The following is a 54,773-nucleotide window of genomic DNA, read 5'->3' as shown; positions in this document are numbered from 1 at the left end:
AGCTCACTTTCAGGGTGTTGGCAATCTTCTTACAGTGGTGTCCAAACTTTTTCCACAGAGGACCCCATACTGACAAATCAAAGGATGCAGGGGCCACTTTTACATTTTTTTAAACCAACCCAAGTAGATATGCTGAGACATTTTTTTATGTAAAAAAACAGCCTGCATCTCAGCTTTGCTTTTATCACTGATAAAGCATATTATCAGTATGAACTTTTTGACTTTATCATATAAATTATAGCTTTTTCCCAACTTAATTTTTTGAAAATTGCAACTTTTTTTTGTTTCTTGTATTATGATTTTTTTCTTGATTTTTACTACTATGTTTTTTTTTTCTTATCATGTCTTACTTTGGGCTGCACGGTGGTCTAGTGATTAGCATGTTGGCCTCACAGTCACAGTCGGGAAGACCTGGGTTCGATTTTGGGCATTTCTGTGTGGAGTTTGCACGTTCTCCCCGTGCGTGTGTGAGTTTTCACCGGGTTCTCCGGTTTCCTCCCACATTCCAAAAACATGCATGTTAGCTTCACTGGAGACTCTAAATTGTCCATAGGTATGAATGTGAGTGTGAATGGTTGTTTGTCTATATGTGCCCTGCCATTGGCTGGCGACCAGTCCAGGGTGCACCCCGCCTGTCGTCAGAAGTCAGCTGGGATAGGCTCCAGCATGCCCCCGCGACCCTAATGAGGAGAAGCGGTATAGAAAATGGATGGAAGTCTTACTCTCTTAAAATTAATTAATTTTACTTTATTAATGCACAATTACTGCTCTTTTAATCTATTTTTGCTGTTGTTTTTTTTTTTAGTTTAGTTTTTAGTTTCAGTTTTTTTTTTGTTTTCTTTATCAAACAATAAGAAATAAAAAATATGCTAATGTGTCTAATACTGTAATATTGCTATTTAGATCGATCCGCCCACCTCTATCATGGGGTTAGGGAATCCGCTTGATGAGTCCTCCTTTCTCCAATCCTGATTGGTCCGTACGCCCAGCCTTGTTTCGCCTGCATTGGCCCAAAACCAAATCAATCAACGTGGTCATTTCCAGGTTGTCCCCCTCAAGTTTGAAACTTTTTTTTTCTTCTTACGAACAGGAATCAAGTTACACAGAGCTGACGGAGGGAAGAAAACACTCTTTGAATAATTCACACATCTGCTGCCGCTACACGGTCCCAGGACAGGAAAAGAGGGACGACTTCAAGCCGAGACGCAACAAGCAAAAGGCGGGCAGGCATGCTGTGAAACACCGTTCCCCGCCTCGCCGGGATGAAGAGCAAAGCCATTTAGTCGATACGTTTGTGTTGCGCCTGGCGGAATCTGAAGGTGAGCTCCGAGCCTCGATCCTGTTAACAGTTTTTCATGGTACATCACAACTCAAATGTCAACTTAAACCTATTTTTGACGCGACCGATTCATTTCAGGAGAGGCCTTGTTGTGTTTTGTCACTGTTTTGAAAGTTAAAGGTGGTTTCTCAGCATGTCAACGAAGAGATAACCTGGAATGGAAGTATTTCATAGCCAGGGTCGCTGCAACTGCCCCTCAGCTTAGTTGTACACAAAAACACCATGCAGTCATACGGTGTTAGTGTGGATGCTGAGAGTCAAGGAAACACACTGCTTTAATGCCGTTTGTGTGTATGCCGAAAACACCGCGTTAGCTTTTATTGTGTGAATGCAGAGAGTTGAGCATTCACACCGATACAGTCATGTTAGTGTGATTAGTGCTGAGAGTCGGTCGTTAACACGGGTTTTTCTTGTTGTGTGCTGAGAGTCGAGTATCCACCGTAGTTCCTTTTTAAAAAGCTTTCTCAGCATTCACACAATTGCAGCGTCAAACTTTATTGAGCGAATGCTGAGAGTCAAGCTTTCACACTGGTGCAGTAACACTAGCGTGAATGCAGGCAGCCGTTCATTAACATAGGTTTACATGCTGAGAGTCCGGTATCCACACTAGGCCTTATTAAAAAGTTTTCTCAGCATTTACACAAATGCATTGTCGACATTTATGGTGTGAATGCTCAGCATTCCCACACTGATGCTGTTGCCCAACTGAAAATGTTGTTATTGTTCGTATGCTTGGAACAAGATGTCTTTCTTTTTTCATGTTATTGTTTCTATGCTTGTTGTGCCGGCTCATTTCTTGGGTGAATGCTGAGAGTGGAGCGTTCCCGGCAGATTGCCTTTTGTTTTTTGTTATATTGTTGTTTCAACAGCTCATTTCTTGGGTGAATGAATGCTGAGTGTCCAGCATTCACACTGATGTTGTGCATCCAGCAACTGTATTTCTGATATCTTTTATTGGTGGTTTTATGATTGTTCAGACCTTGGCATGCATGAATGCTGGGTGTCAAACATTCGCACTCATTGAACTGAACGAATTCTGTTACTTGTCTGATTAACGGCCGACTATAGATGAACACCTTACACTTTTTTTGAGAAGGCTGAGAGTCGAGCCTTCACACAGTAATGCCGCTGTGTCAGCAAAACACTTTACGGTGTGAATGCTGAGAAGTGAGCGTTGGTATTGATGGTGTCGTGCAATGATATTCTTATATTGCTGTAATTATTGTTTCCACGACGTGCATAAACATCTTATTGTGTCAATGCTGAGAGTCAAATGTTGGATTTAATGCATCAAAAAGTGTGTGAATGCTGAGAATCAAGCACTCTTATAGGGATAATTTTTATAATTTTCGTTTTTTTCGTTTTAAGTCAGTCAACATCAAAGACGTATTTATAAGTGTTTACAAACCCAAACGCCCGATCCCAAAGACGTAGTTGTCGTTTTTATTTTTGTTTTTTTTTTGCGCGAGAGGCAAAAAGAGGTGACGACGCAATTGCATACTAAAGGATGTCCCTTTTTTAGAGCAGTTTTAAGCCATAAAAACGTCCACAAGGTGGCAGAAGCGCATTTGATAGGCGCTCAGCGTGGCTCCTTGCATGTATTAACAGCAAGGAGGAAGTGTGAGAGCGTGGAGGAGTGTAGCATGCAGAAGGTTACGCCTTGTAGGGACATCTTAACGCATGCACATACACACAGTTTACTTCCAAATGTGCAAACTGTAAATAGTTCATGGTGTCATATTTGTAAATAAATTGTTATTTTGATGTAAAACAACCCTTTTTTGCGTTGTTTATGTTGTGGTATTGTTGTTTAGATATTTGAGCCGTCACAAAAGCATTAAAGTTATGCTTGAAATGTATCGTTTCACAAAAAGCTGTTTTTCTAGCTTTTTTTTTTTTAGTCAGGAACTGATTATTTCCTGAAACTAACCTACTAGTATGTTCTACTGCTGATTACTAAAGAACGGAAAAAGGTAGAAACCAACTTTTGTTTCTGATGAAAGAGGGGAGTGTAATGTTTGTTTTGGTAGGTTCCATGTTTATATAACCATACAACACAATATTCCGTGTGCCTTGGAAGATCAGTCAAAATCATCTAAAATACTACTGAAGGGGTTGAAAATGGCTGGGATTGAATGCGTACATTTTTTAGAATTCCATATAATACCGTTTACTCTTATTTTACCAGCATCGTGTGTGCTTTCGGGTTGTCCCTTTTAATTAAATGTAAAAATCCTTACATTTATTGATGCAATACATCGCGCTCTTATTATGAAGGGTTTTGAGTGTCTGTTGATGGTTAAGACGAGCCGTGCAGGGATACACGTGTCTTTTTTTTTTTTTTTTTTTTTTTTTTTTTACTCGGCGGGCATCGTAAAACACTCGCTTACATTAAAGCGGTAAAACGCAAAACGGTGTCAACACGCTCATCCAGCCTGAGTCGCACTAGCATGCGCTGCTAAACTAGCTAACCCCTGGTTTATTTCGAGAGGGGGCGGCGGGTTGACGTTTTGGGATGAGATTTCTCCACGGTTGAGCGGTCTGCCAGGAAAATACTTCCTCGCACAAACGTTCCTTCTCCTCACGTTGACATCACTGCATTCACATTATGTCACTCTCTGCGAGATTCCGCGTTTAGCAGTAACTTCCGTTTTTATTGGCCAATCACGTGATTCTGTTAACAGGGGAACCGTAGGCCCTACTCTTAGTGATGTAGCTGGGCGTCCATCTCCTATTTTCCTATTCATCTCTTAATTTAATAGTGCCTAACGACTTTAAATATGTGAAAGCCGAGCTGTGCATTCACACCGATGCTGCTTTTTGGCCAAAGTTTTATTTTTGACCTCTATCCTTCTTCTCATTAGCCTGCTTGCTACGCCACGACATTTCCTCCAACGCGTTCAAAGATATCAGAGGAAATGTTTTCCTTCAAAGAGTAATGATGTCTTGTTGTCTCACACACACGTACACACGCAAAAAAAATGGATCAAACATCAACGTGGCGCTCAGATGTCATTGCTTACCTGCTTCCGGTCCCTTGACGGCGTTGAGGCTGTGAAGTACTAACCAGCCACTGAACAGAACCGTCTTCAGTTCAATATGTTCTCTGCATTTCTCAGCATTTGCATGCCATTTCTGAGGGGAATTGCATTTTCCAGTTGGATAATAAGACTCAGTCATGTTCATAGCAGAATTTGAATGTGAGAGGCTAATAAGAGAGAGAGAGTCTTGATATGTAGGTCTGGACAACGAGTTCTGGGAGCAAATGTCATGCAGATGATTGGGAAATGGATAGAAAATGGTAGAACATGTTACGTCTGTGAATACTGTCGTTCATCCAGGTCATTGTATTCTCAGGTCACTGATTGGATCACACAGGGCTTCCGCTACATGTAATGGATCGTGGCGGGGCGCCACGGCTCAATAAAAGCCGCCACACCTTGGAAATGAGGTTTTTAATTTTGGTTTTAAGGTATGTTTACATATACACTAAGTCCCCAATGAACAAAATTGGTTCCAGATGACCGTTCTTAAGTGGAATTGTTCTTAAGTAGGGTAAAAGGTAATATTACCAATGATATACTGTAGGTACTACATGTATGTGTATACATATACAGTATGTATGTAGATATGAGTTTGGATGCAGTAGTAATATTAAACCAGGATAATTAATGAGAAAAAACAATAATAAAAGTGATATAATAATACGTAATGATAAATGTTATTTACCTTTGAAGAGGAGTGGTCCAGCATACGTCGTTGTGGAGGAGGAGGAGGAGTTATTGAAAAAAAGGACAAATGGTGGTGGTGGTTAGACTCTTCTAAAAGAGGTAGTGTTCTGTGGGTGGTGTAGAATTAAGCAGGCCTATTAACTCTTAATAAACTTTAATCACACGCTCTGTCCGGGTTGTACAATTTATCTTTCCATTTAGCTTTACACTGTATCTCCCCAATCTAACTCTTCCTCTGTTGGTCCCATTAGCAGTGTCACAGTGCCCTCTACTGGTCAAGCATGTACAGTAGCAGTATAAATACTGATTGAGCAACTGACTACAAAGCAAAATAAAATAAAATAAAATATAGACCAGTCGGCTTGTGTTCGTATGCGCGGTGTTCGTAAGTTGGGGACCTAGTGTACATGAAATGACCCTATCATAACCGCAATATTAGCAGTAACCCGGTTGCGCGCGGCCATGTAGACACCAATAACCCTTTTGGGAAAAACTGAATATGCTCATATAAACCCTGAATATTACCCCTGGGTTACTCCCTTTCTATCTCGAAAATTGGGTCATGTTTACGCGTATCGGGATATCCCGATTGAAAGGAACGTTAATTTGTGTTTTGTGTATGTTCTATTGGAAAGGAATCTTGTGTCTTTGGCAGGAACTACTTGAAGTGTCAACTACTGGTGGTGGGCCCGCCGTGCCGGTGTTGTTGTTCATTTTGGATACAGGAAGAAGAAGCGGAAATGACGCGCATTGCGTCATGACGTTGTCCGTGCTGCGTTTTTGGGTGGGTTTTTTTCCATGTCACACACGTAAACGGGTTATTCCAAATTCAAGAGAGTTTTATTGTCATGTGCATGGTAAAACAGCAGTTATACCATGCAATGAAAATCTTATTCTGTTCATTCTCCCAAGAAAAGAAAGAAAACAAATGAAAGAATAAGAACATAAGAAACATAAACACATAAACATATATACCAATAAATTAAGCAACAACAACAGACGAGACATTAATACAAGTAAATAATACAAATAAATAAATAAATAAAGTGCTATGAGTGTGTGCGTGTGTTGCGTGCGGCGTGTGCGAGTGCTTCGTTGAGGAGCCTGATGGCCTGTGGGTAAAAACTGTTTGCCAGCCTTGTGGTCCTGGACTTCAAACTCCTGTAGCGTCTGCCTGACGGTAGGAGTGTGAATAGTGAGTGTTGTGGATGTGTGCTGTCCTTGATGAGGTTGTGTGTTCTTCGTAGTTGGATAAAGGAATATAGAGATGTGGTCAGCCTTTCCAAAGTGGGGTCTTGGAACAGCCTTCAAAGCACCTTTCATGTTGCAGTAGACTTGGTCCAGGATGTTATTTTCCCTTGTGGGAAAGCTCACATGCTGGTAATATTTGGGGAGGACAGTCCTGAGGTTACAGTGGTTGAAATCGCCAGATATAATAAATACAGCGTCTGGGTGTTTGGTCTCGTGTTTATCAATGATGTCATGCAGGAGGCCTAGTGCATTAGCAGTGTTAGCTCGTGGTGGGATGTAAACAGCAGTTAAATGCACAGCGCTAAACTCACGAGGCAAATAAAAAGGTCTGCATTTCACCATCAGCAGCTCAATGTCCTGCGAGCAGTGCTTTTCCATCGTCTGTACGTCTGTGCACCACCGTTTGTTTACGTAAACACAGACGCCGCCACCTCTGTGTTTACCAGACGCTAAAGTCCGATCTCCCCGGTAAGCAGCAAATGATTCCAACTGGATCGCCGAGTCCGGTATATCCTCCGTCAGCCAGGTTTCTGTGAAGGTGAGGACACAGCATTCCCTGATCTCACGTTGAGCTGTAATCCTTGCTCGTAGTTCGTCCATCTTGTTTTCAAGAGAGCGGACGTTGGCTAGCAGCAGGCTTGGTAGCGGTGGCCTCGTCGCTCTAGCTTTTAGCCTAGCATGCAGGCCGGCTCGCTTGCCTCGTTTACGCCTCGGATGCTTTGCTCGCCGGGTATTCAGCTCACCAGGTCCGCAGGCTGCTGCGTTCTCCCGGCGCAGAAGAAAGGCAAAGTCTGAGAGGCTAAATGAAGGTTCATGGTGAACCCTGCCGATGTTCAAAAGTGTCTCTCTGTTGTAATGTACTGCATGAGTGTGTTGAATGTCCAAAATGAACAATAAAATAGCAAAAAATAGAAAAACACGGGAGAGTGTCACAGAGACGTCTGCCACGGAGGGCGCCATCTCACCCTGTTTCACAAAGCGGAATATTGACCTTAACCCAAACATTGACTGCATGTAAACGTCGTGAATGTTAACTAATACAGCGTTTGAATAGACACATACAGCATGCTATATCAGGGGTGCCAGTTATGGCGAAGGTAGCATTGGTCGCGTGTCACCTACATCATAACCGTCACTTCGTAGATGTCATATGATTCGCTCTTGTGCCACCGCCGCCGCCACCGCGGCAGCATAACAAAAGTGGAGAACAGATGTCGGCATCCCCAGACGGATAATGCAACTTTCATATTTAGTTATTCTGATTAGGGATAAACTAAGTGAGCGGTAAGATGCCTACGTCTGTAACAGAAGCTATCCGTTCACTTGGAGCGGCTACTTATGTACAAAAAAGTCAGTCGTTTCATTGCTGCGCTTCACGTCATGAAATGTGTTTTTCTCCAAGTTGGTTTGTTAAACTACTATTTCACGACGAATTGCTCACAGCTCTTAAATATGTTGCTTTGGCTGCATTGTCTTTTGCATAATCCTTTTCATTTCTCGTATACGGCAGTGGTCCCCTACCTTTTTTGACCGACGGACTGGCTTGTGTTCCCACAAATCTCCCGCGGACCGGTGGGGGTGAGGGGCTCGTACATTATAGCGATCTAATTTATCTTATTTATTTATTGTATAAAACTAAGACATGAATAACATCAAATTAAAAGCACAAAATGAATACCGACCCACCATCCAGCAGTTCAAGTTCCAGCCAAGTGTTTCCAGAGAGATGATGACATGGCTGTTTGACGTGTGTGGTAAAAGGCAGTGTGCTAGCATGAATTCACTTGAGACAAATGTGCACATTAGCACTCAGTAAGCCATCCAAACGTACCTTTATGCATTCCCACATAGTATCAGCATTTGACAACACATATGAGGTGAAAGAAAAATGCTAAAAATACAGTAGTAGTCTATCTGTGCGGCATGAGATAAAGTCAGCACACCCACAATGGACATGCGTCAAGTGAGACGGATGTAACAGAGAGAATCCGGCCACTTTTCAAAATAAAACATAAAAAAAAATGACATAATGGAAATTATTTTTTCTTTCTGTGCGGCCTGGTACCAAATGATGCCCGGGGGTTGGGGACCACCGGTATACGGTATCTGTAATGTTGATGGGCCAATGCTAACTGGACGTAATACACAGTGAACGCTACGTAGCTATTTTCACTGACATGTTGCTCTATTGAGGAATTATGTCATTATCTTTATAACCGCATTGATTTGAACTGTGAATTACTGAACGATAGCAACTATTTGGATGGCCTGTGAACTTTGAAACTGTGATCGTGAAATACTAATCATTAGTATTTAGTTTAGTAGTTGCAAAGTTTACCGCTTAGATTCTCTATATGCTATATGTTTTATAGTAACAGGTAGATCATTTTGATTGCGTGCACCCCTGATATACATGCAGAATGTACATGAATACTCTTATTTCTAAATAAATACATATATTCACTGTGTTCATAGTAGGAGGTAGATCTTTGGGTCATTATAAAAGTAGCTCGAAGGCTGGAAAAAGACAACCTGAACAGTCCAGTAGTTAGTTTTGCATTTGCAGATGATTTCTTTCTCAGGTTTTTGTACTTTTTAGAAGTTGAGGGTGTTTGCTTGATGGGCAAATATTTTGGACAATAGATGAGTCAGCCTGTTTGGGCTAGACATAATAGAGAGAAGATGCCAATATATTTTTTTGTATTATTATTTCACAAGGATGTTATGTTTCACATTAGGCGTTACAAGGAGCTCGCAGGAAGTGGAGGAAATGCAGAAAACGACTTGCACTCTTGCGAGTTTCAACTCCATAATAAGCGTCCTTGCAGCGGCAGGCAGGCCAATTTGCTGCCAAGACTAAAAGGCTAAGACGTATGTTTTGCAAACACTGATATGTTTTGTAACACATTGCAGTGTTTACAATGTAAAGCTCCGTTCCAGAACAAGGCTCAAGTGTGGATGAATGGCTTCACTGTGCAGCTGAGGGGGGTCTGGGCCCGCTTGCAGCCCACGTTATCAAGCACAGCCTCCGCAGACATGGCTGATGAATGATGGCTTTGGACTGAACTTTTTGCATTAGCTGCGTCATTGGTTTAAACGGTTAGGAGTTTCACTACCTCTGTTTCAATTTGCCAGGCTTTCTTTGTGTCTTTATTGTTGCTTTTAACAGCCAACAAAGCCGCAAGGTAGAACAAAATGTCACACAATAGTCACAGAAACTCATTTCGGGCGTCTGACAGTAATGACACAAATGTGAGCCAAGCATTTCAAAGGTAAAATTAAATTTCAAAGGAGTCTGTAGGGATGCTTCGTCAGGTTTTATGCCACTGATTCCGATGCCAATCACATGGATTAACTGTACGTTTTTCAGTTTATTTATGCTATTGGCCAGGGCCACCATTAGACAATTGCAAGGGCCCCTGGCAAGTAGGTAATTATTATAAAAATAACCTTTAGGGTGTATTTCTTTGTTTTGCCTTTATTTTTGTGAAACGATTTTTGTACTAGAGTGGTGCCTTTTTAACGTCATGAATCCATTCCAGAAGGTCTGACTCAAACCAAAACAGACTCTAACCAAAGCAAATTTCACCATAGAAAATAATGTAAATCCAATTAATCCGTTCCAGAGACCCACAAATTTTAACACTAAACACATTTTAATAGTAATAGTTTTACATGCAGAAAATATAATTACAAATGACAAATGAACATTGAACATCACTTTTACCTCGTTTTGTTTCGGAAAAATCCAACAATTAACAAAATAACACAAAATAAACACATTATCCAGGAAAAATATTGCCTTTTTTAATACAGAAAATGGGGGGAAAAAATAACTGCTAGCGGTAGTGACATCACGGAAGTGAGGCGGCGACGTGTGCTATGTGTGACTCGATGGGTTTGTATTATAATGGAATTGTGTCCATGTGTGGAATGGATTGATGTGTCGTTGTCGTGCTTTGAAGCACTTCATGCAAAGGGGAGTGCGCTGCTTGTCTGCAGCCAGCAGAGGTGCCGTTGATTCAGTCTCAACCAGTTTGCGATTGAATGTTATCTTGTGTTTTTAAATCTTATTTCGGTTTTATGGCGTAACCGTGCTATTTTACTGGCATGCTTTTATTTTTAAGGCGTAACTTTACAGGATGTGGTGCAGCGAGTGTTGCCAAGCAGACTGGAAGGTCGCAGTTGACTGAGGTTGTGAATAAAAAGCTTACATGGAGGAATACGCCTTCATTTCATGCAGTGGTGGATGCGATTTATAAAATAAATAAATGAATAAATAAAAATGTAAAAAGCGTTATAATGTTCGACCAAGTCAGTGCAACGTCAGTGTCAGACATGCACACCTCACCCTCCAATGCCTTAAGAGCTGTGCTGGGCAGTCAAATCCTGACCGTCCAGACTGGTTGGTGGACTTAACTCTCAATCTGTGGGGATTTGTGGACACGGGATCGAGCCACGGCAGGGTGCAGGGCTTCAACTACTGATTATTTCTTTAGTTGCTTAATCTGAAGCTTTTTGGATTCATTGAGTAATCACTTAGGCCCTAGGCTTTTCATGAAAACATAATTTGCTGGGTGATAATTGTCCTACAAATTATTGTCGATAATCGATATTATTGATAACATTTTTTGAGACTATGCTTTTTCTCTTTTCTGACCTATAAGTGTTGCTACAATGACGTATTCTCCTGTTAAACAATGCCAACGTGTCAGATAATGAGGTTTGCGCATTCAGAAGTGAGCCCTGAAAGCAGTTTTGGACGGCTCTACATGCTGTGTTCCACTGACGTCAACGCAACCCGGACTTCTTTATATGGACGTGCCCAGCACCCCCGCTCTGCTTCGCTCTGTTCACGGTGTTAGCACATCGAGCAATGGCACCCAGGAAATGTTTGTTGGGGTGTGCTTAAAGAGGCAAGCATCAGGCAGAAGCGGTTGGAGTTGCTGATTCCCGGAGAAAAATACACTCATCTGTTAACGGCACTTCACACGAGACTGTTTAGTGAACATGGGCCAATACGAAACCGGACTATCCTCCAAACTGTTGCTGAAGTCTGACGCCTTTCCAACGTTACTTGGTCGTGTTGAAGAGTCAGAAGAGCAAATTGTAAGTAAGAATTTATCAGTGTCCTAACTGTGTTTATTTTGTGTAAGTAATCAGACAAAAGGGGTTTGGCAGCTGTCCAGAAGTCCTCGGGAGCGCTTGGGAGTGTGACCAATCACAGCGGAGCGGGATGGCGGGAGGCGTACCTGGAGGAGGGCCGGGGGTGGAGTAAATTACACAGACTGTTTGTGTGGCAGGCAGGAAACACTGCAGGAAGAGGTGCAGAGTCGGCAAGATCTAGGAAGCTATCGTGTGTAGCTTCTTTATAGGAGTCCACAACTCAATACAAAGGCCCGAAAATGAGTATAATAGGTCCCCTTTATTTATATGGCATAACGATGAGAGTACTTTGTATCAAAAGCAATACACTTTAATTTCTCAAGAGTATTTAACATTGTAAGTAGAATGTCAACTGCTTTTAAATAAATGAAACAAAAAACATAATAAATAAAAAAAAACTCAATGAAAATAAAATGGACTGTCTCTGTTAAGAAAAAAAAACCTCCAATAAAAACAAACACACACACAGTATTGTAGTGTGTAGTTAAACTACAGTAATGTAGGAGGTCATATTTGAGCTGGACCACATATCTGTGGTGGCGGAGTAATGCAATGCTTCAACACGTCTTCTTTCACTTGGTTATACAGTTCAGGAATTGCTGTTTGTGACGTGCATGTACGTGTACGTTCTCCCAGGCAATTCCTACTGTCTGTCAAACACTTCTGACATTTCCCCAAATGGTGCATCTCTTTAGCGAGCGTCACTGACTGACTGTCGGGACGAAACAAAAGGGACTTCCACCTCCGTTTTAGGCGTGCATACAAGTTGGTTGTATCCCCTTCTTCCTCGTTACTACTTTCCAACAAATGCGACACATGATTTGTCGTGTTGATGTGCTCACCTTGCTCATTCTGTTTAAAGCCGAAATATTCCCACTGTGGCATTCGCCTTAGAAACCATCGCTTTTGTGCCTTCGTTCATGTTAGCCTATGCTTGCTCACGAGGCTAACTTGGTAGCCCCGCCTCCACATACAAGGACACAGCTCATAGGTCACAGATAGATGAGAGGAGGGTTCACTCCACTGTAGCACCAACGCACAGACAGCTGCAGAGTGAACCCTCTTGTCATCCAACCTGAAAGAAAGACGAGGAGAACAAACACATGCATGCACGGGTCAATTTATCGAGGCCGGCAACACTGATGGACTTAGTTGTTTGTTTTTTTTGGTTTGTTTGTTAGTTTTTTTTAATCGTTTAATTAATCAGTTTGTCGTTTATTGTGACAGACCTACACTAGACCAGGGGGTGTCCAGATGTTTTTCTAACGAGGGCCACATAGTAGCAACTTTGTACATCTGCTTTCATGGATGATTAAAAAATATTCACATTTGAGAGGCTGAAATCAGAGGATAGTTACATTTTTAAATCAAAAAATGATGAATGGAATAATTGTTGATTAATGGGATTAATTGGATAATCATGGAGTCGCGGATGAATAGCCGCAGCTCTACTTGTCATCTAACCATTAATGGTGGAATACTGTTCCCATGTATTGCAATTAAAGGGTGTACTTTAGATTTCATCCCTGGCTGCGTTTAATGAGCTGCGTGTCTTTACCGATATTAATGCGATATTTGCGCTGGAGCGTCCTCGCCATTCAGGCACAGCATAGTTCGGAAAGACAGTAAATAATCTGGCGCAATAACGAGCCATTAAGTCTAAACAGAAGCTGGTTGGTGGGTCTCATCTGAACGATTAGAGGCGGTCTCCGCTGAGCGTCTTGAGAACAGGACAATAAAGTCACGCCGCCGTATTGTCCCCGCGTGGCATTATTCTTATTAAAGGGCAAGAAGTGCTGCCGTAGTAACACGTGAAATAGCGTTGTTTGAGCAGAGTGCGCTCTGACTGAGGTAACTTATTGACAGTGAAGGTGTTTGGCCCAGTTTTACTCGCTGGTAAGGTTCTGCAGCTGGCCTCCAGTTTCCCTGGAAACCCCAAACACTCGCCCAAACAATGGCCGCTGCATTGTTTGGAACAGAATGAGCTTGAGATGGCAGTCAGTCCTCCATTACGCCACATCGCTTGGTTACGCAACTCTTATCAACGGCCGCGAAATGCCGGCCCGACTTTTACCACCAGCGCTGGTATTTTAATGAGCTGCTGCCATTTCCATACGCTTCTCCGCCACACCGTGCCCTCCACAAGTGTTGGAACAGTGAGGTCACTTTCTTTTGTTTTTGCTGTAGACTAAAAATGTTTGGGTTTGACATGGAACCCACCATTTTTTTTTTCATGTGAGGTGTGGTTTGTTTCCCAGGTGTGTCTTATTACTTTACTTATTCAATCAACAAATAGCACTGAATGTCCACGCTCAGTGTCTTATAGGATAGGTTTTGCCTGTGTAGACTGCATTTAGAGGTGAAAACAACGTGAAAACCAGAGAGCTGTCTATGGGTGGGAAAAACTGAGAGAAGATGCAAAACCAATCAGAGGCATCGCATGAACATTGTGGAACACAAAAATTAAGAGAAAAATGTTGTAGAGTGTTCCCTCGTTTATCGGGGAGGGTAGGTTCCCAAAATGGCTCGCAATAAGTGAAATCCGCAAAGTAGCCAACTTCATTTTTTGTACAATGATTCCATATGTTTTAAGGCTGTAAAAGCCCTCACCATACACTTTATATACTTTTCTCAGACAGGTAAAAACATTTTTATCACATTTCTCCCTCGTTTAAACACTTTCCAAAAAATGTAAACGTTCGTTTGAATTTTAATGATCAACACAAGAAATTAAGTCACTCACTCATATTTCACTCCTGTGACCGTGCCTGTTCGTCCTGGTGCCGTTCCGCTGTACTGTAGCGTTTTTGCATCCTTGTTGAAACATATTGCTGCAGACGAACCAAACATTTACTTACAAGCTAGCAAAAAGCTAGCGATGCGATGACCCAGGAGACATGGCAGGACACCACGAAGGAGATTGACAATAGTCCACAGCCAGTCAATCAATCAGGACGCAGACAACAATTGGCTGTGCAGACAGACGAGACAGAGAAGAGATAGACACTCTACTTCCCACAATGCAATTCTTCTTAAAGGGCCAGGCATGGCCTGTAACAGCGCTCATACGCCGTAATAAAAAACAAAACAAAAGAAGCACTAAAAAAAAAAACAGGGAATCCGCAAAAGGTGAACTGCGATAGAGCAAGGGAGCACTGTACTCTAACAAGAAAAAGTTGTAATTTTACACAAATAACGGAATATCATGAGGAAAAATAACGTCATTTTAGTAGCATTGAGTTGAAATATTAAAGAAAACAAAACGTCTATTTGAGGTTGAAATATGAGAAACAAATAAGACAAAATAATGTAATTTTGTTAAAATTAGGTTGGGGAATATGGTCACAATATTATGGGCATAAATAATGTTGTGAGAACTAAATTAGCAATAAAAACAAAAGCAGAAATGGGGAAAAAAACATTGCAATCTAACAAGAAAATGTCTTCATTTTACGAGAATAAACTCATAGTATTATGAGGAAAAATATTGTCATTTTATTAGCATAAAATTTAAAAAAAATTCTCACAGAATATCAAAAACGGAAAAGTTGCGTCCTTTCATTTTTCTCCTTTGTGGCCTTCGCTGGAAAAGGTTTGGGCACCCTTGCATGTGGCTGGCCATCGTTTTGAATTTGAATTTATAAACACCAGTGATTAGAGCGACACTTCCCGTGCAAGCTCCCCGCACCATTACAGAGTAATCCGGGCACAGTGAGGGGGAACTCCTGCTGTTGCTACGGAGACGAATACCCACCAGTCAACATGAAGCTAACTGTACCATGGTAAACAACCATGGTGAATGGAGTAACACTTGTTACTCTGGTTAAGTCTGGTCAACTTCCTGGCTAAAGCTAGCGATAACGTCAGGTTGTTTGTCTTATGAAAAAGTACACAGCCTTACGTTAGCTGGATATTTGAGAGATCCACGTAATTTGTCATACTTACCTGACTGGTTGGGAGAGGTCCGGCATAGCGGGCCAAAGACAGGGCACTCCGCTTCTCCTTCGTTGGTATTCACGGCTTCTCCTTCGTTTGTGTTATGCCGTCATATTTGCCGGTCAGTGGGCTGGTCGGTCACCGAACGTAGGCATCGAAATTAAAAAAAAAAAAAAAACGATCCTGGGAGAATCTGAATGTTAGTCCCGGTTCCCATCGATGCTCCATGCACAACCGTTGGCGATGTCATTGGCAACCTGCAGAGGGCAGGAGTGAAAGTATCACTAAATCCCTGGAAAAACAAGCTGAAATGTTGCTCTCTGGGCTCATCTTTCGATGTCAAACCCAAATGTTTTCAGTCTACAGCAAAAATAAAGGAAATAAAAGCCTCACTGTTCCAATACTTTTTGACTGCATGCTTCTCTCAGGATAGTAGGCGGCGTCGTCATCGTCATTTTTGGACTAACTTTCTAGTACGATGGCATTTTGAATACATTTTTTTAATCAATAATTTTGCTTAGATGCTGAAAGTGTACTTTTTGGCAATGAAATCTTTCTTCCAAAGAGAAATAATATTCCGACCGCCCTCTGGACAGATAAACATTAACTGCCTTGTTTAAACAGAAGAGAAACGGTACTCGTAAAGGCAGCGCAGCCGGAGGCTCTGAGATAGACCTCCTTTATATTTAAATGATATTTAAATGCACCAGCACACATTAACAAAGCAAAATAACCCCGGCCAACGGGTTCAGTCCTGCAGCTGATTCTATGATAGGTAATAGCATAAGACCCACCCACGGCAAGAATAAAATAAAAAAGGTTGTATTTCTTGGCTGCTCGACAGTTGTTTGATGATTCAATGATCAGCATGATCTTAAAGGTGCCATTTTGTGCTATTTTCTAAATATTTGAAATACGCCTCAAGTCCCACAATAGCGTACACTGGTGTGAAAAATTGTTAGCACCCTTCCTGATTTGTTATTTTTTTTGCATGTTTGTCACACTTAAATGTTTCAGATCATCAAACAAATGTAAATATTAGTCAATGACAACACAACTCAACACAAAATGAAGTTTTTAAATGAAACTTTTTATTATTAAGGGAGAAAAACAATCCAAAGCTACATGGCCCTGTGTCGAAAAGTGATTGCCCCCCCCCATAACTTCTATCAGTGTGGAAAAGGTTCTAAAGCCATTTCCACAGCTTTGGGACTCCAGCCAACCACAGTGAGAGCCATTATCCACAAATGGCCAAAACATGGAACAGTGGTGAACCTTCCTAGGAGTGGCCGGCCAACCAAAATCACCCCAAGAGCACAGCGATGACTCATCCAAGAAGTCACAAAAGACCCCACAACAACATCCAAAGAACTGCAGGCTTCACTTGCCTCAGTTAAGGTCAGTGTTCATGACTCCACCATAAGAAAGACACTGGGCAAAAACGGCCTGCATGACAAAGACAAAAGACAAAAACCACCAACATCCAGCAGCAACACAACATTTTGGCATGACTACCATTTTGATGAAAAATATACCAAACCAAGTCGACCATCTACCTCGAGAAGCGTTTGTTTGCCCTGATGACCCCACTTCCAGAAATGAGGCTGAGGTGCGAGCTAGCTCGTCATGGGTGGCGCCATGAACTATGAATGTAATTTTTTTTGCAAATTTACTGTTCACTTTCAACAAATCGAGCAATGTAGAAAATAATTACAAACAATATACAGGTATAACATATTTAAGGCAAGTTGACGAATTATGTCAGGGACCTTTTCAGGAGTGGGACAGGAGAACACAAAGCTATGCAACACTAGCATAGCCTTGTGACGCTACATGCTAACATTACACTCACATTTTAACAGCAAGGTTGCATGCTAGGTTAGCCTATTTGCTGAAGAGAAACAAAATGATTACATTTGCAGCTCCCATGTCTGTAGTTGACAGACTGACAGATGGATAGTTGGTAGACCTACAGACTATGCTTTAAGGTATGTAGTGAAGCCTGTTTTGTTTTTTTTTGACAAAGTTGTTCTCCATGAAATTGTTCACACATGGAGGGCTCAATTAGCTAGTAGCTCATGCAAAAGGAGCGAGATTTTGCGTTTATGACATCATGGAAAACCGGAACTTCAAAAGCAACTGTGTGAGGGAGATGGGAGATTTTTCTCAAGTTTGTGGTCATAAACAGACTCTTGGGACATATACAACTGGCGATGCAGTCCATCTCCGCTTTTCATGGGGGTTCCAGTCCAGACCTAACAGCGAATGGTGGAAAAAACGCAAGTAATTGAGACTCTATGTCAAAAATTAAATATTTTTATTAGACTCACTTGCCCCACCCTCCAAACCGTCCTGCCATTGTTCCCTCGCCACCCAATCCAGGTTTTCATCCCTAAATATGCCTCGTGTTTTTTTGGTTGGTGTCGTTGGTATCGTTGAAGATACCAGCATTTATCGGCTCGTGAACTGCTTGAAGCCACGGTTTGTACTTCTGAGCCGCCGCAGTTTTTTGCTTTAATGTTTTATTAATAGTAGTGGCGATGTGATAAATGATCAGGACAAATGTACAGGTGCAGTTTGTCAAATCCAACATTATTTGAGGTTAAACAATTAAATCTAAAATATATATGCAGTCGGCCCTCGTTTGGTTACTTGGTACCAGACCCGACCGCGTTCGGTGAATTTTTACGATTTAGGCTTCAATGTTAATAAATGGAATATTTTTGTAGTTAGAACATAGAAAACCTGTTTATGACTTTATATGGGTTTTAACATGATTAGAGCCCTGTAGACATGAAATAACACCCCTATAGTCACCTTTACACTCCTCTTATTCATTGTTTACGCCACATTGCAACTCTTATGCTGGAGCGACCTTAGATGGTCGCTAGCAAGCTAACCAGTCAGCCTCGAATTCTTATGAATTTAAGAAGCCAAAAACCTACCACTTCCACAATTGATGGGAGGAGAACCTTTTTTTCCACTCTATCATGTGGGACATGCCATGGCTGACTGAATGACTTCATGCAGTGTTAAGGTAATGCAATGTAAGCTAACGTGTCAATGTTTTGTCGCCTAGTCACCAGAAAGTGACACATCACTTGTATTTCAACATGTTTGGACTAACAATAGACCATAGTCTACCACCAAACAGCCATCATCTATTCATGTATTCACTCATTTTTGAAAAAACGCTATAAAGCGAGGGAGTAGGCTTGTCACGATAACTAATTTTACTGGTCGATAATTGTGCTGTAAATTATCGACGATAATCGATCATTTCAACCTTTTTTATTTATTTATTTATTTATTACTATATTATCATTATGTTTAGCATTCAGTGATCACTGTGTCATGTCACATTTGAGCCACTAGATGGTACTCAAGTGTAGTGTAACAGCACTTGGGAATCGCGGGGCGTCACCACTTCACATACCCTGGGTATCGCGAGCTCGCGCCGCCCTGCACTATACATTCACTTCGCCGATCAAACGCCCAAGCAAGCGGCAACCACCGGGATGAATGCCCCACAGCACATCCGCACTGGAACTGTGGCATTTGGCTTCGGAACTACCGTAAATCACGGTGTATAAACCGCACCTTTTTTCCACCTGTAAGAAGCAAAAAATCGGGGTGCGGTTTAAACACGATGACAGGTCTGTGACCAGACTCCGACTGAAAAATAATATCAGACAACGCTTCTACAACGCTTCAGCGGAAGATCACTCGTACTACAAGCCCGGTCACACCACCTGAACTTTGCTGTAGCGTTCCTGGAGCGGTGAAAACATTTTTTCACTACTCGTTGTTTACCACCGTTTAACAGAAGTTGGCCCCCGTTAAGGCAAGGCCGTATCCGCTCGGCCACCGCTGATGGTCCCTCCTACCGCTCCGGAAGTTTTGAGCTGCACAAAATATTGCGAGCGGTGAGGAGCGGCAAATTTTCCACCACGGCAAAGTTCATCACCGCTCCAACAACGCCCAGTCAAAGTTTGGCGCCGCTAGACGGAAGTTCGTGGACACTTGGGTCCGCTAGGCCAGAATTTGGATATAAATACGGGGAGAAATTGACCAGAAGCCCATTTGGGAATAGCCGTCTGTGGGTCAGACAGTTGCTTTGACTTTAGCGCCCTCTGCTGTACAGTTGCTGAAAATGCTTGTGTATGCAATTTCTTTCTAACTTATCTGACGGCTGCTGTCTTTATTTTCACACAGTGAAACCATCTCTATATGCACTGAAGCTAACCTAAGCTTCCATTAAAACATTGCAGATGACGTTTTTGAAATTGCTTAGTACCTTTACGCATGTTGATTTGAGATGAAAGAGTTGGCAAGCATTTATGAACTAAACTTTTTTTTCCCCCCCGCCGTGAGCCTGAAAATGGGGTATTGCTTTTGTGCTTTCATTCATATTAGCGTTTGCTTGCTAACTGCTAGCTAGCACTCTGCGTACTCAGTCACTATGTAGCTAGCCCCCGCCTCCACGTGCTGTGACAAAGACGCTGGATAGCTGACAGGAGGCTTACTCTTTCCCTTCATTTGACCATACAACCAATGCGCTCAGACACAAGCAGAGCGAACCCTCTTGACATCCAGCTTGTGTGCTACAGCGAGACGAGGAAACGGAACGGGCATACGTACATGTCGCACACGTCAATTTATCCAGGCGGATTATCGGGACAGGCCTTCGAGGTAGCGATGATTGAACCGTGATACTGCAAAGGACACCTGTGTATATAAACGATATTGATTATTGATATCATCTTAAAAAAAAATAAATATTGAGCATCCCTCCTTTTGATACTGCAGCCCGTTTAGCCGTTGAACAGGTTTGGTTCAAACTGCTTCCCGTGCTGGTTGCTTGTTGGTACAGTCAGAGTAGTTCTTTATTGCCATTGTCAGTTGAGGTTGCTCAAACTAGGAACTTTTTGCGGTGTGGTGGCGCAACATAACACAGGCTGGTAATAAAATAAATAAAAATAGTAAAACCATAAGGGCGTGCAAAATAAAAATACACAAAGTTAAAGAAGATTAAACAACGTACCGTAACACAATAGAGGATGAATATGCTAAACTTTGTGTGTACAAAACTGTTAAAACCACCAAATTCCACATGATTGACAAAATGATTTGCGGCCAAGGGCTAATTTATACAACACAACGGTGCGACCTTCCCACCCCGGCTGTATAAAAGCAAGCCAACTTAACAAATTAGGCTGTGTGGGCTGGAGGTGAGGGAAAATGAGTCATTATGTGACTTGAGCGGTGGCCTTAATTAAAATGTCCTTGGCTTAGACATCAGTCATCCTTCTAGCGCTAGTGTGTGTTTTATTAAATATAGTGCCGATTCTAATTATAACATAAATAATAATGCGGGTTTCAAACTTGGACTTGACTGTCAAAGAAAGGGAAACTGGAGTATAATGTGTGTGCATTTTAATGCAAGAACAAATGTCAGCGAGTGTTGTTTTGCCCCTCGGGCACTGTGGTTTATTATTATGATTATTGTTATTATACATGCATATTACTGACTGATGTTCCTGCATGAGAGCCATCAGCTGGCAGGCCAATGTGCCGCTCTTGTGTGTGCTGCAGGTCGTCATATCTTTGCGTCAACCTGTTGCAGCAGACCTCCCTCACTCGCCCTGCAGTCTATTTCCGTCCAAATCGTCTGGCTGAATGATTAATAAGCCAGCCATTATATGCCCTTGTTTTAATTATTAATTGTCAGCGGGAATATGTTAGATCCTGGAAAACGGTTTGGAAAGAAAAATGGTCCGACGGGGGAGGGGGGCACAGCGTCCGATGGAGAGGCCGCCAGTCCGTGTAAGGACCTGACAGGCTGCGTGGGAAGATGAGAGCAACCTTAAAGCATCACGCTGCATTCCAATCACGCATGTGCCCACACGTGAGCTTTTGATGCAACTGCGTGAAGTACGTAGATGAGTGCTGCACACATGTAGATCACGCCGGCTTACGCAACGCCTCAAATCCATCCATGCAGACGGCTGTGACAAAAGTTAGACAGATGAAATTTCAGCCCGCTCCGGTCCCGGTGTCCCGCTGTTGATACAAGCGAGGCTGCTTGGAGTGGTTACTTGTGAACACAAAGCACGGATGTACCTTTATATAACAGGCGGGATTGTCTATTGTTTCTCTCCCAGCGGAGGGGGGATTATGTCATACAGCCGGGGCAGAAGCTGTGGAGGGAACTTTCCTCATTCAGGATTTCTCACGGCAACTTTATTGTCATGTGTGGTCAGGATCAAACATTCACACCCACTCTCAGCTCTCCATTTATCCCGCACATTAATCCCTCAATTTGAATTCAAAGTCCAGTACAGTGGAACCTTGGTTGGTGTCATGAATCCCTTCCAGAAGCTACTCTTTCTCCCGTGTCTTTTGCCGTGTTTGTCGCATTTTTGCTGGATTGAAAATTATGTTGAGGTCGTCGGAGAAGTAAACAAGGAGGAGTTCACATACTCTTCATATCCAATCTTTTATTGTTCATAGTTCATATTGCTGTTGCAATTGGACTACCCAGCATGCCTTGCGGGCATTTGGAAATAAGTTTTAAGTCACGTGTTATGTTTCGCGCTTAGTTGCTGGTTTATGTGATGCGTTAACGTGCTGTGGATGTGTCGTGGCTTCGTTTCGTTGCACCGTGAGCAAGTATGTTGTTGTGCTTGATGCCACCTATATACAGACGGGTCCTCCGCCAGTTTGGATGACGTTATTGAGTGCTAATGCGCATATTAGCTCATTAGCTAGTTAAATCACACTGCCTTTTACCACACGCATCAAACGTCTGCTGGAGGATGGTGGGTCTGTGTTCGTTTTGTGCTGTCTTGTTACTGTCTTTAATTCTTTCATTTGATGTCGCTACTGTTTAACCAAATACATAATAAGTAAATACGTGGGAACATGAGCCGGTCCCTGGGTCAAACAAGGTTGGGGACCGCCGCTGTAACCCACAAACTAGCCGAGACTGAATCAACATCGCCTCTGCTGGCTGCAGCCAAGTAGTGCAGCCATGATGTACTTGAAAACAAGGTTAATGGCCAATCAGTTGGACTGAATTGTTGCTCGTAAATGAATGGATTGTTTATATTGCCTCAGGCTTTCCGAGTGAGGCTGCCTTTGAAAGGTTTTGATGTTTAAATGAAACAGCCAACGTGGAAATATTGTGCGGCTTGTGTATCCGTTTGGCTTCTTGACATTCTGGCATTTTCTATTTATCAGGCTGCTTCTTTTTATGCCTGCATTTCTTAAGCGTTTTTGAAAAGATGCTGAACAAAGGATGAGTAATTTTGTTTTGATACACCTGGGGAGATGAAAAAACAAGATTTGAGCGGACTTTAATATGCAGAATTCATCCGTGAGCAGAAAAAAAAGGTTGCTGTCAGCAGCTGATTATCGGCTTGTTTGTGTTTTGCTGCATAATCCCAAAGTGATTGATGACTCTTCACAATGTTTTTCAACGCTAAATCCTCCGCGTTCGCGATGCCAGGCCTCGCTCTGCTGACGTCTCTTTCAGGGTCACGGCGCCTGCCGCCCCGGCCCACGTGACCCGTGGTCCCTGAAGAGCATGCCAGTCGTGACACTTTCTGCTGCCGTCGACCAAAGTACTTGTCAAAAAACACAAAAGAGAGACAATACATGATTGATTTTTTTTTTTTACCCTGATGGTTTATCAGGAGAGTCCGTGGCCCCCCTTCCTGATTTCTTATTTGTTTGCATGTTTGTCACACTTAAATGTTTCAGATCATCAAACAAATATTAGATATATTCAATATTATATCTAATATTTTAATGTTGTCTAATATTATTAGACAACACAACTGAACACAAAATGCAGTTTTTAAATTACCCCCCCCCCCCCCCCCCCCCCAACCCCGTTAAAACATAACTAACTGAGATGAATTGAGATCTATCAGTGTGGAAAAGGTTATAAAGCCATTTCTAAAGCTTTGGGACTCCAGCCAACCACAGTGAGAGCCATTATCCACAAATGGCCAAACATGGAACAGTGGTGAACCTTCCCAGGAGTGGCCGTCCAACCAAAATGACCCCAAGAGCGCAGCGATGACTCATCCGAGAGGTCACAAAAGACCCCACAACAGCAACAACAACATGGTGTTCAACTCGTGCTCAACATCGTGTTCAACAACATCCAAAGAAGTGCAGGTCTCACTTGCCTCAGTTAAGGTCAGAGTTCATGACTCCACCATAAGAAAGACACTGGACACAAACGGCCTGCATGGCAGAGTTCCAAGACCAAAACCACTGCTGAACATCCATCCATCCATTTTCTATATCGCGTCTCCTCTCTAGGGTTGCGGGGGCATGCTGGAGCCTATCCCAGCTGGCTTCGGGCGACAGGCGGGGTACACCCTGGCCTGGTCGCCAGCCAATCACAGGGCACATAAAGACAAACAACCATTCACACTCACATTCATACCTATGGACAATTTAGAGTCACCAATGAAGCTAACATGCATGTTTTTGGAATGTGGGAGGAAACCGGAGTACCCGGAGAAAACCCACACATGCACGGGGAGAACATGCAAACTCCACACAGAACCACTTATTAGCTTTAGGGGGCAATCACTTTTCCACACAGGGACATGTAGCTTTGGATTGTTTTTCTCCCTTCATAATAAAAAGTTTCATTTAAAAAGTGCATTTTGTGTTGAGTTGTGTTGTCATTGACTAATATTTACATTTGTTTGATCTGAAACATTTATGTGTGACAATCATGCAAAAAGGGGAGGGGGGCAAACACTTTCACACCAGTGTATATTGTCAGCAGGTATTACGAGCGTGCCCATCCTCCAAGTGATACCTGCTGACATGATGGAGTGGGGGCGGGATCTGCAGCAGGATCCAATTTCTGCCCTTTCCTCACCTCTCAATCTCCGCAGGTCTTTGATTGACAAGCGAGCGTGGCCAGCGCAGACCGAAGGCGCTTCTTCTGCTTGGTCTCCGTCAAACTACCTCAAAATACGAGCAGCCACGAGCGGGTTTGTTTATTGTTGGTGTTTTTTTTTTTTGTTTTTTTTTGCTGTGTCTTATTAGGTAGTCGTGTTGTTTTTGGCACTGCTACTTGTTTTCCTTGCCTGACCTGTAAACCCGGCTTTCACACCGCCTGGAGCAGGCCGTCTGCACCTGCATGAGTCTGTGACCCGCTTTGCTTCACCATCACAAGACACCCATCCCACGTGGGAGGAGGTCAGGCATCGCCTCCAGGAGTCACGTTTCCTGAGCTATACCTTGGCTGCGTGCGTTACAGCGGAGGGGCGTGGCGGTACGCCATCATGACGTAGAGAAGACACTGTGAAGCCAACGTGCAGACACTCTAAAGTGGACAATGGAGACAATGGGGACACGTGGAGACAACATGTCATTAAATGGCGATTGCGCTGAAGAGAGTTTATTTATTGGGCGTGGCTCACAGAGGTTTCTTACAAAAGTCAAACAATATTGTTGGTAACAAAAAAGTACATTCAGCAATGCTTTGGTTGCATTGTTTGTAATGCTTTGAAGAGCTATTTTTATAACCATATTCAATTCCACAAATTCATGTTTGTAAAAGCTTATTATAAAAAAAATAAAAAAGGATCGGGATCGGATCGGCAAGACCAAGGGTGTCCAATGTGCGGCCCGGGGTCCATTTGTGGCCCACGGTTATTTTTTTTATTGGCCCGCGGCACAAATTCTAAAAAATATCATTGAACAAGAAAACTAGGAAAAAAACAAAAGTGAAAAAACAGCAGTAATCTTACAAGAATAAAGTCATTAATATTAAGAGAAAAAATTTGTAATCTAAGAAGAAAAGCCGTAGTTTTATGAGAATAACGTTTAATGTTATGAGGAAATATAACTTTATTTTTTACGTCAGAGGTTATAATATGTAATGTTATGGGAATAAAACCCAAATATTATGAAAGGAAATTCAAAGTAGTCTGGGAAGAAAGTCATAATATTGCAAGAAAAAAACAGCATAAATGGAAAAATCAGTAGTAATTTTACAAGAATAAAAATATTACGAGACAAAAGGTGTATAGTAACTAGAAAAACGTAACATTTTACAATAATAAGCTTGTAATATTGAGGAATTCAATGTCACTTCAGTAGCATAAAGTTTTCCTTAAAAGGGTTGGGGGGGAAAGTTGAAAAGGTCAAGCACAGTGGAGACACGTACATACATAATAGTAGTAGAAACACTGAGGACATAGAGGACACGTTAAGGCATGGGGAGACGTGGATGAGGACATATTGCAGACATTGTAGACAGCGGAGGAAAAAAAGGGATACTGAGACACAGATTTGTGAATATTTTGTCACACCGGGGACATAATGGAGACACCGTAAAGGAACAGTGGGGACATAGTGGAGACACTGGAGAAAAGACGAGACACAGTGGAGACGTTGGGGAGTGGAGGGACATGGTGGAACTTGCGACGTTCTGGTTGACATTGTGGCCATAATAGAAGAAGACATATAGAGAGCTTATGGACACGTGGACACCGGGGGGGGACATCTTTGTGACTTAGTGGAAATATTGTAGGTGCACTGTGAAAACCCTGAGGGGACTGTGATGGGAACCGTGTGTGTGTGTCTGTGGAAGGGGGCGGGGGGTGGGGACATTGAGGTGACGCTTTAGATTTCTTGTGGAGTCATTGTTGGGTCACTAGTGGAGACAATGTGGTGATATCGTGGTGGAAGTGTGGAAACATTGTGGAGACACTGTATCAGCATTGCAGACGTGTGTATTTGGCAGTCGTGCTGCTAAGTCACCAGGAAATAGCCTGCATCCAAAGTCTTTTCATCATTCCTAGCGCTGGTCCCACAGGGACCTTTTTTTTCCTCATGAAGTCTTTTTCTCGCCATCAGGACATGGAGGAAGGGAATCCATGTTGAGTCTCATTGCATCTTTAAAAGATGGATCCTAGCATAACAACTCGTAGCTGCACAAAAAAATCGAGAGAGAAGGAATTGCAGTCTGGATTCACACTCAACATTCAACATGCCATCTCAGTCCTACACCACTTTCAAGATGTCCAATTTTAGAAAAATATTACTTGATAACAAATGCATCCATTGTACTCAAGGACTCATTAGCATGATGAAAGACCAGTGCGAGTTGGTTGCACTGCCCTGGCTGGCAATCGTTCATCAGCTCGTGGGCGGAGCGATCGCATTGATGAATTGATTTGTCTTTATTCAACTTGTCCCAATCCGACATTGATATCGGATATTGGTACGACACCAGCAAATAAAATGAGTATCAGATACAGTATCAGATTATATCGGCCTGCATCTAAAACGTCCGATACAAGCGCTCCGATATAAGCGGTCCATTCCAGACTCTGAGAGCCCACATGATTAGACACAGTGTGTGCTACCGTGCTAACAAAATAGCAAGGGGTAGGCGTGGTGTCGTTAAAGTTGCGCGTTTGAAGCAGCATCACAAAAAACAGCATGAGGATGTTTGCAAGACCACTGAGAGGAGGAAACGCACCTCTGGCTCCCTCAAACAACCAACGTTGTCCGAAAAATTTGCAAAGTGTGAGAAACATCCACTAGACGGCACAAAGTCTTGAACTACAGTATAATATTAGCTATACTTAATGTATATATTTAACGATATACTTAACTATATATTTCCTCTGTTGGTGGCGAGTAAAGTCGTGTTTAAATGCCGACTATTGTTCTCTGTTTGAGTGATATCATACCTTTTCTAACATTCCACACTACATAATATGTCAAAAGTATGTATAATTTATGACTTTATTAGTTCATGCTAAAAGACTAGAGAGCACAGTTCTATCCGGTCCTGTCTAGCTGTCAAGGCATTGCCTCGTTTGCAACGGAACTATTCAGGTTGTCTTTGAAGATGTTTCACCTCTCATCCGACAGGCTTCATCAGTTCATGCTCAAGGACTAGATAGGACAGCCCTATCCAGTCCCATCTTGCTGTTGGGGCATTGAATCGATGGCAACTGGACTGTTCAAGTTGTCTTGGAATGCATTTCGCCTCTCATCCGAGCAGGGGTCATCAGTTCATGCTCAAAGACTAGATAGGACAGTCCTATCTAGTCCCATCTTGCTGTCAGGCCATTTTTTTGTAGAATCGTGCAGCCTTAATAACAAGACTTGGAAGTTCTCAGGGCATTGCCTATATCGCAACTGGACTGTTCAGGTTGTCCTCAAAGACGTTTCAGGATTCTTAGAAGATGTTTCGCCTGTCATCCGAGCAGACTTCATCAGACTAGATAGGACAGCTCGAGTCAGATGAGAGGCAAAACATCTTCTTAGACAACCTGAACAGTCCAGTTGCGATGGATTCAATGCCCTGAGAATCCAATGACGCAGATGAGTGAGAGTTGGAAGTGTTTTATGTCAGGCAACGACAAACACGGCCTCCTTTCCCCATCCTTTGTCTTTATCGTTCCTCAACAAGCGGCACCGTCTTGACAGCTTGGATGACAGCGGTCCCTGGCGAGGGCGCATTTAACGGAGCACTGTGAATCTTAAGAGACCAGCTTGTTTTTCTTAATGCAAACATGATCCATTATCGCGCTTTCCTCCGCTGTGATACATCCGTCAGGAAGGCTGCACAGATAAGGTAAGCGCTGAGGCTACGTGTACCACAAAGTAACTCCACACAAATTCTGTTTCGATCATTAGTGTCTCCTCCTTGTTATCTGTTTGGCACACATTGCGTCAGAGCAGGATTTCCTGCAGCAAGACTGTGATGTGCCGGATGATCTTTGTCCATGCAAAGAGATTTGAAAGTAGATGCATCAGGAGACTGTATAGAAGTCACCTCTCATCCAACACTTAGGTTTTTCCCCACGGACTTGCTCACAATTGATATGTAGCGCCTGCCCCGCAACCAACTACCACCATTCAACCCAGCTATCTGCCCCCCCTCCCTGCGTGTCTTCCTCCCTGGGAAGCATCCTGCTGACACTCTCCAAGGAGTCTTATTGATATTCTTGGAGAGGCGTTGCAGTGGGAGCGATAGAGAGGAAAGGAGTGAAAGTCACACTGTAGTAGATGCGCTACCTTCTAGTACTAACCAGGATCAGAATACACAACCTCATCAGCCACATTTTGCATGTAAATGGAGGGAATTGTGTATCACACTGACTCCCATATTGGAATTGGAATTAGGGGTGCTCCGATGGATCGCCCATCGGTCAGTATCGTCCGATTCCCGTGAAATATCGCATGATCGGCATATCAACGCCAATCACAAAAGCCCAACACCTGTGGTTAGTACGATTGCAGCCGCAGCGATCCTTTCGTGCACTGTAGTGTCTTGCCCTAACTCAGTGATCCCCAACCACTGGGCCGCGGGTAATTAGATACCGGGCCGCACAGAAAGAACAAATAATTTCTATGATGTTTTATTTTGAAAAGTGGCCGGATTCTCTCTGTTACATCCGGCTCACTTGACGCAAGTCCATTGTTGGTGTGCTAACTTTATATCATTCTGCACAGATAGACTACTACTGTATTTTTACCATTTTTCTTTCACCTCATACAGTCAAACTTGTCTATAGCGGCCACTAGAGGGAGTCTGCAAAAGTGGCCGCTATAGACAGGTGGCCTTTATAGACAGGTTGGCGTCCAGTTTGAATGTTGACCAGTAGAGGGAAAAAAAGGGAAACAAATAATAATAATAATGTTGACCAGTAGGGGGCACTGTGGACTGCGGATAAAAGTTGTACAGCACTACTAGGCTTGTTATTATCATGGTTCATGGTTTTAATCCTGAACATGCATGAGTCAAACAGTAGCACATCACATAGTATAATTCACAATTTTGCATGTCCAAAAAGGAGTAGGAAGAAGCAAAGCTTATTTAATCCTACCCCTCATCAGTTTCACATCAGTTGCAATACATTTATTCACCTCTTGTTCTTCCAAGTGTACTTTGTAGGTCTACATGACAATGTAGTGCAATCATAGCCAAGGTTTTTACTTACTAAAAGGAAGCTATAGGCTTAATAATAACTGATAGAATATATCCACCACCCACAGAACAAAGCTGTGCTAGTAATGTCTTACGCTTGTTTTTAATATTTTACTTTTTATACGGCAGAGTGTCATTACAGCTTTAGTTCATCAGGAAGTGACGGTGGGCGTCCCGAGCAGGAGAGCTAGGCTCAGTGCTAGCTGTGAGTTTGGAGAGAGTTGGGAAGTGTGTTTATGTTGGCGTGGATGTAAAGTCCTGCAGTGTTCTCCGCTATTAATAAAGCCATTAAAGTGCATCGGCGACGTGAGTCTCTCCTTCCCCACAACAAGCGGCATTACAGTATTGACCAGTGCACACCAGGAAATAAACGGTGTCACTTCTTACAGGCATTGGCTGGACAGCTATGTAGTGGGGCTTGTTTAACCTTTGCCTTGTGGGCAAGCAGGAAGGAGAGACGATGCTGAGAGATGTGTGTGTGTTCTGAGCTGCTGTCTGGTGGCCGCGTTCAATAAATAAAGTTGGCAGAAGCAACAGGAGAAGTTTCCTTCTTTGCTTCGGAGCTGAATAACACTGACAAGTTAACAGACTAGTAGCGAACGGAAAAGAAGACGGCTTTGTTTGTGTTGAATACAGAAGATGAGGACTTTGATGGATTTGTGGATGAGGATTGATGAAAAATAACGTGAGTACATTCTAAAATACTTCAATTAAGTACAACACAACTCAGATTTGCTCCCACTGCCGCATGCTTGCTAGTGTATGTTTTTTTTTTATTGTAGCGTCGCTGGGAGCACGTCCTGTTCCCAGCATACTTTGCGGTAATGTTTTGGTGCAAATGCTCTTAAAGTTACATGTTTGACCAGGAAATAGCAAGCTCAAAAGAAGACGGCTTTTTTATGTGGAACAACTGACAGTTTGTGTGGATCTTGTGAATGATTGTGACTGAGCTAGGACTCCGTAATTAAAGTCTACACACGACGGCTTCATTGATTGAAAAACAAAACTTTTTCGTGCATGAAGCTTCTACTTGAGTCGGTAATTTGGCCGCTATATGCGGTCAGATATTGACCAAGGGAGACAAAATGAGTGGCCGCTGGCCGCGTTGGACAGGTGACTGCTATACACGGGGTCTATAACATGTAAATTTGCTGCGGGGGATTTTTCAGTGGCTGCTATAGGCAGGTGGCCGTTCTATAAAGGTGGCCGGTAAGACAGGTTTGACTGTATTTGGTGTCAAATGCTGATACTATGTGGGAATGCACAAAGGTAAGTTTTGATGACTTATTGAGTGCTAATGTGCACATTTGTCTCAAGTTAATTCATGCTAGCACACTGCCTTTTACTACACCCGTCAAACAGCCATGTAATAATGATGGGTCGGCATTCAGATGTTGTTCATGTCTTCGTTTTACACAATAAATAATAAATAAGATAAATTAGATCGCTATAATGTACAAACTCGTTCAATACCAAAGACGTTTTTATAAACCCGAACGCCCGATCCCAAAGACGTATTTATACCTCTTTTATGTTTTTTTGCATGAGAGGCAAAAAGAGGTGATGAGTGTACGCTTAAGTATGTCACTGTTAGAGCAGTTTTAAGCCATTGAAACGGCCACAAGGTGGCAGAAGTGCATTTGATAAGAGCTCGGCGTTGATATTTGCATGTAAAAACACACTCGACAGCAAGGAGGAAGTGGGAGAGCGTGGAGGAGCATAGCGTGCAGAAGGCTACGCATTGTAGGGAAATTTTCACGCATGCACATGCACGCGCACACACACACACGTGTGCGCACACGTGCACACACACAGTTTAGTTCCAAATGTGAAAATTGTAAATAGTTTGTGGTGTTATATTTGTAAATAAATTATTTTGATGTAAATCAACCCTTTTTTTGTTTTGTTTATGTTGTGGTATAGTTGTTTAGATATTTAAGCTGTCACAAAAGCAACAAATATTTGTGTCAAAGTGAAAGTTATGCTTTAAATGTATCTTTTCATGAAAAGTTGGTTTTGTCCCTTTTTAGTTGGGAACTGATATTTTCCTGAAACTTACCTATGTTCTACTGCTGATTACTAAAGAACAGGAAAAGGTAGAAACAAACTTTTTATTTCTGATGAAAGAGGGGAGTGTAATGTTTGTTTTGGTAGGTTCCATGTTTATATAACCATACAACACAATATTCTGTGTGCCTTGGAAGTCAAAATCATCTAAAATGGCCGTTAGTGATTGAATTGTTTAAAATGGCTGGGTTTGAATGGATTAATGACCTGTTTTTGGGCCCCCTGGCAGTCAAGGGACCTTGGAATTGTCCTGACTTTTCCACATGGCCAATAGCACCCCTCATAAATAAATTGAACCCTGATCGGCACATCCCTCAATGTAATGATTGCTTCCTACGCACAAAGCAATGTTTAGCATGTCAGGGATGTATCAGAGCCTCTTCTAGAGAACTTCATTTGCTCCCTTCCCGCCTTTGTCTTTGTGCTCGTCTTTCTTTGCATGCAAAGCTGCATATCGGCACCTTCCTCAATGCCTTGCTTCCAAGGACCCCCTGTCACCAAACCAATGCAAGCCACATGGTCAATTTGATTTATTTACCTGCAAATGACTCAGTACCAGGGGTCTCACCTATAAAGCTTGCGTACGCACAAACCAGGGCTGAAAAGTTGCGTGCGCCGTTTTCCACCCAAAGTATGTGATCTATAAAAACACAACCTGACGTGAGAATGTCAGCGCCGGTGCGCCACCTTTTGTAACTGGTGTACACGCTTTTTGGAGACGTGGCAAAAAGGCGAGGCAATTTTTAAGTGGTGAAGCGCAATCATGAGTTAGAAATAAACATGCAATGGAAGCCAATAAAGATTTATCCATCCTTGCATGACAACATCGTTTGTGGAAAGTGTTGCTATTTTACAGTGCATGGCACTGGTGGATATCATTGGTCATTTATCATAAACACCATTACGCACCAGAGTAGTATCTGCACTAAAAGACACATGAAAAACACAACGCAGCGCTTGAATATGTAATCATTTTATTTTATCATCATTACTGTGTTCGATTAATATGAATTATAACAAACATCAAGTTGTCAATTCTATTATCATTCTATAGGGTTTAAAGGGTCACTGACATGATTTTTCAACTTTTCTTAAATATGTTCTGTGTTTGTAATTATGCTATACATTGTTCGTTTCATGAAAACGAATGGTAAATTTGTAAAAAAAAAAAAAAAAAAAAAAAAGTATTGTTCATGGCGGGAGCCATGACGAACTGCCGTCGCCGAAAAGGGGCCTTTCTCATTTGAAGTCAGCGCAGTCGACCTTTGCGAGTAAACAACCATGGCGGTGTACGAGACAGAGGATGTTTACAGTGATTATAGCCAGGATTTGAGCGATGTGTCAATAGTTTTCGAGGAGGAAGAAACATCTGAAGATGAAATAGAGAACTTGCAGAACATGGAATTAAGGTCTGTTCTGTGGCAACTTTGACGTCGTTCTTCTCCTTTTTCCTGTGTAGCAGAGCATCGGGAATAGCATCCTCTTAGCCAAAATGCATTCATACCGTACTTTCACTGTACTCGAACAGCCAGCGGCAACACGATGATTTGGCATGACTACTATTCTGATGAAAAATATACTGAGCCAAGTCGACCATCTACCTTGACAAGCGTTTGTTTACTCTGCTTTAGCGGAGAGGTTCGACTGCGCTGACGTCACTTGGGAAACGCCCATTTTCCGCGACGGCAGTTCCTCATTCCTCAATTTTTGTGAATTTACGAACAGCATAATTACAAACAATATAGAACATATTTCAGCAGTTGATGTATCATGTCAGTGACCCTTCAAGTTTACAAGACACGGAGCTAATATGTCCTCAGTGCTCCGTTTCTCCCTTTTCTTTGGACAGTTTATCAAAAAACAAGACAGTTTTGTGTTGCACATGTCATCAATAGCAATATTTATCTACCACGGCTTTTATTTGTGTGGCTAGTGTCAGGGCCGTGTGCGTACTTACTCGTATCAGTTTCCTTTTCCACAAATGATAGTTACAATTATTCTGTTACAATTCAATGTCGACATAACTTCATCCTCTTTTTGAGTCTTTGCGTCCACCTTTTAAATGAAAGTGATTTTGCTAAGCATGTATTCATCTAAAATGTGGTATCAATTAGGAAAAAATGTAGAAACATGCTCACTAAAAAACGGAAAATGTGCGCTCAATATGACACTTTTTCCAGTAATTCCACCTCCATTTCCGTGACAGCCCGCTTCTTCGTCCTCGTCGTCTTCCCACCCGCCGTGATTCCAATGCAATCAAGGCTCTTTAAATATGGACGCCACGTTCATGAGTCACTTTGCAATTACCTTCCATGGTGAAGTGGGGTTGTGGAACGGGCGTAACTTGACGCAGAGTTGCGTACGCACACTTCTGCTCAAGGTGGACTCTATGAACCACAAATTGCGTGAATGCCACGTTTTATAGCTCTGGATATTTTTGTCCATGTGCACATTTTGGGTTTCTGGCATACGGAGAGTTTTAGCCAGATGAAAATAATGCTTGTGACATGTCAATTTGCGTTCTTACACCCAGTCAAGTCTGCAAGTCCTTCATCGTTTTGCTGCACTGTTTGAGCTCCATAACCATTTTTCAGCCGGATTGTACGCCCTTTTTCTAGGATGCTAGAAGCTAGCTAGCGAGCCTCACTTCCAAGCCCTCCGCGGACATTCTTCCAGGTGGCGACACTTCACATGTTCACTTCAACAAGATTTTAGTCTGACTTGTGCTTCTGGTTGCTCACTGTAAACTGGAGTGTGTTTACTCGGCTCCACTCAACGAGCGACACTGCCGTTGTGATGGACTATTTTAGTAAGAGCGTCCGAAATACTTTTTTGAACGATTTCCACAAACGAGAACGGCACATCTATGTGGTATTTTTGCTTTGATTTTACATTCGAGTCGAATACGCTTGTTTGCCCGTCAGCTCTTTGAGGCGGGGCTGACAACAACCGCATGTGACGTCACGTGAAACCCAGCAACACGTACATGCATGTGCTGTATACTTTGATCCACAATTGGCATATTGTAGCGAGGCTCCACACGCTCAATAAAGCGTTTCAGCCCGACATGACTCCCCACCCACAGGGGCCAGCTCTTTTCTCTTACAGCCAATGACTTTTTGCCGTCATGTTTTGGCAATTTGTCAAACAGCAGTGGATGCTTCAGGAAGCCGTAGCGTTGCAAAAATCCTTCTTCAAATGCACAATGAGGTTGGTCTACAGTCGTCCGTCGTTTATAGCAGTTCATTGGTTCCAGACCCGGACGTAATATAGAGATTTAATGTTAATAGATGGATTATTTTCGTAGTTAGGGCATAGAAAATCTGTTTCTGACTTTCTAAATACGGTTTTTTAACATTATTAGAGCCCTGTAGACATGAAATAACACCCTTATAGTCACCTTTGCACTCCTATTCATTGTTTACACCACATTTCAGCCAAAATGTACCACTTCCACACAAGATGGGAGGATAACTTGTTTTCACTCAGTCATGTGAGACATGCCATGGCTGACTTCATTGCTTCATGCAGTGTTAAGGTAATGTCATGTAAACTAATGTCTTCATGTTTTGTCATTACTGCCATCTAGGGACCAAAACACGACATATCACTTGTATTTTAACATGTTTTGACTAATAATAGACCATAGTCCACCTCATTCATTAATTTCTGGAAAAAACGTGATATGGCGAGAGAGTGATAATCGAACTGTAATATTGCGAGGGACGACCTTATTAAACTTGGGCGGTTCTGTGCCACCACTGGAAACTTGTGCATGGCAAGTTTTGCACTCAGCCACAAGGTCACACGCTAGCATGCTGTTGTTGTGTTGTAAATTGCGCCGAAAGTAGAGGAATGCCGACCAACATTGGCCGCAATCTTGGCGTAAGCCTTTGGACTGGCTGGGGACGGAATCGTGGAATTGGCCAATAAAAACGGAATTTGCTGTTAAAGGCGGAATCTTGCAAAAATTGACACAATGTGAACAAAACACGGTCGTTATGAGGAGAAGGAATGCTCATGTGGGAAAGTATTTCTTCAGCGGACCGCTCAGTCGTGGCAGAATAAGAGCGCTTTTTGCCACATCTTGTTTAATTGTGTTCTGCTAAACTAAGCTAACCCAGCTAGCTTACATTCACGCTCCGTAAGAGAGGAGTTTCCATGTTTTTTCAGGCCGCCGTTTTGACATGTTTAGTTTGGGAGGGGGCGGGTTAGTGTTTGCGATGAGATTCCGCCACGGTTGAGAGGTCCGCCAAGGAAATACTGTAGTTCCCCACACAAACGCTTCTTCTCACGATGACATCATTTCATTCACATTATGTCACTTTCCGTGAGATTCCGCGTGTAACAGTAATTTTCGTTTTTATTGGCCAATTCCGCAGCCCTATACAACAACGTGCGACCAACTACTGGGAGCTGAGCTCCATTCAGCTCCCAAAGGAAGCATTACTCGGCCCAACACGACAGTGGCTTTGAAACAGGAGTTCAGGACATTCGGGTAGATTCTGTTCCACTGAAAATGAGTTGAGAAAATGATCTATTCATAATTTCCATGGACGGAGTGTCAAGGTGTTTAGGGAGTCCAGTTCGGGAGCCCTAGGATCTCGTCTCTGCTATTTGCAGACGATGTGGTCCTGATGGCCCCCCCGGGCTGTGACCTTCAGTGTTTACTGGGTTGGTTTGCAGCTGAGTGTGAAGCTTCTGTGATGAGACTCCTCTAAATCCGTGGCCATCTTGCACCCTCCGGGTTGGGAATGAGGTCCTGCCCCGTGTGGAGGACTTCAAGTATCTCGGGGTCTTGTTCACGAGTGAGGGAAGGTTGGAGCGTCTCGGACCGTCGTGGTGAAGAGAGAGCTGAGCCGGAAGGCAAAGCTTTCAATTTACCGGTGGATTTATGTTCCCCCCTCACCTATGGTCACGAGATCGCGGATACAAGCGGCTGAAATGAGTTTCCTCCGTTGGGTGAGGAGCTCAGTCATCTGGGAGGGGCTCAGAGTAGCGTTGATGTGGTCCTGGCATCTAGTCCGGATGCCTCCCTGGTGAGGTGTTCCGGGCATGCCCGGCCGAGAGGAGGCCCCGGGGCAGACCCAGGACACGATGGAGGGATTATGTCTCACAGCTGGCCTGGGAATGCCTCGGTGTCCTCCCGGTGGAACTGCAAGAGGTGACCGGGGACTGGGAAGTCTGGACTGCTGCCTCTGCGACCCGGACCTGGACCCGGACCCGGACCCGGACCCGGACCCGGATAAGCGGAAGAAAATGATCCCGATAGTCTGACTGGCCACAACATTTGCAGAATTGAATTGCTCATTGTGCCTTTGCAAAGATGGTGCAGAGTTTTGATTGACATGGATGTTTATTATTGTAGTTGTACTGCATCGTTTGCAAAGGTGTACGAGTAGGCGTGGGCCCGTTAGCAGTTTCAAGGCATATCACGGTATGAAAAGGTTCCAGTTTCAAAACCACAACAATTTTGCGTCGTGCCGTTCCTGTGATATGAGACAACGTGGAAGTCGAGCGCGGCCACTATGTGGAAATATTTTGTCACGTCCTGCGTTATTCCCCGCAGTCAAAACTGGGCTAACGTGTTGAAACCCAGCTAGCTTCCATTCTAATCCTGTCAGAGGTTTCCGCCAACTTTTGCCGGTGTTTCAGGTCGCTGTTTTGACATGTTTCGTTCCAGATGGGACGGGTTAGGGTTTGTGATGACATTCCGCCACTATTGAGCGGTCCGTCGGGGAAATACATCCCCACATGAACATTCTTCTCCTCACGATGACAGCACATTATGTCGCTTTCCGTGAAATTTGCGCATTTAACTGTAAATTACGTTTTGATTGGCCAATTCCGTTAATCAAGGGCCCCAGTATAAATTCCAACCAACGCTAAAACTCGACTGACACCACAACGGAACACGTACGTAGACCGAAGACCTCCCGTAGACTGGTTGTCTTTATTTGGTGGAGTCGACGGGTTTCTCCCTCCACGCAACTTTTATTCATCCTTTTTGTGACATTGCAAGTCCTTCAGGGGAGAGAGAAAAAAACGCTTTTGTTTGCCTATTTATTTTTGTGTACTATCCTCAGAGATCTGTGCGGGTTAGAGAAGGAGTTCACAGGAAAGCACATTCAGTTTATTTTTCACAAACAGAATGTTCGAACCCGAAGAGATGACCCGCAGATCGCTTTGAGTCACAGCTGCCAGGATGATGAGGTGCTTCAGACTCATTTGATTTGGGAGATGGAGGAGGATTTGGTGGATGTTTGCAGACGCTGACCCTCGCTGTTTCGCAGCATCGCTATTTTTGTCCCGCACAAACGTTGGAGTAGCGTCATACGCGCGTAAATCCGGCGACGGTGAACGAGCGGCGCTTGTGACTCAGAACTTCCCCGCCAGATGAGACGTCCACATGCATTATGATTCCGTCTCCTCTAACCGCCTGCACGAGCAGAAGGTGGCGGGGTCTCATTTGAAAGCTGTCAGCGCTTGTTATCTTATAAAGACAAAAGATCTCGGCCAGGCAGTTTAAGCAGTGAGCATGATTTACACCGGCCTCACACAGCACCACCACCCTCGAGACCTGATCACACAGTGCGCTTCTTTTGCTGCTGCATCGCCACAAGGTTTTGTGTAAGGGTGCATTCACGCCTGTCATTTGCCTGTCAAACTCTCGTGCCCCGGTTCCCAATTGTCATAAGCCAAGGGTGTCCAAAGGTTTTCCAGCGAGGGCCACACAGTGAACTAGAAAAGCACTCTGAGAGCACAGACCTGCGCTAGGTGCCGTTGTTCCCCCATACTGTGATTTACGCCATAAATATTACTCCTACGTTTATTTCATCTACATATTTAGATTCCTTGACCATGAAAACATACCATGGAAGGGTTTGAATGGCTTAAAGAATGCTAACACGCTAACATGCTAACACCTACCATAGTAGCGCTAAGTATTTGTATAAGTGCCTACCTCTAAAAATGCAAAAAAAAATTGTAATTACATGCTAACACCTAGCATGAGAGCGGTAAAATCCTCCTATTCATGTTAGTATGTTAGCAAAGCTAACATGCTAATGTTAACATGCTAGCATGAGGAACGACCCTCCCTAACACTAACCCTAACCACTACTCATTAGTACCTCAGTAACTAGTCTAAATTGATGTGCCTTAGTTATTAGTTCCTCTGTAACTACTGTATTTTTGTGTACCTTGTTGAAAAGTGTGACCAAAAAGACCATTACTAACATCAACTTCACTCTTTGCTCTTTTCCGTTTTTGTGGTTGTTTTTTTTCCATTGATTACATATTTTCCAAATATGACAACTTCTTAAATAATCTTCATACATTTTCTTTTGTAATATTAGGACTTAATTCCCATAATACTTAGATTTTATTCTTGTTGTATTATCATTTTTCCCCCAACCGAATTTTCCAAAAATGATCAATTTATTTAGTTTTGTTTCTCATAAAATTATGACTTTTTAAAAATAACATATTTTTCCTAACATTTTAACTTTATGCTATTATTTTTTCCTCCTAATATTTATTGTGGTAAAATTGACTTTTTTTTCTTAACATTTTTACTTTATTATTGTAAAAATGACAGCTGACTTTCTCATTTCTGCTTTTTTTGTTTTTTCCTATTTCAACTTTCTTCTCGTGAATTGTCTTCTCACAGTTTTGCCTTTACTCCCATAACATTTTGACTTTATTCTCTTTTTCTGCAACCAAATTTTCCCAAAATTACAACTTTATTTGTTGTTTTGTTTGCCTGTCATAATATTCCAACTTTAAAAGAGTAACAACTTTTTTCTTTATTAGTTCAACTTTATGCCACTAAAATGACATTATTTTTCCTCATAATATTTTGTTAAGTTTATTTTCGTAAAAATGAGACTTTTTTTCTCGTTGGAATCCAACTTTTTTTCTTAATATTTTGACTTTATTCTTGTGAAATTATAGCTGATTTTTTTCATTTCTGCTGAGTTTTTTTCTCCCAATTTTTTTTTCCTATTTCAACTTTTTTCTTATATATTTTCTTCTCACAAATATGGCTTTGTTCCCATAATATTTAGACTTTATTCACTATATTATGAGGGTATTCTTGTAAAACTACTGCTGTTTATTTTTTTTTTGTAGTTCTCGTGTTAAATTATATTTTCAGAATGTGCTGAGGGCCAATAAAAAAAAACAGCCGCGGGCCGCCCATGGCCCCCGGGTCACACTTTGAACACCCCTGTCATGGGGGTACGTGAATAAAATGAACACTCGCAATTACGAGAGCGCCTGAACGCAATTGTTTTTCAACCTGCCAAAAAAAAAGCCCAGCCAGGAGCGTTGCTGTGTGGACAGGCCCTTAGATTGTTTTTCTGGGGAGAAATACTGTCTTCAGTCCCGGTCGATACGGTACTTTTATTGTTACATTCGGTTCTTTAGTCAAGGCTGTCAGCACTTACATGACGGGGGGGTGATCGTCTCTTGCATTCACGGTGTTGTCAAGGGTGGATTTCAGAGAAAGAATGTGTCTTGAAGGACAGCTCCAGTGTGTAAAAGCTGTTACAAAACACGCTTTCGTGCAGTTTGAACACAACATGCGAGAGAACACAAACACAGGTGGACATCCATGTGTAACCCTTCTCCTTTCTCCCCCGTCTCGTCCAGCGTTGACCATGGACTCGTTCAGCACCAAGAGCTTAGCGCTGCAGGCGCAGAAGAAGCTGATGAGCAAGATGGCCACCAAGAGCATGGCCAGCCTTTTCATCGACGACACCAGCAGCGAAGTGCTGGACGAGCTGTACCGGGTCACCAAGGAGTACACCCGCAACCGCAAGGAGTCGCAGAAGATCATCAAGAACCTCATCAAGATGGTGGTGAAGCTGGGCGTGCTCTACAGGAACAAGCAGTTCAGCAGCGAGGAGCTGATCCTGGTGGAGAACTTCAGGTGGGCACCCAAGGATCACTGTGCACTTTTTAAGATATCGACCTTAGCGGCGCATTTAATGCATCACTCCGCACTCTGGTAACGCAGGAGTCTCAAACTCAGCTGGGGGCAGCTGGGGGTAAGTCAAGGCTTCACGACGGAATCACGCCTCCAGGCAGGCAGGAAGAGGGTTCATTCTGTGCACTGGCTGGCATGTTTGTGCCATAGAACAACAGTATGAACAGAATGAGCCCTTTTGTCATGTGGAGGCGGGTCCGCTAGCATACACACAAAGTGCAGAAGAGTAAATACCCGTTATGAATAATGCATTTTTGCAGCGTACGAGCATGAGCATGAGCACGAGTACAGCTTGTCATTATCCGCAATCGTGATGACTGAAAATCCTCATGTATTCACTCTTCACGCTCTGTGATTGGCCAATCACACGCAGCGACCGCCCCTCCCTAGACATATCCACAAATGCACGGCAACATCACATCTCAGCTATCAGCACACTAAACACATTGAACTAGCAACTAGCTAACAATATCATGAATTGGTGGCAATGCTGATGAGGCTAACTTAGCTCAGCAGTTAGTGACCATCTTGGCGGCAGGATGCTTAAGGCGCACGACACGACACAACACAACACAACATCACGGTGCAAACAGCGTCTAGCGTTGAACGAATGAGAAATGACCAGGTTACTCACGTTTATAGACACACACTGTTAAACAAGGTCCGTGTTATGACAGGACCTCTCAAAGCTCCGCGGCTGCCCTGGTGCATTCATGTGCCCATCTCGCGTCGTAATTGGGAGCTACATTTCATCACATGTTAACTTAAAGGAACAAGACAATGGGCACTACTAAAACAGTCTTTTGTACAATTTTTAAAGTGTTTTTAAATATATTTTCATTTCCAGTTTACATGTCAGTGTGATTTAAACAAGAATAGCAACCAAAATGGACGAGAGACGCTCATTTGTTTGTTTAGAGTTGGAAATACACACGTGGTGTTTGAATTGCCCTGCTGTTGATGTGGTGAGGTCAGACTAAAGATTATATTTGATTTATATTTTTGACAGCCCTACTAAAAACAAATAAGTCTTACAGATGACTTCTACACATGCAGTACACATACAGCTGAATAATAAACAATAAACATAGCAACTTCTGATCCATCCACGTCAATTTCAGACTTAAAATTATGTACCCATTTAAGCCCCACCCATTTCCAGTTAAACCACGCCCACTTCCGGTTTATAACTGTAAATATACGGTGGTGCGGAAAAGTGTTTGCCCCCTTCCTGATTTCTTTTTGCATGTTTGTCACACTTAAATGTTTCAGATCATCAAACAAATGTAAATATTAGTCAAAGACAACACAACTCAACACAAAATGCACTTTTTAAATGAAACTTTTTATTATTAAGGGAGAAAACAATCCAAAGCTACATGTCCCTGTGTGAAAAAGTGATGGCCCCCTAAAGCTAATAAGTGGTTGGCCCCCCTTAGCAGCAACAACTGCAATCAAGCGTTTGTGATAACTTGCAATGAGTCTCTTCCAGCGCTGGGGAGGAATTTTGCACAATTGTTGTCATTCAGCCACATTGGAGGCTTTTCCTTTTGAAGGTCATGCCACAGCATCTCAATAGGATTCAGGTCAGGACTTGGACTAGACCACTCCAAAGTCTTCATCCATTCAGAGGTGGACTTGCTGGTGTGTTTTGGATCATTGTCCTGCTGCAGAACCCAAGTTGCTTTCAGCTTGAGGTCACCAACGTTCTCCTTCAGCACAATTCATGCTTCCATTTATCACAGCAAGTCTTCCAGGTCCTGAAGACCATCACACTACCACCACCATATTTTACTGTTGCTATCATGTTCTTTTTCTGAAATGCGGCGTTACTTTTACACCAGATGTAATGGGACACACACCTTCTAAAAAGTTCAACTCTTGTCTGGTCAGACCACAGAGTATTTTCCCAAAGGTCTTGGGGATCATCAAGATGTTTTCTGGCAAAATTGAGACGAGCCTTAATGTTGTTTTTGTTCAGCAGTGGTTTTGGTCTTGGAACTCTGCCATGCAGGCCGTTTGTGTCCAGTGTCTTTCTTATGGTGGAGTCATGAACTCTGACCTTAACTGAGGCAAGTGAGGCCTGCACTTCTTTGGATGTTGTTGTGGGGTCTTTTGTGACCTCTGGGATGAGTTGTGGCTGCGCTTTTGGTTGGCCGGACACTCCTGGGAAGGTTCACCACTGTTCCATGTTTTGGCCATTTGTGGATAATGGCTCTCACTGTGGTTGGCTGGAGTCCCAAAGCTTTAGAAATGTCTTTAGAACCTTTTCCACACTGATAGATCTCAATTGTCATTGACTAATATTTACCTTTGTTGATGATCTGAAACATTTAAGTGTGATAAACATGCAAAAACATAAGAAATGAGGAAGGGGGCAAACACTTTTCCGCACCAGTGTAAATGGTGCCGGGTGAGGCCCGTGGGCTGCGAGTTTGAGACCCGTGTGGTAAAGTTTTACCAGAAGAGTGGTAGCTGTCATAGCAGGCAAGTGGGAGAGAAAGTCCACATGTCCTTCCGTTGACGCATCTTCTTGGAGTCCATGCGGGTTGAGAAGGTTTGAAGCAGCACTTTCTATTTATAAGTGATCTTCCGTCAGACGGGAAGACTGACAGCTCCTCTCTGTGCCCTGCTTCTGTCTCGCAGGAAGAAAGTCCACACGCTGGCCATGACGGCGGTCAGTTTCCACCAGATCGACTTCACCTTTGACCGCCGCGTGATGAGCGCCCTGTTGAACGACTGCCGAGAGCTGCTGCACCAGGCCATCAAACGCCACCTGACGGCCAAGAGCCACTCGCGCGTCAACCACGTCTTCAATCACTTCGCCGACTGCGACTTCCTGGCCGCTCTCTACGGGCCCTCCGAGGTTTATCGCGCCCACCTGCAGAGAATCTGCAACGGCGTCAACAAGATGCTCGACGAGGGTAACCTCTGACGTCTAAGTCCCCACCGCCACCACCCCTCCGTCCCCCGTTGAGCTGAAGGTGACAATCATGAACGTTCTTGCGTGCGATGCCTGGTTTTACCTGCGCCTCGCAAACACCGAGGTGCTCTCTTGCCCAAAGTCTTTCTATTCTTTCCCTATCTCAGCTTTTTGCTTTTGTGTGGAAGCAGAGGAAAGGCAGATAACGTGAATGTAAAAGTTAGGATAGCAGCCTCAACACGTGCCTTCAACACTTTTGTCCTCGATTCCAAGGGCACGGTGCTCGCTGTCTCACTCACTGAAGCCCTGAACAGGAAGTCTGTGATATCTGTGTAAACAACCGGCTTGGAACGGAAAGAAGGTCTATACCTTCTTCCAAATACCCAAGACGTGGAAAGCTCTTGTTTTGTTTGTTGTTGTTGTTGTTTTAAATATACTACTATTGCACTCAAGGCTGAGTAAGCGCTGTGCTGTACTGTACTTTTCCTGCAAGAATGCAGCGTTGTGAAGCAGGTGCTTGAGTAATCCTGCCTTTTATTCATCTGAACGCTCAACTCCACTTCAACACGCCTGCTTATACTTCCACTTCCACATCAACTCTCTGCCAGCCTAACAAAAGATGACGTTTTTTTTTTTCAAACTGATAACTTTCTGCTTCTCAAGACCGATATGATACCAATAACTTCTGTCTGCTTTTAAAAATGTCGATGTAACTGCAGTTTGTGCACACCTGGAGGGTAAGAAGGACTGGACGAAATTAGGATTGGACCAACTGGACCTGTTGATTGGTCCACATCACTCCTATCAGGAGAACCAGAGTACAGAGGGGAGGGAGCCACCTGCTGTGGCCCAGCAAGGTGCACTGTATTCGGGCACACACTCCAAGCAACGGGTGTGACGCCACGGAGGTCTCCGGCAAACCTTTTGCACTTTGCAAACGCCACAGCGCTGGCGTTTCAGGTGGCCGATGAGGGTTTCTGTGTGCTCGATGGGTGATTTTCCCCCTCATCATCTGGTACAACCAGCACGCCAAATGTCGGAAAGCGAATGTTTGTTTACAGGTGAGGTCGGGGAAGTTACGACAGGCCGGTAACGTCACAGGCAGGAGGAACAAATGAGCGCTTGATTTGCTCACCCGCACAGTACGGGTTATCTTGCCTCACTGGAGCAGTCGGACTACGGCATCAGTTGACCTATCGGTTATCTGAGCTATTTTTAATGTTGGCGGATTCATCTGTATGATAATTATCGTGCATTATAGGGCACCTTGATTGTGAAGGACTCTGATGTCCCTCGTGAACATTGTGACAACTTTTTTTTTTTTTTGACGTCACACCACCGTCTCTTTCCACCTGGGAGACGACAAAAATGGAAGCCAGATTGATATTAGGCATATTAGTCCTAGAGGACTTGTCTTGTTTTAGGTTGTGCTAGCATTAGCACCCTTGCCTATGCAAACAGCCACTATACATATTTCTGACCGAAAATGTCTGCAATATCTTTTGTGGATGTTTTATGTTAGATGAGTCGTGTTGCAGTCACATAGGTGAGCAGTTTCTTCCAAAATTGGTCAGTTAGCCTGTGTGGTTAGCATCTTCTTAGCCCTGCGCCTTCGTGTTTTCTTGCTCTTGGCGTTGAAGCGAAATGAATTTGTGATAGACAAAGACAAAGTAACGAGTGTGAGAACACGATAGTACGGAAGCCTGTTTGCGCCACTGAATGGTAAATCATAATTATGGGACAAAAGATCGAAATGATGACATTAAAAGTCATAATTACAAGATAGATATGAAAGTCATGTTAAAGAGAGTTAAAATTACGAGATAAAAAGTCATAACTATGAGCCGTGAAAGTTAGGTTTTATGAAATTAAAATTATGAGATTAAAAAGTCGAAAATGATTAGATAAAGTTATAATTACGAGATATATAAAAGTCGTAATCATGCTAAAAAGTAGGTCCAGATAAAAAGTTTAAAATGATGAGAAAGTCATAATTGTTAGAGAAAAAGGCAGAATTATGAGCTAGGAAAGTCATAATCGACATTTAAAAAGTCAAAAATTATTGATAAAGTCATAATGATGAAATATATAAGAGTCATAATTGTGAAGTAAAAAGTCAATAATTATGAGATAAGAAATTCATCATTGAGATAACGAGTTGAAAATTCTGTGAGTCAGAATTATGAGATAAAAAGTCATAATGATGAGATATACTGTATAAGAAAGTCATCATTATGGGATAAAAGGTGAAAATATGAGACACAAACTTGCATGTGCCAAGTGCCACGTGACAAAGGGTCCAGTGAAGAAGGCTGATCATTTGGACTTTATATCTCATAATTTCGACTTTTTATGATCATTTTTAACTTTTTATCTCGTAATTTTGACTTTTCATCTGATGAATTTGCCATTTTATCTCATAATGTATTACTTTTATCATTTTGACTTTCTATCTCATTATTCTGACTTTTTATCTCAATTTTGACCTGTCATCATTTAGACTTTTTCTTATAATTATCACTTTCTTATCTAGCTCATAATTATGACTTCCATCCATCCATCCATTTCTATGCCACTTCAAGATTCCTATTTATCTCATCATTTAGACTTATCTCATAATTATGACTTTCTTATCTAGCTCATAGTCATGACTTTTTATCTGGAAATTTAGTCTTTTTATCTCATAATGATGACTTTTGTATCTATCTCATAATTTAGACTTTTTATATCTCATAATTTAGACTTTTTATCTCATAATTATGACTTTTTATCTCATAATTTCCATTTTTTAAATCTCATAATTCTGATTTAACATTGGGATATTTTTTTCCTTTCAGCGGTGGAAACAGGCTTCCATACAAAAGCCCAAAAACGCCGTTTTTCTGGAGCGTATTTATTATTTTGTGGCGGTTTCTACCATTTCTTTTGAAAGAAAACAACTCATTTGGACTTTCCACCTACGGTAACTGAATAAACATGTCTTGTTTCTCTCAAGCGGCTGCACAGCACTGAACCACAACAGCGCCAGTTAAGAGACAGAAGGCGTCGTCATTGTGCGCCATCGGGCGCGAGGCTCGGGGGAACGGTGACGCTGGCCAATCAGCTCAGGTTCATTTCCACGCAAACTCCAAAGGCATCCGACCTGAAAGGCTGGATGAAGTGCAGTTCCTTGTGTGCACGTGCTCGTGCGTGCGGGTAAAATAAGGCAATTAGCCGCCCTCTACCGGATTGAACCATTCCACTGTCATTCTAGCCGGCCTCTCCCGGGTCGGCGTACCGGCCTGAAGGCTGCCTCGTCAAGCCGTCGCTCGTTCGCCGCGTCGCTTGACGCAGTCCAAAAGAGCTTTGTTGATCTGTCGCCAAAGGAGCTCCAGCTCGACCCCGTAATAGACGCCTTTTTGTTTTCCCATCGCCCCCAGAAGAGTCCAGGAGATTGCTGTGCGCATACACCTCATTTTGTATTCCTCGTGTGCGCGTGCGTGCGCACGTGTACCTGTGACAGAATTGGAAATGGAGCCGTGTAATAAGCGCTGTACTTTTTCCCAGATAGGATTGCAGGAACTTGTAACTTCCTCCAACACAGCCAAAGAGGAGAAGAAGAAGAGCTGTTGTTAGTCAGCACAGGAAAGCGTGTGTGCGTGATTATCATAGCAGTGGGAATGACAAAGGCCCTTTTTTTATGCTGTTGTTTTTCCACAAACTGCATTTTGATTGAACTGAGGCCATCTCAGGGTTGTCATCATCTTCAGCTCTTGTTGGGTTTGTTCCATTGTCAAACGTTTGTATTTTCATGATGTGTACATACCAGTGGTGTGTGTGTGTGTGTGTGTGTGTGTGTGTGTTCCTCTATTGTATCCTGACTCAACAAATATATTTCATTTCTTAAAGAATACTTGCTTGTCTTGTTTGGTTTCAGCGAACTCTCAGGAGTCCACGACCTCGTACCCGCGCGCTACGCAGGCGCAGCCGCGATGATGCAGGCAGTCGCTTTGAACTTGCGGCAGAAGTGCGGACATCAAACTGCACACGACACTTTAAATGGTGAAAATCGGTGAAGTAAAAGCGGCGTTACGATCGCTGATGTGCGCCATGTTTTTGTCTTGGTGTCGTCACGCTTAGCGGAAGGCGTCCGCTTTGAAAGCAGAAGTAAACAAGCAATGAAACACGACACCACCTTTCTAAGGGGGTGGGGGTTGTTAGCCAACAGTGCCGTTACAGTGTTTCCTAGTTTCCTCCAGGACTGCAATCTATTTGGGGTTGTGTGGGAGGTGATGTCATCATCAAATTTGCATAATTGACCAAAGAGGGAGTGGGCGGTAAGCCAACACTGCCATCACTGTGTTTCCTCCAGGACTACAATCTGTTTGTGACAGTGGTGAAGGGATGATGTAATCATTGAGTTTGCATAACTGGAGGGAGGGCTATGGTAAGTCAACACTGCCATCAATGTGATTCCTACATGACGCCAATCTTATTTATGGTGGTGGCGGGGATGATGAAATTGTGGAATTTTGGAAGGGGAGGTAAGCAAACATTGCCATCACTTTGTCATGGGGACTACAATCTATTTGTGGCTGTGGTGGGGTAGGGGGATGATGTAATGAGTCACTGAATTTGTGTAATGGGGGGGAAGCCAACACTGCCATCATCTGTGTTGCATGTGGAACTGCAATCTAGTTATAGTTGTGGGAGGAATGATGAAATTATAGAATTTTGAGAGGTCGGGTAAGCCAACACTGCCATCTCTTTATTTCCACTATATTCTTGTAATTTTATTTTTTAAATTCATTATTTTTTAAAATAGTTGCTAGTAATTAATTTATTTTATATTTATTATTTGCAAATAAACTCCTGACTATATCCTAAAAAAAACATTTTTAAATTTATTTATTTATTAGTTGCCAGTAATGAATGTATTTTTTATTTATTGTTTGCAAGTAAACTTTGACGACATTTTATTTTTTTATTTTTTGCACACACACAAATCCAAATTTGTTTGGAGTTGAGGTTTTTGCGTGTTTTTGTGTTCATTCATGATGTGAAGAAGAAGTGTGTCGTCACACATGTGAGGCTGTACTGGAAATGGGAACGCAACCGAGGTAAGATTTAAAAAAAAAAACAACTAAAAAGGTAAGCAAAAGGTGCAAAGGGTTAATGAAGGCCCCCTCCCTCGTTAGAATGTTGGAACGTTTGCAGCCAAATCAAGGCAGTAATCGGACTGTCTGACCTGAATTTAGTCTCCAAAATCCCCTACTCTCCCCCGCCCCTCCTGGGCTCCCAGCATTGTGAGCGAGGAAGCCGAGAAAATAAACACAAACCATCTGACTCACAAGCAATTCAAGTTGAGGTCATTTCTTTCCACTTCCTAGCAGGCCCACGCAGAACGCAGCACGCCGCACGCCGCAGCCCCGCTGCAAGCGCTGCAGGAAATCAGCCAGCCAGGAGACGTGCTTCTGTTTCTGGGGATATTTACATCAATCAGCGCGCGTGTGTGTGCGTCTCATCCGTCATTGACACCTTTCGGACTGCCGAGAGATCATTTGGCCCGTAGCGTGCCTGAAGAAGCTCCCGGCGGCGTACTTGAAAGGTTCTGGGCGGGGTCCCGGCGCCCAATTATCCTCTAATGGTCATTATCTCTGCTGGTGCCTTTGCTGAGTGCAGCCTCCGCTCCTGCTGCTCGTCTTGTGACTTGAGGGAGCGCCGTTGTTTCCCTGTGTACCTCTTCCTATTTTGGTTTTACAACTCTGATGCCAAAAAAAAGCCGTCATGACGTGCCTGTTTTTCTATTTTAGTCATCCAAAAGCCAACACGTACATGGGGGGGTAACAGGATGTTGTTTTTTCATGTGTGCACATGATAAAACCATCTGCAGGCTGTCAGGTGTGCGCCAAAGCAACAGGTGTTGAATCAAGAAGAAAGTCAAGTCAAAAAGTGCATAAAATATAAATTTACACAGGACATGAAATGAGGATAACAAGCATGGCTGGAAGCTATGACAACATATCAAATCCAAATATGACAACTGTTTTATTATGAGGAAATAAATAAATGCAATACTTGTTCGAATGATGCTTTTACACTTGAAAAAAATGACTTTGTTTTGTAATATTTTGACTATCCTCGTAATTTTAGTCTTTTATTTGCTATTAATTACTTCATTTACTTTTGATTAATTTGCAAGTAAGGTTTGACTATTCTTCATTTTCTATTATTTGCTATTAATGACTTAATTTATTTGTATTTATTACTTGCAAGTAAACGTTGACTATGTCCTTGTCATTTTAATATTTTTACAATGTATTCATTTTTTAGTATTTGCTAGTAATTACTTTATTTTTTATTTGCAAGTCAGCCTTTGCTGTACCCTTCTAATTTGATTTTATTTTTTTACATTGATTATTTATTATTTGCTATGAATTACTTTATTTATTTTAATTTAGTATTAGCAAGTAAACTGACTATGGCCTAGTAGTTGTATTATTATTTTTATATTAATTTATTTATTATTTGCAAGTAAGCTTTGACTATAAACTTGTAATGTTATTATTTTTTTATAAATTTATTTTGGATTATTTGCTGGTAATTTATTTATTTTTTATTTATTATTTTTTAATGGGATTATTTTTTTAAATGAATTTATTTAGGATTATTTGCAAGTAAACGGAAGTACTTGGTCAGAGTTTAGGGGGAAACAAGCTGTGGCTAAAAGTCTCAGATGGATTTAAAAGCATGACACTCCCGTCCTTTAGGTGGCAGTATTGTGCACAGCAAAGGCTCTGCCAACTGCTACTGTTTTCCCCACAGCGCCCTCTGATGGATCTGTCGGGTCACTACGCAACTTAGCGCCCGATGCCAGTGGACGGGAACTGCAAAAAGAATTCCTAAAGTCTTCACGCTGTGACGCCGTGCAAATGTAAAAAGGAGGATTCACATCCAAATGTGACAATAAAATCATTTTATGAGGGGAAAATAGGCAGCATTAATAATTGGTTCATTTTTTTAAATGTAAAAATATTTTTTTTATATATATATATTTTTTTACATTTTAATATTTCTTTTTTTTGTAATATTTTGACTATCCTTGTCATTTTATTCCATCCATCCATTTTTTTTAAATTTAGAAGATATACATGCGAGGCTAACTGGTTAGCTCGCTAGCTCGGCCCTTCTCGGGTCCCTGTAAGCATAAGAGTTGCGCAATGAATAACAGGAGTGTAAAGGTGACTATGGAGGTGTTATTTCATGTCTAGAGGGCTCTAATAATGTTAAAATCCTTATCTAGAAGGTGCTAAACAGGTTTTCTATGTCTTATATGTCTAATTTTCTCTTATTATGTCTACTATATTAGGTAATAGGAATGTAAAGGTGACTATAGGGGTGTTATTTTATGTCTAGAGGGCTCTAATAATGTTACAAAGTGTATTTAGAAGGTCTTAAACAGGTTTTCTATGTCTTCTATGTCTAATTGTCTCTTATTATCTCTACTATATTGGGTAATAGGAGTGTAAAGGTGACTATAGGGGTGTTATTTCATTTCTAGAGGGCTCTAAGAATGTTAAAAAGTGTATTTAGAAGGTGGTAAACAGGTTTTCTATGTCTTTTATGTCTAATTTTCTCTTATGTCTACTATATTAGGTAATAGGAATGTAAAGGTGACTATAGGGGTGTTATTTTATGTCTACAGGGCTCTAATAATGTTACAAAGTGTATTTAGAAGGTCTTAAACAGGTTTTCTATGTCTTCTATGTCTAATTTTCTCTTATGTCTACTATATTGGGTAATAGGAGTGTAAAGGTGACTATAGGGGTGTTACGTCATGTCTAGAGGGCTCTAATCATGTTAAAGAAAACATTGTTAGAAAGTCATAAACAGGTTTTTTACACTGTCACTATGAAAATATCCCATTTAGAGGTACTGTACGTGTCTGCAAATGTTAATATTACGGAAAGGTAAAAACAAGTGCTACTACGCATACATTTGCATGCTAGCGCAAACATGCTAGTGCTAATATTCCATTTATTAACATTGAATCCAATGAACCGTTACAAACGAGGGACGACTGTAGAAGATTTTGGTAGGTAGAGCAAAGAAAACCTGTTAACGACCTTCTAAATAAACATCATTAGAGCCCTCTAGAAACGAAATAACACCCCTACAGTCAGCTTTACCCTGCTACCACCCAATGTAGTGGACATCATAAGAGAAAATATGACATAAATAAGACTCCTTCTTGCGTGTTTCGCTGTAAATGTGTTCCGTTGGCTCGGACAGGAAGTGACTTCGAGGGTTCAGAGTTGACTTTTAGCTTGCGGCCGCAACAGCAGCGCGTGCGAGGGATTGTTGTGTCTGCTGTGAGGTCAATCCAAGCTGCAGCAAAAGCGTCCACGTGTCCCCTGTGACGGCCGGCGGACTCGAACGTGAGGATCTGAGGTCACAGGCCGCCCCGCTTTGCATCAGCCGGACGGATTCCACGTGACGGTTAGATGGCGTCTCTGTTGTTCTCCAGATGTTTTCGTGTGCTATTTGAAATATTTGTAATTCTTTGTATTTCCTATTTTATTGTTAAACTCTCACGTATTTGAATGCATTGTGATCATATTACATTATTTGATTCATTATATTTATTATTATTATTAAATGATTCTGAATGATATCCCTGCTCTACTATTATTTTTATATTATTTGGATTATATATATTTATATTTATATTTATTTGGATGATCTACTACATTGTTAACTGGATGTATTTCTAATGTAGTGTATTTATTATTTGATTCTTATATTTTACTATATTTAGCATTCAATTATTACATTTGTCTTTACTTAGTATTTTATTAATTGTATTCATTTTAGCATTTGATTTGTAATTTTATATTGTATTTCTTATTTTATTAAATCTTTAATTGTATTTTTTTCACTTCTTTGTACTTCTTATTTTATTGTTATTGTAATAATATTTATAATAATAATAATATACTATTTCATTGTATTTGACTTTGTTGTGTTTGATTATTTAATTTATATTTATTATTGTTCAAACCTTCTTTTTAAATCTATTTATCATTTTATTGATTCATTATTTACTTGATATTTTAAACATTTGCTTCCCCATCCCTGCATAAGCTGTCTTCTTCTCTCTCTCTGTCGACTCGGTCCTGCGAGAGAACCTGACTGACGTGTTGGAGGATGAAAAACACCTTGCAAAAGCAAACAACGCTAAAGTATACGAGAGGACAGCAAAGACACACGTCTCCGTGTGTGTGTGTGCAGCGTACACACACACACACACACACACACACACGACCGGCAATACCGAGGAGGATCATCAACAACGCCACCGCGGACACTCGAGGGAAGACGGCATCTGTTCACTTCCATATTTTATGCAGAAAAACTCTTTTCTTAAGCGCTCAGAAAACGTGACATTTCTTGCAGTGGTGCCTGTGCACGAGATGATGCATGATAGCACCAAGTGTTTGTATAAGTTTCTACTCGTGAAAAAGGCTAAAATGTCACTATGCTAATGTTAATGTGTTAGAAATGCTAACGTTAGCATGCAAAGTCTAGCATGATGGAGTTAAGTGTCTGCCAATGTTAATACTAATAAAAATTGAAAAAAAATGCTACTAATGTTAGCATGCTAACAATGCTAACATGTTAACATTAGCATGCAACATCTAACATGGTAGTTCTAAGTGTTAATACTTAAAAAAACGTTTAAAAATGCGACTATGCTTATGTTAGCATGCTACCGTAAACATGCTAACACCTGACATGAAAGCACTGTATAAGTGTTTATATAAGTTCCCACTTATGAAAATGGCTACAATGCTAACATTAACATGTTAGAAATGCTAACGTTAGCATTCACAATCTAGCATGATAGTAACTGTCTGCCAATGTTAATATTAATAAAAATGGCAAAAATGCTACTATACTAATTTTAGTATGCTAACTTACTAATGTGTTAGAAATGCTAACTTTAGCATGCAACATCTAGCATGTCAGAGCTGAGTGTCTGCATATGTTAATGCTCATGAAAATGTAAAAAAATGCTACCATGTTCTTGTTCGCACAAACATGCTAACACCTAACATGATCACACTAAGTGTTTATATGGTTTCTATTTTGAAAACGGCTAAAATGTCACCATGCTAGTGTTAGCATGTCAGAAGTCTGTCAAAAATCTAGCATGATAGTGTCTGCCAATGTTAATACCAATACAAATGGTAAAAAATGCTACTATGCTAATTTTAGCATGCAAACAATGATAACATTAGCAGGCAACATCTAGCATGTTAGAGCTAAGTGTCTGTGTGTGTTAGCACTTATGAAAATGTAAAAAAAAAATGCTACTATGCTCATGTTAGGTTGCTAGAACAAAAATGCTAACAGTTAACGTGACAGCACTAAGCGTTCATACATGTTTCGACTTATGAAAACAGCTAAAATGTCACTATGCTAATGTTAGCATGTTTGAAATGCTGACGTTAGCATGCAATATCTACCATGATAGCGCTGTCTAAAAATGCTACTATGCTAATGTTAGCATGCTAGCAATGCTAACCGCCACCATGCGAACACGTAGCATGATGTATCAGGATTGGCCCGTTCATTTTCATGGAAGTGTTGTAAAATGTGTGAATGTTTTGAAGCGTGTGAACAGGAGCAAGGGAGCAGGTAAAAGGGGTGCCCCTGGCTGAGACCACCACTTGGGAGCCCCCATTGTTTCAAAGGAGGTTTTGTGCAATTGTGCTGCTGGAAAAACGACTGCTGGCGAAAAGGTCATTAACGCAACAAAGCTGCACTGCGTATTTATTGCCCTTTTTAAGACCTTGAATTTATGTCTCTTAAAAGTCTCCATTTTCCTCCAATCAGCCGCCACTCGGACGGCGGCCCATAAATAAGACGGCGGTGAAAGACACGATCATGGCGATCACAGGCGGCTGTCACGCGCTTGCGGGCCGTTTCAGCTCAGGCCAATTATTCTCAGGTGTTTGTGATGGGGGGGGGCACACCTCCTTATTCTCAGCTCCAAACTGATGGAGGAAAAGCATTTGTGGATGGACACACACACGCACGTGCACACACACGTGCACACACACACACGCACACATTTTCATTCCTGATTATGATTATGATACATAAATCTATATTTTAAGTACCCAATACTGTATGCATCAATGATGTCTTATTAATAATCTCATCTATTCTCTCTTTATTTATTCTTTTATGCATTTTCGTTTGTGTTTTGGTCTGATTATTCATTTGTAATTAAGGAATGAATTAAATTGTACGGATTAATGTTTTTCAAATATGAATTTTCTTGAAATCAATTTACAGCCTGTTTTCCTTCATTCTTCATATTTTCTTCAAGTGAC

At 42.1% G+C, this 54,773-nt stretch overlaps 1 protein-coding gene across 2 annotated transcripts; it reads left to right on the top strand.

The window, feature by feature from the left end:
* The first annotated feature begins 1,062 nt into the window (after positions 1-1,062).
* tnfaip8l1 (tumor necrosis factor, alpha-induced protein 8-like 1) lies at positions 1,063-49,687 on the top strand. Of its 2 annotated transcripts, XM_054789058.1 has the most exons (5): positions 1,194-1,319; positions 4,697-4,790; positions 5,726-6,859; positions 40,133-40,412; positions 43,116-49,687. In XM_054789058.1, the coding sequence occupies exons 4-5, from the start codon at positions 40,141-40,143 to the stop codon at positions 43,402-43,404; spliced, it is 561 nt and encodes a 186-aa protein (XP_054645033.1). In that variant the 5' UTR covers positions 1,194-1,319; positions 4,697-4,790; positions 5,726-6,859; positions 40,133-40,140; the 3' UTR covers positions 43,405-49,687. The 2 variants fall into 2 exon arrangements, with proteins under 2 accessions (XP_054645034.1, XP_054645033.1); XM_054789059.1 differs by lacking the exons at positions 4,697-4,790; positions 5,726-6,859 and having other exon boundaries at positions 1,063-1,319; positions 43,116-49,686.
* The last annotated feature ends 5,086 nt before the right edge of the window (positions 49,688-54,773 follow it).

The sequence above is a fragment of the Dunckerocampus dactyliophorus genome, chromosome 10 (assembly GCF_027744805.1).
Source record: "Dunckerocampus dactyliophorus isolate RoL2022-P2 chromosome 10, RoL_Ddac_1.1, whole genome shotgun sequence".
NCBI lineage: Eukaryota > Metazoa > Chordata > Actinopteri > Syngnathiformes > Syngnathidae > Dunckerocampus > Dunckerocampus dactyliophorus.
This window is presented reverse-complemented; position numbering and strand designations above follow the sequence as displayed.

Coding starts and splice junctions, on each gene's coding strand:
- tnfaip8l1 (XM_054789058.1), top strand. CDS start 40,141: ATGGACTCGTTCAGCACCAAGAGCTTAGCGCTGCAGGCGCAGAAGAAG. Junction 40,413..43,115: donor ATCCTGGTGGAGAACTTCAG/GTGGGCACCCAA, acceptor TCTGTCTCGCAG/GAAGAAAGTCCACACGCTGG.